Genomic DNA, 61,373 nt, shown 5'->3' on the forward strand with positions numbered 1-61,373 from the left:
TCCACCAAGGAGGTTATGTGATCAGGAGGGTTTTGTTAGTTAGTTTGTTAGTTTGTCAGTTTGTTTGATAGCAACATAACTCAAAAAGTTGTGGATGGATTTTGATGAAATTTTCAGGAAATGTCAGAAATAGCATAAGGGAGAACTGATTAGATTTTGGGAGTGATCCGAATGACGGTCTGGATCCAGGAATTTTTTAAAGGATTCTTCACTATTTGGAGATAGGGGTAATGGCGGAGGTCTGCGCTCTCTGAGTGCTTTTCTGGTTAAGACTACTAGCACTAATTGGCTGGACCTCTGTTGAATAAGGTCAGTCACTTTAAAGGGGGTTAATGTTTATGTAATCACTTATTTTACCTATATATTTCACTCTGGCATCATTTTTTGGTCAAAAAAGTCAGTTATATTGGCAATGACTGATTTATAAAATCAATAAAAGGGTAAGAAATCCAAAGGGTGAATACTTTTTATAGGTGCTGCTAATGTGTGTTATTCAATATTAAAAACCCCTAAAGAAATAATGAAGTGCAGAAATACAATCTTGGGGTTGTACGAGGTAAATCAGCAGTAAATGTAAATAATGTGGTGCAAATACCCTGTATAACTGTACTGCCTAGCTCTTGTGCCAGAACAGCTGCTGGTCTGTCCTCTGAAGGGCCATGCTGGCCTACACTGGACATACTCAGATACACCCTACTTCAAAAATAGCAAACTATCCCTTTAAGATGAGGGCAGTTTTATGACAATAATGCTGGTATTCACTTCTCAGTCCATGAAAACAGTTGCTAATATCTTCTGTGTCTCTGTAGTACTCATTTTTTGAAACTTCAGCAATTTCAGGGCATAAAAGGTCAGCATATCTCCTCCTCAGCTGCTTAGATTTTGACTACTTTTCTTCCCATGATCTGAATAGGCAACTGAGAACACTTTTGACACGCAAAAACAAAACGAAGAGATGTTTTGGACTTCAGCCTTCACCCCTCGTACACTGCCAAGAATATCACATTGAGAAGACGTCACACAAGAGCAAATTGAAGATGTTTTTTAAATAATTTAAAAGCCCAAATCGTTTGACACAAGCAGTTACAAGCTGAATTTCAAATAGTTTTCTTATTTCTCACACAGCTTCAGACCACACTGCTGACTTGTTGTCCTTTTCAATGCTTGTTGCACTTTTATTAAAAGAGCATTTTATTAGAGACAAGAATTCATGCTTTAATAACAAAAATAACGCAGAGTAATGAAAACAGCAGCCATAGCTCCCTTTAATGGGTAATTAGGAGGATGATAAAGTCTGTATGAAGTGACACTTCACTCAGCACTTCTACTGCATCATTTCCCTGCAGGCTGCTGAGAACAGGTAATCTCTGCTCAATCTGTTTAGCTTATTAGCCTCATGAAGATCTGCAAACCTAAAAAAAGAATGCAAAACCAGAGATTTTTAGTATCTTTGGAGGATGGTACCCATAACAACACTCAATAATTTATAAATAACATTACTGTATGAACCGTAATCATGGTGAGAGCTGCAGCGAGCCGGATTTCTCTCTGCTATGTTCGGCTCAGACGCTTTCTCATTCACAATTCATGCTCAGTGCTTGTACACCCACACATCCCTCCACTCCTCCCTTTTTTCTTCCCCTTGCTCCCCAAAAAAACTGTTACTCCATGTCCCAGAACACAAAATAAGACTCCATTATTGTACCATTTTTTGGCTGCCATTTCTTCAGCAGATGAGGTTTTTATTTGATCCATTGCAGGATTAAGAGGAAGCCATCAGGCTCTCCTAATGCTTGTGGACTCAGTATAGAGGGGTTAGTGTAAAAAATGCTACCAATGGGTGATACAGACTCCCTTGTAGCAAAGGCAATCTCTTCTAATGCTGGTGTTCATCTAATAAGAGCACTGTTCTCCGCTAGCTGTCTGATTGCCTTCAAATTGTCTCCAGCGGAGCGCTATGCAAAACGCAGTGTGTATAATTTGAACGCCATTATTTAGATGCCCAGGGTAGCGGAAGCCATATCCTTATCCCTTTACGATGTCAGCGTTTAAGTCTTCCCTCACAGATTGGCAGTCAACAAACTGTAAAGTGAAACAGAACCGCCACGCTGCAAGAAGCAAATTAAAACACAGTGTGAGTGGTGGGCAGCTATCCTAATTAGCCCGTTTTGTTTAGCACCCCCACAACAATAGTTGCGCTTTCCTTTTGTGGTGCAAATGCTACATTTCAGAAGGCGAATGTCGAGAAAAAAATGAAACACCTGGCGTGCCACGCTGGGTCAACGCTGTTGTTACCCCGGAGAGAAGTTTGTTGTCTCTCAGGAACTACAGGGAAAACACACACAAGAAAGAAAGCTCAGAGATTCACCTCGGGGAATAGGAGTCATCTTTTGATGTTAGTGTGAAGAGGTGCAGAGATAATAATCCACTCTGGGAGTTGGGAGCAGCTACGCAATTTCTCTGACATCATTATGATATTATAATCTCTGGGTGATGGGCAGAGCCGGAGCTGACAAAAACTTGTTTGTGTCCATCTGCTTTTGCTAAAATAGACCATAATGACAGTGATTTGTTTTAAAAGGATTGCAAAATCCTGTGTACAGAATGCTGTGTCTGTTGAGAAAAGACAAAACATTGCAGAGATGGAAATATTGACAGCTTTATATTGCAGCCAAATGCGGCAATCATTTAAATTCTCATTATTCTACATTCATTAGCCCAGCATGACAAGGTGAAAACAGAATTTTAGAAAACTCTGCAAATTTATTAAAAAGAAAAAAATTATTTGGACCCTTTATAACAACATATAAAATTTAGCTCAGGTGTCTCACATCTCTCTTGAGTCCACCTGTGGTAAAATAAATTGATTGGACATGGTTTGAAAAGGCACACACCTCTCTATAGAAGGCCTCAAAGCTGACAATACATATCAGAGCAAAAACCAAGACATGAACTGCCTGCAGAGCTCAGAGACAGGATCCTGCAAGGCACCGATCTGGGGAAAGCTACAAAAAAATTCTGCTGCACTTAAGCTTCCCAAGAGCACAAGGGCCTAGATTATTCTCAAATGGAAGAAGTTTGGACTCTTCTGAGAGCTGGTCACCCAGCCAGACTGAACAATCAGGGGAGAAGGGCCTGAGGTGACCAAGAGCCTGGTGGTCACTGACTGAAATTAATGTTTTCAGCATTAATTGGTCACAGTGTGCTTAACCTAATACCACACAAATGATTATAAAACTTAAATACTTAGCTGTTGAACATTCACAGTGCTGCAGGAGAAAGTAAGTAAACCCTCAAGGAAATGACCCCAAAAGGAGTGAATTGGAATCAGGAGTTAGCACACCTGAAGTCCAGTTTGCCAAGGAGGGCCTTGACACTCCACAACATTTCTGGGAAAATGTTTTGTGGACTGACAAAGCTAAGGTTAAATTGTTTGAAGAACATGCAGCACTATGTATGGTGAATAAAGGGTGCCGCATACCAACATGAGAACATCATCCCCACAGTGAAGTACGGTGGAGGGAGCATCAGGATAGGGCCTGGGCTGTTTGCCATCATGGAGGAGAAAATGAATTACCAAGTTTATCAAGGTATCCTACAGGATACTGTCAGGCTGGCTGTCTGCCGAAGAAGTTGGGTGATGCAGCATGATAATGATCCTAAACATGGAGGTAAATCTACTACAGCACAGCTACAAAAAAAGAAAATCCACCCACTGGAGTGGCCCACTCAGAGCCCAGATCTGAATCTAATAGAGATGCTGTGGAATGACGTCAAAAGAGCTGGTCACACCTGACAGCCAACGAATATGGGTGAGCTGAAGCAGTTCTGTCAGGAAGAATGGTCAAAAATTCCTCCTGAATGTTGTGTAATTCTGATCATCAGCTACAGAAAACATTTGGTTGAGGGGATTGCTGCTAAAGGACGTTCAACTAGTTATTAAATTTAGGGTTCACTTACTTTTCCAGCAGCATTGTGAATGTTTAATGATTGTGTTCAATAAAGACTTTAAATATTTTGACTGTTTTTGTGGTCTTAGGTTAAGCACATTGTGTTAACTTGTGATTTAGATGCAGATCAGACCACTTTAAATAAGCAATAAATGACGAAAACTAGAACATTTCAAAGGGTTCATGAACTTTTTCTTTCCACTTTAGGTTGGTGCCTGACAATTAAGAGCAATACAATCTCTTTCCAGGTTCCAGTCAGTACACATGCTGCAGCATTCTGGACTAGTTGAGGGGTCTTCATCGACTTACCAGGACAGCCTGATAAATGAGAATTACAATAGCACAACCTACAGGTAACAAAAGCATGGACAAGGTTTTCTGCATTGCTTTGAGAAAAGATGTGCCTGATTTTAGCAATGTTGAGAAGGTGAAAGAAGGCTGTCTTTGAAACATTCTCTCTGTGGGTGTTGGAGGAAATATCCTGATCAAATAGAACTCCTAGATTTCTCACAGTGGTGCTAGATGCCAGGCTTATGCTGTCTAAGATGGCTGCATTATTAGAAAAAGCCTCTCTGAGGTGTCTTGTCTGAGTTAAGAAGCAGGACATTTCTCGTCATCCAGGTCCTAATGTCTTCAAGGCTTCTAGTTTAAATAACTGAGATTATCAGACAGTTTAATATCATCACCATAGCAATGGAATAAAGCACTCAGAGCTTCCTTAGTAGGCTACATCTAAACTGATCAATAGTATTTTGTTGGTGAGTTAAGTACTTACAGATGCTCTAGTAGTGCTTCACTCATGCTTAAAGGGATATTTTGGGATTTTTTAAGTTGGGTCATGCTTGGCTATAGTAGTAGCATTGGCCTCCAGTGATTTATGTGAAAGATGATCCTGTAGTAATTATGAGCTCAGAGAGATCTGCGGCATAATGGCTTTAGTTGGGAATGTTTTATTTGCCTCGTTTAACGAGTTTTACATGAAAATGGGCCAAGAAAATATGTTGGCTCGCCTCTATGCTATGTCGAAAACATACAAAGCACTTCATTTCTCCCCAGAAAAAAGACTAGGTTAAAACCTACTGTATGGCTGACCACAACTATCTGGGATGTCTGTTAAAATGCCTGACTAAAATGACTCTAGCAGGCCTGCTAGTGCAGTCACAACAACTCATTCTGTAGCCTATACAACAACTAACCCTTTCCCTGTAACCAGCACATAATCATGACAAAGCGGTGTGGCAGAAGAGCAACATCATCAATATCTGTTGCAGAAAGTTTTCCGTGTTGCTCTCAGCGCTGTGATGAAGAAATGTGATGGTCTGGCTAAGGCCGAGCTAACCGCTTGGCTAGCAGCCGTAAACAAGCGTTCACACAAGTAATCCTTTCCCCTTAACTATCAAATAGTCATGCCAAAGCAGGTCAGCAGAAGAGTGAAAACATCTTTCCCAACAGGAAAAGCTTATAGGGTTGTTTTTATTCTTTGTCATACAGAAACGTGGTGCAATTCTTGTGAAACAGAGGCTAATGCTAAATCTGAGGTATTTAGAGCAGTGGAGGCAGCCATTAGAGGGCTTTCAGTCCAACTAAACCCCACCCATAGCACAACTCTGTATGTATGGCTCTAATTAACACAGTGGAGTCAGCATTATGACAGCATTCAGTCCAAGCAAACCCAACTCTGTCATGGTAGGGCCCTGAACGTAGCATCACTCACTCACTCACTCAGTCAGACATGAACAGAACCATCTGTAGGGCTGCCCTCAGCGGTCAGCCAAAAAACCCTCTGTGTCAGGCACTAATTTATGATACAGCTTTTGGCATTTTGTCTACTTCCACTGCGCACTGATCCTCTGATTAGCTGTGTGGGTCTGTGGGCTTCTAAAGGGATAATAACACCACATCTAGCTAAGACAAAGATAATATGAGTGATTTTGACTCGAGTGATGATGATGTGCCATTTACTGTGGATAAGACAGGATATTTGTATGAACTGGAGTACACCGAAGAAGAACAGCAGATGGAGAGTCAGGGGGCTGAAAGAGAGAACAGAGAAACTTCATTTGGAAGTTTTGAGCAGAAGAGATCCCAAGCATGGGTTCACATTTTCTACACCTACACCACCAGGTAACTCAGGATCTCATCTGCTCAGTGTACAGGCGAGCCAACATGTTTTCTTCACCCATTTTTATGTAAAAGTTGTTAAACTACACAGATAAAATGTTCCCATCTAAAGCCATCATGCCGCAGATCTCTCTGAGCTAGTAATAACCACAGAGTCAACTTTCACATAAATCACTGGAGCTGAATGCCACTACTATAGCCAAATACCTCATACGACCAAACTTCAAAAATCCCGAAATATAAGAGAAGCAAGTCTAATCATCATTTAGCCTGTGTTTTTATACATATGATCCACTTTTTTTCTTTGCAGCAGTAATAGGCTCTCTGTGTTTAAAACAGCGACACTTTATCTCCTCGATGGCTGCATAGCCTCAGCTGATGTAACACATGCACACCAGTCGAGTTTCTCACTTATTTTACATTTTAATTTAATTTGTCCATAGATGTCCCACGGCTGTTCCAGCCCTACTGACTGATCCCCAGGCTTTGACCTTTAAGCCAGACCTGCAGCAGTAATTAATCTTTGCAGCGCGATACGTTCAGAGGTTGAATCGTCACATAACACCTGCAGCAGCCTTCTGCACAGACACATACATATCTCACCAGGGAGAAAAACCCTATGTACATATTCTAGCAGTAAATGTGCATAAGCAATACTCCCTGAGCTGAGAGCTTTAAGGAGAGGTTGAACTGATAATAAAGATTTAAATAAATGTCGAGTACAACCTGCACTATATCTCGGGGATATAATATCTCCGGGAATAGTTGGCATAGAAATTCATGAGACAAATATTTGCACCCAAAGATAAAAGTAAAGAGCTGGGGATTTGAGTCGTACACCTCGCTGAGCACTGCTGGTTTGGTATTCATTTCCCAGCAGGATGAGAGCAGAGTTTAGTGGACACATAGATTATTCATCCGTGACTCCACTACAACCACTTAAAGCCTTATATCTCAACGACAGAGCAGCATGTAAAACTCACTACGACCGACTGGCCGATTGATGTGGAGTGTGAGATATTTATGAGACAAATGCACTGTTCTAAATCCAGCAAAGTCTGACTTGTTATTGGGATAAATAATTTTATTACAGCACAGCTTGAATTTTCTTTTTTTAAGCAGGATTGGCAGGAAATGTAGCATTCACTCAAGTCTATTTTTGATGTGATCTGGGGATTCTTAAGTGAGTGTGAGTGATGGACTTAAAACATAGATGAATAACTGATGGCTGGAAAACAGCTGAAAATGAAAGCAAAAGCTCAGAAAAACCATCTTGCTCTCCACTTCTCTCCTCCCGCTCTTGCTTGTTGCCCTCACTGCTTCAAATGCAGCACAGCATTTTCACTGAGTTACCATAGAGATGATTATTTCAGTTGCTGTTGTGAAAAATTTGGCTCAAAACCTCAGGGACAGTAACAGCATGGTAGATATGCAGAGCAAAAGAGGAGAGATAAATAAACAGACGTGCTTCAGAGAGAGAATGCGGAGGTTTTCTCGGGTCAAGCACATCAAGAACAGCCCGTCTACAAGAATTTTAAATCATATTAATATTAATTTTACTTTTCATTTTAGTGGGGTTGGGGGATGCTCGCTCTGCTTCCCTCCAGAAGTTATGTATATTTATGGTACAAGAAGCAGCATCAGATAAGAAAGAAACTGGGCAAGGTAGCGTCAAGCCTTGGAGGTGTTGTTTCCACTTTTGTCCTGGTGCCCTTGAGGACAACACTTAACTCAGCGGCTCCTCTTGAGAGGCTCAGTGGTCAACAGCTCAAGACTGCAGCTGTGCTGAGCTGCTCCCAAGCGTGAATGTGTGCAACTGTACCAGGAATGTTAAGCAGGACAGAACAGGAGGAAAATGTGCTCAGCTGACCTTCCACAGATAAATAAAAGTCAAAAACATACACAAAGCAACCCCTATTCCATGCAATAATGGAGCTGGTTAGTCTAGATTAGCTTAAGATGACCACTTCCTTAGGTATACCTGTTCAGCTGCTTATTAACACACACACACACACATATATATAATAAGCTAATAACCCTGCAACAAGCAATGCAATTAAGCAGCTGTAAGTTAAAGACAAGGAACAGAATATTAAAACATTTTAAATAGATTTATTCTTATACAGGGATACAAGGACAAAGAAAAGAAATAATAACTTAGGAGAGGCGTCACTGAAAAGATCACTAGTAAAAAAGCATTGCCAAGTTGATGTTGAGAGAGCTAATTTACTACTCAGGAAGCTGAAGGACTTCTCTGACATCTAATGCTTCAACACAAGCTGGTAAGAGGTGATCTTGATTGCCCACAGATTAGCTGCAGCTGTGACACCTGACGAGCTACAGCTGAGACTGCCAGTGCTCCTTACCTGCACAACCAGCATGCAGTAAGGCCGGCCACACACTAGATGATTTTTTTAATCTGAAACGATTTTAAAACCGTGAGAGACCACAAACTTCAGGACAATTTTCAAAGATTTTTAACCTTTAATCCTCTGAACACACACACTAGACACCTCAGCCAGACTGTCAGATCACTGGAGACCACACACCTGCTGACCTGCCTACGACCTCGTGATCACGTGACTTCAGAAAAAAGCAAAACAAAACACGGATGTCTGTCGATACCATCTTGCTATCTCTCCACAACAGGCTGTCCTGGCGTGTGTTACACGTCCAGCAACAATCATAAAACAGGGGAAAGACTGGACGAAATCCTGGCTGGAATTGAGGTACAGTTGTGTTTATGGTTGTGAGCAGTGAAAGTACGTATGATTCATCTGGTGACGCCACTGGTGTGCTTGATCTCATTGGTTGTTGTGGATGCTCCGATAGAATTCCCTCGTGGATACCCCTGTGGTGCAAAAACATGATGAGCTGCCCCTCCAGGGAGCCTTTCCAGTGACGAAATATGACAAAGTGCTGTCAAAGAGCACCCTTCCAGTGAAGAAAACACGGAAAAGTGCCCTCTTGGATGCTCTTCCAGTGGACCAAGCATGGTTAAGTACATTGTAACCCAGCAGAGAGCAGTTCCTCACTAATGGTGGCTAGCTCTTGTAGCTTTCTTGGGAACACCTTGCAGAATTAACATATTCATAATCCTTGCCCTCCAACATTGCAATCCAATCACAATCCATGCAGCCTCACAACACTCAGATATGTGGCTCACGGACCTTTAAAGAAGGGTATCAGAAGTTTCTGTTTTTCTGTTGTTTTATTAAAATTAGTCCAGTTATAACTTAGAAAAGTGGTGAAACAATGCTCATGGGGCAAAGACAACACTGATACGAGGTATCCTGGGAGGATGGAGAATGAAGTGTGTTTTCGTCCATTCCCTAAAGCTCAGATAAAGACAGTAAAGTCTTTTGTTTCAAGTAAGCTACAGTTAATACAGCGCGATGCAGCAGCAGTGAACAAACCTTCAGCTGTGGGGACTGAGGGGTAAGACAATTTTCATTTTCAATGCTCAGTTTTAATGTCATGTCTAACATTAACAGGCTGCTGGTTTTCTATTTGTTGTAATGATTCGTTGGAGTTTCAGTTTCTGTGTCATTTGGCTGCTGTAAGATACAGATTATGGTAGTGGCTGTGCCAACTGAGTAACTAAATCACTGAGCGCTAACTAAACTAAGTGCTGCTGTTCATGTGTTAAACACAGGGTATATAGTGAAACATGGTGCATTATTTTCAACAAAATACATGCAGATACATAAAATATTTTCTGTGTCATGTTCAAGGTCCGTATCATGTGCAATCTGTGTTAACAAGAGGGTTGTAACATGGAGGACACTGGGGTTGACACTGCTCGTTCTTGCTGACTTTATGGCCAACTTTAGCTTAATAACACTGGCTCATCATGTCATCTTTTCAACAAAGTACTTTAGTTCTTTGACTAACAGACATCAGTTTTCACAAGAAAAATGTTGGCCCACCAAACTGAAAACCATTACCATTAACCTCGGCAGCATGTCGGATGTGCAATCGAGTGAGCTCGATGGGTGGAGTGCAACGTTCTAAAACCACATTGCTACATCCTGTGCATCAAGCGCTGCTAAGTCCTGCCCAAGCAGCAACCTCCGGTCCTGAAAAATGAAGACAGTGCGGAAGTACAAAAAAATTGCAGTACAGCGAGTGTCCACTTGAAGCTGGCTGCAGGAACACCAGCAGTGTCTGACCTGGAGTAAGTGTAGAGCGATGAACAGTGAAGTAGCCTGTGCTGTCTTGGGTTGGTTGAAGACCATACGTGCTGCTTATCTATTTTAAATGTGCATGCAGGGAGGCCTGCCAGTAATGAGTCAATGCATGATATTACAAGAGCCTGTACCAGAAGCTGTGTTGCATGCTCTTTTAGGTAGGGTCTGATCCTCTTGATGTTATAGAGGGTAAATCGGCAAGACCAAGCAATCGAGGCCACATAAACCTTGAGGGTTAGCTGGTTCTCAATCGTGACACACAGATTTATTGGATCCAAGCTGGATTTTGAACTGTGGTTTTATGGTGAGACTGGCTGAAATGACAACAAGCTCTGTCTTGGACAGGTTGAGCTTATTCGTCCATTTAGAAATAGAAATAGCTAAAAAGTTAGTTATCTTTTCAGTTTGATCATCAGGCCTTTCAGCTCTTTTCCAGACAAAAATGAAGCTGGTCAGCCTAGCTTAGCATAATACTGGAATCAGAGGGAGAAGAATAACTGATACATGCAGAGTTTAAAATTTGGACCGTTTTGGTAATGAAAGCTCACATTTTTTTTGTACAGTACAGCACCCCTCCTCTGTGCTTCTAGTTTAACTTTATCTCCCTGCTAGAAAACAAATAAGTGTATTTCCCAATATGTCAGACTATTCCTTTAAACTGGGTTTTGTCACATAGCTCCAGGATACACCAGCTGTTATTGTGAGACTATTCCCTCACTCCCAAACAAAGTAACACTTAAACAAATTACCACAAACCAATTACCACCCAGTGAATCTTTGAGATCTCAGGGCCACAGGGGCTTTCAGGCCTTACAACAGTTGCCTCAAATTCCCAGTAGGTATTAGTAGCAACAAACTGCCATATACAGTATGGATTTTTTCCTCCATTTATACACAAGACAGAACCAGTCCAGACTGCTGTGTCAGTTAGTTTCCAGGTATACTTCACTGTGAGGCCGGGCTGTTATAAGACTCCCAGTAGGGTTTAAGGCCAATGAAATTATTCCATTTTTCTTCCTTTTGCTGGCATCCAACCTATGACCTTTAAATCACAGGAGATCCTCTCTCAGCTTTTTTCACAGTGTTGTTATACAGAAGCTGCTTCCTCTTTGGATTTTAGTCAACTATAGAGACTCCCTAACGCCCCTGCACTGGTATTAAATCTAATAAAAGCCCAACACAGAGAAAAGCATCAATTATGTTTATTCCAACATTAGTGAGTCTGTAGGGTTCTCTTGAGGTGTGATGAATAGGATGCAGCGAGGAGATTCTCCACAGCCGTCTGCTGGAGAAGATCACCACATATTGGATGATGAGACTCCAGGCTGTTTGGAAAACATTATACAGCAGAAATGTCTTCAATCTGCTTCTTATCAGACTCACAGGTAAGGTAGGCTCATGTCTGTAATGGGAGGATCTCTGGAGCTGAGATCAATACATTAATCACGAGGCTTTCCCAGCTTGATTCTGCTCTCACCATTCTCTTCAATAAAATCACATGAGAGCATTTCTACAGGAGCCCTTCTGGTAGTGTTGAGGGTTTGACTGTTCAGTTTATGGCTCAAAAGTTGAAAAATGGATTCACATTAGGATCTGCATCATTCTCTGCAGCTTCTCAAGTCAACCTAAGGCATCGCCCACAGCTTCTAATCATGATCGGTAAAGAGATACATCTGTCCTCTGGCTAGCCTGCTTGTAAGCTAAAAATTTAATAAACATTTAGGGATGAGGAGAACCCACATTCATTATATATTATCCTGAAACACCACTTAAATGCTAGAGAAAATCTGCAAGAGAAGACTAGTGCAACCAAGCCTGTTTTAGAGGAAAAAATACTGATAAGATTGGCATGAATGAAGATGATTGGACAGTTTTAAGCTGTATTTTTCATAACAAGATACAGAGGCATATGCATGATAAGAACTGTAATAATCCTGTCAGCTTTCATACTCCTGTCAGTCCTGTTTCCTTTTTTCTTTTTTTTTGCAAACACGTTTTACGGCTGAAAAGCGAACTAAAGGCCACCCATGTCATATCACAAAATAAACCCCTGCACATCAGAATCTATCTTTCCTCAGGATTAGCCCACACAGCCGTCTTTCTTCCCACTGGGAGGAATCCTGATGAAGAGCCATGACACCGACTGCTCGGACACGATAACACAGCGTGAGCTCGCCATTGCAGTCATTATAGGGCCACAAGCAGAGATGCTTGGAAACTCATTCTTTCTTCTTTTTTTCCCCAAGTTCACAGTGTTGCTCTCTAATAGGACACTTTACAAGGCGAAGATGTGACCTAATGCCTTTTTCTTATACACACTTATGAATTAAGTACATCCATATTAGAAGTCATTAAAAATACATTAACAAGTTTATTTGTACAGGACTTTCAGGCAAATACATGTACTTTGTATGTAAAGAACATTAAATAGCATGCATTATCATCCATCTGATGTTTGTGCTCATATCTGACAAGGCTCCACACCCTCTATAGGTCATTGGTGATGATGAGCGCTGCTAAGGTTTTACTTTCTCTTCAAGTGTTTCAGTCAGGCATGCTATACTAAATGTTAAGAAGATATTAATGAATGGATGTCATTCCAGCGATTAAGCTGCCCTTTTTGCAAACATAAAAACCTTTCATCAGATAGTAAGTATGCTTCATGGGGTCCTTAATGAACACACACTCTCATGTTACAGTCAAAACATTTCTTTTTAATTCACATTCATGATATCTATGTTCCTGCAGACCGCAGATCTCAGACGCCCCTCTTGCAGACTTCTACTGTGAGAGGCCGCCTCTGTCAGAACAGAAGGGACACAATTTGCTGGTACAATATTTAGACCAGTTTTTTTAATTCAACTTTATTCATAAACAAAGTACAGCAGTTGCATTCAAGAAATAACCACATTGCAAACATAACAGACTAAGTCAAATTTCAAAAATAAAACTGAGAAAAAGGTCAGAGGTCAAGTCCAGGATTAATTTATGTGGAGACCTGGTTTAGAAGTAGTTACGTAGTAGTTTGTTATCTGTGTCGCTATGCTGGCTACATAGTTAATTTTTTTATGTAAGCTGTAGGCAAAGTACCACCACCAGGTCAAAGCAGTGGACCTTGGGGGACCGAGCCTTCGCTGCAGCCGCCCCTACCCTATGGAACTCACTCCCACGTAACATCAGAAACTCGGACTCAATACAAAACTTCAAATCACTACTCAAAACTCACCTGTTCAAACTTGCATTTTCTTGAGCCCCTTTGTTCGTTTGTTTTGTTTTGTTTGTGAAGCGTCTTTGAGTGTCCAAAAAAGCGCTATGTAAGTATGATGTATTATTATTATTATTATTATTATTAAGGAGCTATTGAGCTAATGTAGCTTCATAAGCTTTAGCCATCAAGCTAATGTAGCTTTGCAAGCATTAACTAAATAGCTAAATTAGCTTCATTAGCTTAAGCTATGTAGCTTCTGTAGAAAAAGCTGCATAGCTAATATAACATTGCAAGCTTTAGCTATATAGCTAATGTAACTTTGTTAGCTTTGGCTATGTAGCTAATATAGCTTTTAAAGCTTAAGCTACTTAGGTAACAAATCTTCATAAGCTTTAGCTATGTAGCTATTCCAAATTTGTATGCTTTCTTTATGTAGCTGATATGGCTTCATTTACTTAAGCTAAGAAGCTAATGTAGCTTTATAATTGTTAGCTTTGTAGCTACTGTAGCTTTGTTAGCTTTAACTACATGGCTAATGCAGCTTTGTAAGCTTAAGCTACATAGCTACTGTAGCTTCCTAAGCATTAGCTGCACAGCCTATCTACCTTTGTTAGCTTTAGCTACATAGCTAATGTAGCTTTGTAAGCTTTAGCCATGCAGCTAATGTAGCTTTGTTAGCTTTAGACTGAGCTTTTTGACTGTAAAAAGACTGTTGAGTTGGCTGTTTTTAACGTTTCATGACCAGGTTTTGACTTTTATCTTTTGGTATCCTAACCTTTACCCTAACCGGAAGTTTAGTCCAGTGTTTTTAAAAGGTTTTTTGGTGAACTTCAAATCTGACAGAGGCGACATTTCACAGTTGCGTTCTGCAAGAGGGGGCATCCGTGGTCTGCAGCCAGACTGCTTTGGTTGTAATGGGAAACAATCAGCAATAGATACTTTTCAACCAAAAGTACCAGAAACTTTTAGTTTCAGGACCTTCTTTTTAAGGAACTAAATGGTTCCTATGGTCCATTGTTGTCTGTGTTTCCGCCAGGTCCTGAAGTCTTTATGCAAACTTGTTACAATACTAAGTTACTCACTGAAAAAAGTAACTTGTTACATTACTGTTACATAGTAGACAAGTAACAAATACTTTTACGGTATCAAATATTAATACCTTTTAGTTACTAGATCCACTTGTCAGTAATGAAAACAGTGAAAAGCCAACAGTAAATCTGCCTTTCAATGTGTCAACTTCTTTGTCATTGTACAGCCAACTTAAGGCTCATAATCTGTAACTTTGCAGACCCACATTCCTCAAAAGTTTCTTTATTTCTGGGAAATTCCTGCAGTCAAAGGACAGAAGACAGTCCTCTGTTCTTAAGTCCTAGGTTTATTTGGGGTTTTTGGCCTGTTCATCTGTTCTGACCATACACTGTATATAACATGGACGTAGTCTAAGTGATGTTACACACTAATGTTATGAAGCCCAACAATTGTGGTCTCCATATTGGAACATCTACCTTGACTTAGCCTTTGACCCATTTATAGGCAGGCAAAAAGGGTAAGGATGAGGTGGGCCTTTAGGCACCTGACAAACAGCCAATATGCACAAACCTGTCAGTAATGTTTAGAAATCTTTTAGGCATATTCAAATAATTACAGGCGAGTTAGACAAAAAATAAATCACTGTAAACTGTTACCCACTAAAGACTTGATACTGATACCAAAATGTATTCAGCCAAAAAACATGCTTTTGTCTGCTGTAAAAATACATGACGACTAATGTCGGTATCTTATTTTGCAGAAAGCCTCAAGTGGTCACTGAAGGAACTGCATTTCTTTTTTACTTCTGCATTGGCTTCACCTTACAGCTTCCTCCCTGTTCTGGCAAGTTTGACACTTTTACTGCATCAACACTCAGAATTATTTTTTTCTTAATTAAGTTATACATTCATGCACACCTGTGAAGAAGTTTAAAGATATTGAACACAAAAGTATGCAAATGTATTTACAAAATTAAGTATTTTCTTTGATTACGTAAAGTACATCTAACATATTGTTACGATCAGCAGTGAAGCCAGGGAGTCCTAAAACACAAAAATAAGTGTCATTAAAGAAAAGACATAAATATGCATCTATTTGATTATGACTTCCTGTTTGCTGTATTTATGCTCTTATTATAATGAAACCATTGCAACAAGTTACTGGAAGCCTCCTGGACTAAACTTGTTGCTATGGTTACCACATGCACTGGTGGGCTGCCCGTTGTCGGCTAACTTTGTGGCCTTTGGACCAATCAGTTGTTACCCCCATAGTGGCTTAAAAGGCTTGAGTTCTTGAAACTTTAAATCATGAGCTGAGGAAGAGGACACACAACAGCTCCCATTGATCTAGCTCGGTTCTATCAGCTCATTTACCCACAGCAAGGTTAGCTTGGCCGCTTGTGCCTTGCTGACACCAGCTCCCTCTCCTGCTGCTCCTGACACCTGCCAGCCTGGCACGCATAAAGGCTGCACACAGGTGTATATGCTATTGATGACCTACCTTTCCCAGAGAACTGAAGGTATATATCCCTGTCAAGAGATTGTTGTAAACAACATTAAAACCAGGTTGGGCCGCAGGACCTGCTTCAACATATAATAACAAAAAAAATTTATATTTTTACCATCACATTTAGGAAACTAAGACAAGATACTGTGCCATGTGACACTCAGCCATCTAGTTTCACATTCTGTAATTTGTATTTCTTTATTTTGTATGGATTTTACACAAATATTGGTTTAAATGTACTATACAGTCATGGACGAAAGTATTGGAACCACTGGATTTTCTTCCAGAAAATGGGAGAAATGATGTATTTTCTAGAAAAATTTGGGGTGCCAATACTTTCGTCCATGACTGTAAACACACTGAATATGAGGTTTGGCTCCTAAAAGCACCACAAGGGAGCAGCACTTGTTTAAGCTTGGTTAAGCTGGCTGGGTGTGGTCCATCCTGTAATTTCTGCATACACGGACTGTGCTGTGGTCTGCAGCGCCACAGTTTTGCCTCAACCAATGATGTAAAATTCTGTGGCTTTTGACCTCACAAGTTAACTTTTCCTCATCAATGGCTTCCCTGTAGTTGTGACCTTCTGATGACCTTTTGCTCATGCTACAGCAAGAGGTGTAATGTTGATATAGTGATGATTTAGGATCTGGAGTCTGTGCATTGTGTTGTATTTCAAAGTTGACTATACTTTGCACATCTTTCCAGATATTTGGATCAATCTGCTTTGGGTGGATCAACGCGGTTTGGCAGCGGCCAATGCTGAAAATAGACCTGAAGCGTATCACCAACAAACTAGAGAGGGAATGATTTGCTCATCAGTATGGTTCGCCGGCATATTGCAGCAAAGCTGTTGTGTGTGGAAACTGGAGGTGTTTTGTGCTCTCTGCTTCAGTCTGGCAGAAGCAAGAAGGTTAACAACCACTACAGCTGAATCAGTCTGCTTTCTTTTACTTCACAGGTGAGTAAGAAGAGTTACAAACTGAAAGTGCTTATTGTGCGTTTCACTTGTAACCTCAGCGTATAATTTCATGTGTGCAGAAGCATTTCTGTCCTTCACTGTTATAAAAGGAGAGTAAAAACACTAGGCATGCTAGCGTGCTAACTGCAGTGTCATGTGCATGGTTGCTAAATTTTTACGGTAGTGTTGTTCCTGTTCAGATTTTAATGGATAGAAAATTCTCCTGTTACAACATGAAAATAAGAGGAAATTTTGTACTCCTGTATGTGCTATTTATTAAGCTGCTAGTGCCAGCTAAATGCTGATTGCAAATCTCTGTTAACTGATATGAGTTTTTCTCACTAGAAATATTGTTTGTTAGCACCTGTTAATCTAGTTAATTCTACCGGCTTATGGTTTATGAGTTTATGTTGGCACTGATGTTTATAGGCGTATTAAAAGGAAGCATGTGTGTGTTTTTGTTAGCCATAATCAGAATCAGCTTTATTGGCCAAGTATGCTTACGCAACAAAAAAAAACAAAACAAAAAAAAAAAAACAAAAAGAAAAGACTTAACTGAGAGCAATCTCAGTGTACAGGAATTAAACATTCAAAACAAAAAATAAATATACAGAAAAAAAGTATTAAAAAGTTAGATATAAATATGTACAGATTCTCGTAGGTATTATTTCCGGTATAAAAAAGTACATGTGCACTGATAGTATGGTTAAAAGATGTGCAAAGGGTGCAAGGATGCTGACTAGACATGATCAGAGTATGAACCATGCAAGGATTTGGGCAGATTTACATGAGGTAGAAAAGACAATTTAAGATAGATTAGTGCAAAGGGTGCATATGAGTTTAGGCATTTTACCCCAGAGAGCCTTCTTATAGTGTACTGTATGTGTTACAGTCAGAAGATCAGTTACTTTCTGTATTTCAGTACCATAGACTGAATTAGTTAGTATGGTAAAAAGATTAATTAGTGCAAACATGTATATGAGGTGAGGCATTTACCATGGAGAGTCTTCTTACAGCTTTAATCACAGACAGCCTAAACCACGGGTGTCAAACTCAAGGCCCGGGGGCCAAATCCGGCCCATGGTGCAGTTATACCCAGCCCACCAGATCATATGATATTTTTATTATAACTGGCCCACCGGTATGAGGTCTGCAGATTTCTTCCAGTATAAAAATGTAAACTTAACCTTGATGATTTATAACATCCTTGTTGAGTCATAAAAATTAGAAAAAGTAAACAGTAAAAATAATTCAATAAGTCAGGAAAGTGGGGAAGAAATTTGTGTTTTCTCTATATTTTCAATTTTGCATCTCACAGTTATGACTAAAAGTTATGGTTTTGACTTATAATTTCATATTTTAACCTTTACATGTCATAACTTTGAATTTTATCTCATATTTTTACCTTATAGATTAATAATTTTAAATTTTAAATCCTATTTAAACCTTTTAAAGTCATGATTTTGACTTGTATCTCATGTTTTGACCTTTTTCAACTCCTAACTTTAACTTTTATCTAATTTTTTTACCTTAAAAACACATGATTTTTAATTTCATCTCAGTTTTTTTTACCTTTTAAAGTCATGATTTTGACTTTTATCTCACGTTTTGACCTTTTTCAACTCCTAACTTAAACTTTTGTCTCATTTTTTTAACCTTAAAATGCATGATTTTTAATTTTTTTTCATATTTGGACATTTCAAACTCATGATGTCAATGTTTACCTCATATTTTGACTGTTAAAAAGTAAGATTTTGAATTTTATCTCAGTTTTTGACTTTTAGAATTCATAGTTTTAATATTCTATGTCATATTTTGCCTTTTAAAAACATTATTTTGACTTTAAATGTCATGTTTTTACCTTTTAAACTTATGAGTTTGACTTTTTATCTCAGAACTTAACTTATCATGTTCACCTTTTAATCACAAAATCATTTATCATCAGTGCCAAGTTTTTTACCCCCATCATTCATTTCTGGTGAAAATAAGGTTGACATTTTATGGTAAAACATGGACCCTGTTAGGCCCTCAGGTTAGACCCAAGTTCAGAATCTGGCCCCTGCCATGATTGAGTTTGACACCCCTGGCCTAAACAGTTTCCTGGGGCCACATGCTCCATGGGGTCTCGAGATGGGTGTTCACTGAATATGAGTTATATTTCTAACGTGACTTTAACGGGTTAACATTTGTACTAAGAATGATAACAAGGAGTCAAGAATGAATAGGGCCTGGTAGCAAGGTTCAAACTTCTCAAAAAGAAAATAGTGGATTTCTGTGTGCATAAATGGCATGGTGCAATAAACATACACTTATGATTTGTGGCAAAACAGGCTTTGCACTTTGTTTTCATAAGTGACACCTTACCTGAGGCATCAAAATATTTTCATTTTGATTAACTGGGTCAATAATCAGTTGAGACAAGCCTCAAATCAAGTCAACCCTACCCTCCACCCCCACAAATCGGGGGCAAAATCGGACCTATAATAAGGCTTATGATCATTTGGTGCATAGCCAGCCTAAGCCAGACAAATCAAAGCAATCCTTCTGAAGAAGAATCCAATCCTCAGCTGACTTGAATAAAGAAAGGGTCTCTGTTCCTGGATCTCTATACATCCTCTTCTCTGTCCTCCTCTTTGCCCTCAAGTCCCAAAGCAATCTAAATCCAGGCGCTCTATTAAAACAATACTGCCTCATGCAAATTGCTACTGTCAGGCCCCTTGGTTTTATTTCTGTTCTGCCTGATGCTGCTCTACCATGCTTTAATGGAGATAGTGCGGCATCAGGCGGGATCAATGGTATCAATGAACCAATCTGACAATGATCGCTGGCACTTTCAGACTAAAAAGAGCGATGTGTGACATTGAATGGATGAGCACTTCATCGAGCTGATGCTGCTGCCAACAAACAAGGTAATTACAAAGAGGGGCAACATATTCAACTAACCTGCACCTGCACGACTTTTAGATCGCACAACTTTTTAAAACAGCAACCTAATTATCCTAATTGGCAGGTGGCAGCTTGTGTTATCATAGCATTTCAATGTTAATGAGAAGCACAGGCTCGTCCCTGAACACTGTGTGTAAAATTAGAAAAAAAGGTGTGCTTACCTCTTAACATAAGATTTATCTCATCTGTTTCATTAGCTTCATTTAATGACTGATCTACATGCCCGGCACTTTGGCTGTCTCTCCTCACATACATTAGTCATAAGGTGTTGCTGTGTGTGTGAGGGCACCTGCAGAGCAGTGTTTAGTTCATTAGGACTGCTGTCTGTCTGCTCCCAGAAATACTCCTGTTTCTGCAGCACGGTGGATTGACTTGCCTGAGGACGGCACACTTTTAGTAATGAGGCCTCGGCTGTAGGCGGATCTCGTTCTAACCTTCATGGGTTTAGGTATAAAATTTACTGTTTTGGTTGGAGAGGATTCACTGTAAGCTCAAGGTTTCCAAGTTTTTGGTCAAAATATTAACATCACATCTGAACATGAGTCTTGTTATCAGGGCTTCATTTTTTAGGTGGGAGTCTAAGGTCTTAAGTCTTTGAATGTTCCTAGAATCACAAATCTTGTCAAAGCAGTAAGCTTGGTTTTGTTTGCTTTATATCTTTGATCCATTTCTATGGATCTTCAGCTTCAATACGATATTTTCGGATATCACAAAATCTTCCATGATAGGATTTGGATTTGATTCGATAAAGGAGCCTATTATCATTATCAGACAATTTTATGAACAAAGTTCACACAGTTACAGAAAAAAATGGAAGTTTTGGATGTTTAATTCCTGACAGGTTTCTGTACTTAGTAATAAAAAAAAAAAAACTCCAAAGAAACAAACAAAGACCTGCATTTCATTGTTCAGCCCTATTTTTTAATGCTGAAATGTTTTTGATATTTTAAAATTGAGGGGGCCTGATTAACTTTAAAAACAATGGACATTTGTGTTAAAACATGTTCATTTCAGAAGAGCCAACATTTTCAGAACATTTTTGTTTCCTTTCCTGTACTCTGATCACTCTTTTAGCACCAACATGTACTTTTTCTGCAAGTTTCATAATCAGGATCAAGTCTTTTTGCTTGTTTTCTTATTTTACATTTTTTCTTGAACTAATTTACACAAAGCTGGATTTCTGCTCTATTATAGTCCTTTATACTCTACACAGAAGCCTATTTATGTGGCATATTGTAATATTGCAATATGTTGTGAGATTTTAATTAAATTAAATCTGTGGCATGTGGTTTTGTAGTGATACGTTTAAATTGTTTTTGATTTACTGCGATCTTGATTTTTATATATGGAGGGCTAAGGACAAAGTTTTAGTTCAATGGATGATCCCCACTGTTATGAGCGGCTTCATAACAACTTTCCTTCTTGACCCACATCAAGCTCAGACAGCTTGTATTTTTATAAGAAATCTAACGTGAGATGGCGGACTACAATCAGTGTATGGCCGGTCACACGCTACAGGATTCAAAGCCCGATATAGGGCAAGATTTGCCTCCCCCAATGATCGTGGGGTCGTATCCCGAGTGGATTTGTCTAAATAATCCTCATGTGTGTGGTGTCAACATGATTGTTTTACTGCTTCAAAATGTGTTGTATCCTCCTAGATCCTGAATCGTAAATACCAAGCAAGTTAGATATTTACGACTCTAGGTTGTAGTGCCACTGATGGAGCACCCACGACAACCACTGAGAGCGAGCAGACAGGCTAGCGTCACCAGCTGGGTCATATGTACTTTCACCACTCACAACCATAAACACAACTGTAGCTTCATTCCTGCCAGGATTTCACCCTGAGTCTTTCCCTTGTTTTACGATTTTTTGCTGCACCTGTGACGGATGCCAAGGCAGTTTTTTTTTCTGAGGTCACGTGTTTACCCGAGGTCATTGGCAGGTGTGTGGTCTCCTGTGATCTGACAGTCTGGCTGAGTGTCTAGTGTATGCGTTCAGAGGATTAAAGATGAAAATTGTTTGAAATTGTCCTCTTGTCTGTGGTCTTCCCCATTTTTAGAATTGTTTCAGGTTTAAAAATCGTCTAGTGGGTGGCCGGCCTTACAAAGGAAGATAGAAGGAGCAGACTTTTCCTTCTCTGTTTATCTGTAGAGCCTGTATCAGACAAAACTCAGGGGAGATGGTTTTTTATTGTAAATGATCTCATAAGGCAGTGTTTTATGGTTTAAAAATGCAGACATAATCAGCAAAATAAGGCAAGAGGCTCGCCCTAAAGTAGTCTCTGTCTGAAATATGTTCACACAGCAGAGAAAGGAATTGATATCCTCTTTAACTCAGCTGCTTACTGTTAGTGGCTGCCGCTACTGGTAGCTTGTTGAGGGCATGGAGAGGGGGAATTATCAGTAATAAAAGCTGAAAAGTGACATGTAGATCAGTGTTTGTTTGTTTTTTCTGTCAATCTGATCGGATAATTAATCAAACAATCGATGTGCTGACATACATCAATGGATTGTTACACCCCTAACGAACAGTGAAAGCACAGCGGTGAATTTAGAAGAATTGTATTTTTTAACCATGTCCTTGTAACTTCCAAAATGTATTCAGTTCCTTCTTGAGTCATTGTGGACATTTGTACAAAGCTTGAGGGTAATCCATCATAATGTTCTTGAGCTAGCATGTTCAGAGCAAGGGATTAGCATGAGGCCCAATGACCTTGACCCTCCAAAAAGTTTCAAGTTGATCCTATTTCAGCAGGGACATTTGTGCAAAGTTTAAAAGAAATCCCTTAAAGCATTCTTGATACACCATGTTCCCAAGCAATGGATGACCGATGACCTCCAAAATCTTATCACTTCATCATTAAGTCAGAGCAGACAGTTGTCCAGATTTTGAAGAAAATCTCACAAAGCTTTTTATAAGATATCACACAAGCAAGGGATGAACATGAGACCCAGTGACACCCAACAAATCAAACCTCATCTGTGGTCAGTGTGGTTATTTGTGAAAAATTTAGAGAAACTCCATCCAACAACATTTATGCATTCTTCACGTTCATGCTAGGGATGAACACGAGGTCCGATGACCTTAACCTTTGACAATGTAATTGGTTCATTATCGAGTCAGTGGACATATGCAAAAATTCCAAGACAAATCTCAGAAGGATGTTGAGATTTGCACTGATAACAAGGGATAAACATGAGAACTGACCTTGATCTTGATCTGTCCATATTTTGGCAACCTAGCTTCAGTGCCTTCAGCTCTGACTGTTGCTGACAAAGGAATTTGAATCTAGCTGAAGTATGATCCTGTATAAACAGACTTCTTCTCACCTCTGTATTAACAATATCCTAATCATTAAGTTTTTGTTTCCTTAAAGAATAATTGTACTGGGAATAGTGCAGTTGTTTGGTTTAATATGGGAGCTGCTGAATGTATGAAAACTTTCTGGCTCATCCTGGGCAATGGAAACAGTCTTAGATTTGAAATTCTTCAGGTTGAGTTTGTTGACTTTGCCAACTTTAGCTGTAAAAAAGTGCTATGAGGTCTACAAACTCCAGCCAAACAGAACCAGAAGGTAAACTTTAGCCTCCTTTACATCTCATATAGGAGTCAAATTCAAGCAGAATACAGCTCGGCATCTCCAGTGTGAGAAGTTTGTCTGAGCCTCTAAACAAATAAGCTTTCTGTTCCACCGTCACTCATTATGTTAATTCACTAATGCAGATTAAAAAGTAATTGTGAAAAATGTGTACACTGAATAATCTGCTTCGGCTGACTGCTGGGCTGCAGATAAGACAATGCTGTAAAGATGTCCAGTGTAGGGCATTATATGCTTCATTACACACTTTTGTTCCTAGCCTGTTTATTATAAAAAGATTCAGTGGGAGCAGGAGCGACTGTAACCTTATCTTCCTCTTTTATTTTCCTCCACTCATTGCATGCCATGTGCAGTAATGAGGTGTTAATTTAACTTATAGCTCCTACGTGAAACTCAGAGGTTTGTCTTAATTAGAGGCTAATCTGGAACTTTGCTCGAAACAGTCGTACAGGCAGTGTGGTTACAACCTTAGCTGTCAAAGCTAATTTTACTCCTGGAGTTTTAAATCAGTCTGTTATTTCTCTAGATATGTGAAACTTAGATTCTCACTTTTGAATTAAATACATACAAAAATGATGAGATGGGGTGGGGATCCTAAATTAACTTTGCAAAGCTTAAGGATTTTCCCAATTCTACATGTCATCAGGTGATTCTATCTATTCTATTCTATCTAACAGTTTCAAGCTGATAGGCTTTTCCACAGTCAGAAGTACCGGACCGGTTGGCGTCATTTGAAGTGAAAGAGGTGGTGGTCACAGGCGTTGTTCAGTTGGAGTGACAGAAAGCCTGTGAACATGGATGCAGCTACAGGTTTATCAGAACTGGACAGCATTTTGTATTAAAAGAGCAAAGAACAAATCAGCATTTGTGATTTATTGATGACTTCTATGCATGCTGGTTCAGTAGCATTGGCGCTAGTGTCCTGGCTAACAGTTACCACATTTTGAACCTGGATGTTGGTACTATTTATTTGTGCAATGACTGAAACCCTTTTGAACTTAATTTCTGCTCATTTTTGCTACTTCTTTTTGCCCTTTTAACCAATTTTTGCTGTTTTCTAATCTTTCATGCCACTTTTTGCTCATTTTTGCCATCTTTGAAAAACTTTATCTATTTTTTTGTCCACTTTTAACCTATTGACAATCCCCCCTTCTCCCAAAATTGCCACTTCCTTTCGCTCATTTTACTCAATTTTTGCCACTCTCTTGCCACTTGTAATCCATTTTTGGTGGGTTTTTCTATTTTTCCCAATTTTAATACACTTTTACAACTTTTTGTCCATTTTTAACCCATTGATGCTACTTTCCCCCCAATTTTGCCACCTTTTTGCCAGTTTTAACCCTTTTGCCACTTTTCCAACTGTTCTGCTTTATTTTCAATTATAAAATAATCCTCCATATAAGTTGTCTGTTTTTCTGTGTGTTTTCTTGCATTCTGATAATTGTGCACATCATGGCTCAGCTTTGAAGTCTGACATTACCATCCTAATGGTTTAGTACAATGTGCTCATTCACATTGTTAATTCTGTTTCAAGAAAAGAGGTCTGCATTTTTAAAAAGGCTTTATATGCACTACAGCATAAAAAAATAAAATGTATTTTTGTTGCTTTTTTCAGGTTAAAAATAAAATATGCTTATCACAGCTTAACTTTACAGTGGACCATGATTTTGCAGTCCCCCATGGGCCCTAGAAAGCCCTCCCCTTAATCCACCCTTATGGGTGGCCCTGGTAAAAAAAAAACAAAAAAAAACCAAAAAAACTCTGAAAGCATTCCATGGTGGAAAAGCTCCAGCAAGAGTTTAACAACTCGCTCAACTGACAGTGACAAGCTTGCATCCTACACTTACATCATGTTTTGTTGCTCTCACTGACCTGTACTCAATGTGACAGGTAGAACGTTTATCCAATCAACCTTAAATATATTTTTAGAAGGTTCTGCCATTCTCAAACACCTTATATGGGCTGTTACCCAGGTGAATGTGAAGTATGTCCTTCGTAAAGGATATGTACATCTATATCCTGCATGCAAACTTAACCCTACACTTCAAAGTGAATTAATTTTAACAATTTTGTGAGTTTGCCATTGTTGCTACAGTCCACCGACTTGGGCAAGGCTATTGACTGGAACCATCACACATACGAGCCTTTGATTTACAAATGCAAAACAAAATTCACTTTCATCTGAAACAGGACATTGGAGCACTGAGCAACAGTCCAGGTATTTTTCTCCTTAGCCCAGATGAGAAGCGTATGACATCTGTGGTTCAGAAGTGGCTCGACACCAGAACATGACAGGTGTAGCCCATTTTGTGGACTCATCTGTGTGCCATGGCCCTTGATTCTTGACTCTAGCCTCAGTCCATGCTTTGTGAAGCTCCTCTAAGTTCTTGACTCTGGTTTGTTTGACAATCCTCTGAAGGCTGAACCTTTGAGAACAGCCTGCCCTTTCTGCAATGACCCGCTGTGGCTTACCTTCCACATGGAGGGTGTCAATGATTATCTTCTAGAGAAATGTCAAGTCTGCAGTCTTCCCCATGATTGTGGTTGTGAATCAGAGTGAGAGAAATAACTGAAAAGAAACTTTTCCACAATATTCCAGTATTCTGATATAGTGGATTGTTGTGAGCGGTAAGCTGTAATCATCAAGATTAAAACAACATAATCTTAAAATATTCCATGTTGTATGAGATTAATTAAATGAAATTAAAGCAAAAGATGAACTTTATTGTGAAATTCTAATTTTTTGAGATGCTGCAAGGATCCAAAAGTGGACAGTTTCTTCTGTTATTAACGGTAATGTTTTTTCTGTGAAGCTCCTTGTTCTAACTTTGGCACCTCTTGTGGAAAACGTTGCACATTTGATCTCTTTGTCAATCTTGTTTTGTACATCTATTATTGAGGAAAACAAAGTCTTCTTCTGCATCATTCTGACTGACACATACCTAGCAGCAGTGGTTACAAGTATTAAAAATCACTGTATAGAAAAATAATCACACTTATTCCTAACTCATTTACTCTTACAGCAATAAAGAGGCATCGGTATTGATTTCAGTTTCATTAGAAGCTGAAAACTCACAGGAGCTTTAAGTAATCTCTTAAATGTTCAGTATATTCCCTTTGATGCCTGTTGGAATCACTCACCTGTAGCTTACAGCTCAGATGTTTTCTGTGAAACTTACTCTGCAGGCAAGACTCTTTTTTAGCCTAAAGATATTGATTCTCACTTGCTCTTTTGTTCAATTTGAACTTTAAATGTCTGTTTTTAAGCTTCAGCATCAACGGGTCAAAAGGACATTTTGGTAACACTGACTCCTGCTTCACTTCCTCTCAAGTTTAAACTCAAAAATGGGTTATATAGAAATGACTGGTGCATCAAATACAGCAAGCAAGCACATGATAGTTTTGATATTCTGTTGATCTGTTTTGATGTCTTATAGGTGACTAAAGCCATGACTACAACCAATGTTTGCAATTTCCATATCAAGCATGCAACTGAGAGGAACGCTGTTATTTTTATAAACCCTTCACATCAAGCTCTGTGATATGACAGCACCTTCATCTCACCTCCTCTACTGGTAATTTATTCTTTACATTAAATATGCAACTGTGCTGAAAAGCCAGTGCAGCCAAGCCCACCTACAACATGACACCTTTTCTTTTTCAAAGTTTTCTGTGTGTGTTGCTTCAAAAAGGGAGGAAACCCAAAGATGGACAGGTTCACTGCGTAATGAGACTACATCTGATAAAAGCATAAAAACAAACACAGCAGGAAAGTGATATGAGAAATATTTCTTATTTAGGTGGACAGCCAGTGAAATAAGTGATGGATTACAGCAGGAGGAGAATAACAGAAGCAAACAGATCACCAAGGTTACCATGGCATCCTTCCCTCAGCTGCAGACATTGTGCAGAGGAAGAAAAAAACATCTATAAAGCTTTTACACTGTGTACAATGAGCTGTTTAGAATTCCATTAAGACACTATGTTTTATTCTTTCATCGTGTGCAAGGTACGAGTTCATGGCAGAAATTACAATATAAACACTGAGTGTGCGCATCATGGTTGAAGTAATCTGGGTTTTACTGCTACTGTGGGGGCACCATCCACCTCCAAGATCCGGCTGTTCCTCTCAATTTTCGGGGCAAAAGGGGGGGTAAAAGGTCGAGTTGCCTTCTTGCACAATTTACAACATCTTCCTCTTCTCGAACTCCTGCGGAGATGGACAACAGAGAAGAAGAAAGAAGAGTCACCGCGTGAAACGAAGTGAGATAGACAGAAGTGAATGATTTATTCATGCACAATTCACACGGCTCCTTTTTTGATCCCATGCATCAGATCAGCAGTCGAGGCAGGGGGGAAAACACAGGCTGTGAAGAGAGCCTGTTGTTTTTTTTTCCTCGAGAGAGCAAATCATGCAGCGCTGTACATGTTAGTAAGTTCGAGTTGTCAACATAAAAACAGCTCACTTCCTGTGATTGATAGAGCATGCACATCTGCAAAAAAATGATTTATGTGATGTTACAGTTGCTGTGTTTATCAGCACAGTCCAACCATGTGACTACAAATGAGGAAGCATTATGATCACCATTAAAAAGGCTGTAGCTATTTACATAATCAATTTGGAAAATATCACACAAACCGGAGGATGATAGAATATGTCGTTTCTGGGAATTTTCCATTCCACACAGGGGGAAAGTAACTTAATGCAAATGTCATTTATCAGGTCTACAGAACACACAAAGTAGTTATGACCCACTCCTCTGTGATCTGTGGATACCTGAAGGTCTACTGCCACCTTGAGGAGGAGACACGTAAAGTCTGAGAGGCAGCCTCGGCCTCTCTAACCTCAGCTGTCTGTGGAGGACGCACTGAATGAGGAGATGTTTGATCGAAGAGCTGAAACCTTGGTAATTTTTTTTTTTTTGTTTTTTTGCTTCAAAGATGAGGCAGCATAAACACAAAAGTTTCAGTATTTAGGGACAGGAGGAAATGACAATAAAATGTAATAGGACAGGAAGAGTGGTGAGGCAAAGGGATGAGGAGGTTATGTGTGACATAAGCAGACAGATGCTTTGTTGGACAAAAGCGGCAGAGTAACTCAAGGCTACAAGACAGGAATCACGACACAGAAAAGTACGAGTTTTTGGTGACAGAGAGAGGTAAAAAAACTCCGACTTTTTTAAGACAGACGCAGACTCTTGACAAGACAAGGGAGGGGCGGGTAGAGGACGAAAGTAGAGGTTGCCAGTCACAAAAGGAGATGGGTGAAACTGAGAAGAGCAGGAGAAAAACAACAAGATGTGAAAGAAAAGCAACATATTTACAAGCCAGATATGACTACAGCTTTGACACACATGGAGCTTTGGGGTGGGGTGTTGTAAATACGGTGTGTGCTGAATCTTTGACTTTTGAGTTTGGAAATCATTACACAAACAAAAACTCAAAACTCTGTTTGTCTCTATGTGTGTGCATGCCTGCTGTGCTGTGAATATTGAGCAGGATGGGATAATACTATCTGCTGCTGTGATTATGAGCCTCAGATATTTTGTAAACAAGTGAAAGGTTGCAATTATTCAAACTTTCACATGAATGAGGCCTTTTTCAGATAAACATAAGGCCTGTGACATCCTGTCCTTGCAACCAGCAGCACTGAAAGTCCTTTGGATCCCACTGTAGACTCTTTAAAGTGGACTGTTCAAAGCTCAGGTGTTGTAGCTACTGAACAGGAGTCTTACAGTGAATGATGTGTTCGTGACTTCTCGGCTCACACAACAGCCAGCTCTTTATGTGTCAGGCTTGGTATTTTCATCCTTGGCTTAAAAGCTTAGAAGTTGTACAAATTTGTAAATATAGATTCTTTATGATGCCACATGTTATGACAGAATCTCTCAATAGTGTAGAAAAATACTGGAGCTTTAAAAAAAACTTTTCATATGACAGGTGTGTAGAAGAGGAAAGATCCCATCAAAACTCCTAAATAAACTTCTGCATGCTGTCTGACTAACACAGACACTTAAGATTATTTTTGCAGTTTAGACTGTGAAGGAGTTTGCTGGCATTGCCATGGGATAAAAGAAAGAAATTAAGCAGCCTAGGACTTCTATTTTTAATGCAGTGGTGTTGATATTATCTGCCTTTTACAAGAATCATATCAAAGTTTAAAAACTTGGTCTTGGTTGCCCTCATTTATCAAACTTGCGTAGTAGCCAGTGCAGGTTTAGGTGCAGAAGTCATCTCACATCTAGGTCTCGGTTATTTATGAAATGTGGGTATCTGGCCAGTCACAGCATATGAATGAGCGGTTGTTGATAAATGCAGCAGCTGAAAACAATCGTCACTTAAACAACACACCCTTGTATATTCACGGTTCAGCCAGCCTCACCCCACCAGAGTTAACAACGTGCAGATACACAATACGGAAAAGTGCCCTGTTCCCCTTATAAGGGTGAAGGTATCCGGGGCAGAGAAATATCAGATATTAAGTACTGACAGACTCAAAAGTGGCATTAAAATGTATCAGAAACACTGTTTGTGGAAGATAATCAGCGCTGTGGTTAAGTGGTGTTGTTGACAACTGAACTCCAGCTCATATGAGAATATTTAACTCTTATATATGACTCATCAATGATAGTATCATAATCCTTTACGTTCAGATTACAATATAATCAAAATGCTTCACATTTGGTTTTTAAAAATGCAGTCAACCCTTACAATGATGATATAAAAGCGTGTTTTAGCTATTAACAGAAACAGCACGGAAACAGAAGGAGGCCAGCTGAAAACTGCCCCAGACTGAGAGAAGAGTGGCTGTAATACTTCAGTTTCAGGTTTTATTATAGTAAGCTATGTGCAAGACATTGATATGCTGATTTAGAGAGAAACTGCTCTCTTCTGTTTATGAGACTTCAAAGAGATCTAAGAAAGTCTGAAATGTCCAGCAGTGTATAATACAAATGAGGTGTTTATCATTTCTATTTCAAATCTGAACAGATTTCTTGCCAAGCATATCAGTTGTAATTCCTAACACTTAACCCAATCACAGCTTTCTAAGAATGTTTCTTATTTCAAAAGCTAATCATTCAATTCATTTCCTCTCGAGTTTCCTCTTTTATTCTCCCTGAAGGCAGCCCGTCTACTTAATTTTTAAAATAAATTGATAAAGAAATCAAATACAAACAACAAAGAAATCAGCTGAGAGCTGCTAAACATCCTTAAAAGAGCAATACTGCTCACTAGGGGTTGGAATCAGTAGTGGCCCCATGACGATATTATCACAATACTTGGGTTACGATTCAATATTATTGCGATTTTAGACATTTTGCAATACAGTGAGTATTACGATACCATCTATTGCGATCTATGCCATTTTTCAACTGTTTAACTGATTTAGCATTAGTCTTGCCCTCATGTTTGTCGTATTGCTGCAGTATTTTATTTTCATGTAGCACTTCTTGCAAACCTCGTGTGTCACGTCCATCTTATTTGTGCCAAGCTAGCATTCCTAATGTCCTTTCCATATTGCTGCCATGTTTGTTGTACTTTCTCCTGCTCTTAACTGTCACCTCTGCCAACCTCACTGGACAAAAAATTTTCCAAAAAATGTGTTTTATTTTCCATGATCATAGACTTCAGTTCATATTAATTAATTTGAAAAAAAGTGCTCACATTGTTTTTTCAGAGTTTGGTTTAAAGTTTAGTGTTTTAAAATTCACGTCTTATCTAACCCTGCCAGGTTAATGCTGCACTTCAAGTACACACTGAGTTGAAAATGTGCGTATATGGGATGAGACCTGGTGTGGGATATCGTAGGCTCACATCCAGATTGACAAATGCCGATGTGTGCATGAAAATGAGCATACATCCAAATTTGTGCCATATTCATGTTTGATAAATGAGGGCCGCAAAGAGAAATCCAGTGGCCAGTTTTACATTTTTCTGGTATTTGAGGGGATTGTGGACAGGCCAGGGGCACGTATTTTTGTTAGAAAAGCCTGAAAAAGTGATTTTTGCATAATATGCCACCTTTAAGGGATCTTTTTTATTCTAATAAATATTCAAATGTACAGTGTCACTCTTTCCCATTATGCTTTGTACTGACATGTTTTTATTCTTAATGTCTTGTTTGTTAATGGATGTGGACTGTTATTTTTAAGGGCTTTTAAGGCATTTCTAATGGGAATCTTTTCTTATATGTAAGGTTATGCATGCTGCAGCGTGTTGAATTGTTTTTTTAAATCCTAATACTTTCCCCAACACAAGAAAGAAAAATCAATAGAAGTGGAAAATAATTTTTAAGGGTATTGTCTCAAACTGTTGATAAAAACCTACAAGCAATCAAAAATAACCTCGTAGTTAGACTAAAATAGAAGAAAAGTGTGCATAGAAAAAATATGTAAGAGTAAACCTGAACATTTTTAGTGATGGAGCTTCAAAAACATCCAGTTCACAAAAATGAAACAGTAATGTCTACCTTATACTTCACACAGGGCTTTCCAAACACATATAGATCAGACAGCCTGTGGAGCGAGCAGCCAGCTAGAGGGGATCTGAAAATGAGGCAAGTGATAAGAGGGAATATGGGGGTCCTCCCTCAGGAAATCCTGAACATCCAGCTCTTAATCCCTGCAATCTTGTGAATATTTCAGTTTTTATTTGTAATTAACAATGTAGCAGAAGTTGATCTCTTTTTACATTTAAAAATGGTGGGGTTTAATGTTAAAGACATTCTCATGAGAGAATTCTATTTACTGCTTTAAAAACTTAAAAGACCTTCGGAGTTTGAACCCTATTTCAGAAATGTTCAATAACAGCCAAACACAAACTGAATAATGAGAGACTTCAGCAAAATGAGAAGAGTACTTTAACTTTAAATCAAAGCCCCCCTTTTTAATCCAAAATGATTATAAGTTGATACACTTTTGAAGCTAAAATACACAGGAAAAATCCTTGTTATTGCAACTATTTCATAAAGTATATGATAGGAAAAGTTAGCTGGCAGTAAATAAGTGACTAGTCGGCTGTTTGGCTGACAGCAGGTGTCTGTCGAAAGCCCTGCTTCAAACCTTTTGAACCTAGTGATAAATCCTGTGGATAAATGACGACTCCTCCCCTAGCTGAAATGTTTTTGTGGTTCTTTTCTGATGAATACACTTTTTGTGTTCTCCTGCACCTGCTCTTTATGACTGTAACCTTGTATTTCTGATAAACAGTGCTTTGACAGAGTGAACTCAACTACTTCCTTTAAATGCCATCACTTTGTATGCCTGTCTACCAGACGAGCGTGGGACAACACTTGGTTTTTGATTAAAAAACAAAAACAACACCTGAGGTGCTTCATCATTTTGTCTGCTCTTTTTTACTTGCATCAAATTTTCATATAGCTACAGGTAAAAATCGTATTATTCCAACAGAGACGCCTCACAGCCCCACGCTAGCTTGTTACATCCTATTTCTGCTCCAGCTGAACTGGCACTGTGGATCTGTAATCATCGTTAGGATGAATTTCGTGTGAGCATGTGCTTATGTAACTTTAAGGACAAAAGCGTGTTCAGCTGTGTTTACAAAACTCGATGAACCACTGAGAGGTAAGGGCTTTCTGACTTTCAAACATTTAACTGACTGAAAACAACTCAAAATGCAACGTGCATCTTTTTGTTCCAAATATAAATCTGAGGATGCACAAAGAAAAACAGTAAACATCTGACTGGAGAGTAAATAAACAAATGTAAAGTGTAAAATACAAAGTTATTCAGAAGATTATTGGTACTGTCTCAAAATAAACACCCACTGTAGTGTACTGTTCTTAGAGTGAATAACCACATAAAAATGATGGAGCAGGTAGCATCTTCTGCTGATTTTCTCCACTTATGTGAAGGTTCATGCAAGTCACTGACACCAGAGATGCTCCACCACCCAGAGCAGCTAAAAAACCAGGGTCATCATCACTTTCTGCCCACACACAGGGCGTTTATGTCAACTCACTTCTCTTACTTGTTATTACATAGATTACTTCGGTCAGTGGAATTAACAGAGATGTATGAACACAGCGTGCTGCAAAATGAACAACCACGTCGCACGTTTTTCATCATTACACACAATGATTATGAATTAAACTTTGGGGGAGAAAAGTGTGTGTAGATCCATATTGGCGTGCAGTAGTGCCAGCAGTGGTAATGAAAATATTAGATGATGAATGGGTGTAATACATGCTTTCACTTTTTATACGTCTTGTTAACAGTGTTTTCCTAGAGATACAGTAGAATAAAGGGGAGGCAGTTCAGACTCAGCCCCTGTAAACCCATGTTTACTACTCTATGCCTTTGTCTTCTGACTTGTAAGGCATCTCTAAAGTTCAATTTTAACCTGGCTACAGCTAAAGAAATATGCAGCCTGCTAGGTAGCAAGCACCCCATGTACAAGGGAGACGGGGGAAGAGAAGGGGGGAATAAAAGAAAGATAGTGGTGCTTACACCTAAAGATGTGATTTCTGATTTAAGATCATACATATAATCAGGCCTCCCCACAGATGTGGCTGAGCCCCTGAGAAAAAAAGTGTATGGGCCCTCCCCCAGCTTTGATTTATTGATGATATCAGTGCATGTCTACTGGATCAGTAGCACTGGTGCCAAGGTTCTGGCTAACCGTTACCTCAACTTGAGCTGAAAGATGTGTCAAGCTGTTACTGGGTTCTGATGTTAAAATGACTTATTTATGCCATTTCTTCCTACCCCTTATCATCACTGTTATGGCCCATTGTCACCTTATTTGCCCCTTTCAATCCATTTTTGCTACGTTTTAACCTCTTTTCACTACTTTAGCCATCCATATTTGAAACTTTTTGCAATTTTTAACCAATTTTTGCCACTTTTGCTTATTTTTGCCTCTGAAACCAATTGTTGCCATTTTTTTGCACTTTTTTCCACTGTTAACCCATTTTTGACACTTTTTAGCCCCTTTTCACCAGTGTTGCTACCCACTTTTGCCTACTTTAACCCCATTTAAGCCATTTTTGCCCAAGTTTGACCACTTAAACCTTTAAATTTTTTGCTATTTGCTAACCCCTCTTCAATACATTAGCTGCCCATTTTTGCCTTTCTTTTCCACCAATTTTTCCACTTTGGTGCACATCATGCCTTAGTAATCAAGTCCCAATCCCTCTGTAAACATTACCAAAAAAAGTATATATCTATCTTAAGAAAAGATGTTACTTTTGTCTTTAGAGTACTATAACTTTTTAAAAATTCAAGTGACATTACTGTAGTAGACATATTCTTGAAGCTCAGGTTGTCCTAAAAAAAAAAAAAAAAAAAAAAAAGATGTATAGAGCTTGACTGTGCACCACAGCGTTGATGTTTTATAAGCTAACATAAAGTCCAGACAAGACATGATGGTCAAAAAAATAGCTGTGAGCTCTAAGGGTTAACCACACTCTCTCCTTTTGCAACATCCCTGAGATTGTCAGTCTCACAGCTGCACCCAAGACTCAAGAGAACTGCCACTCTAGTAGTCACTCAAATTATGACAGGCCTTACAAATCTTAAAGATGTTTGTTAAGTTTGTATTTTTAGTGAACTTCATCTTTAGAGAGTCAGAATTTTAAAACTTAGATTTTTTAGGTTTATACCTAAAATTCTTAGGTACATTCTAAAAAAAAAAAAACATGAAACTAAATGTACCAAATGTAACATGTATCTAAATGTAACATAACGGTCATTCCAATATCCTGATCAGAGGTGGAGGATTAATAAAAATCAAATAGATGTGCAGTCCTCTTCATCCTCCTCAAGTTGAAGTATGACGTATCCGCTAAACATTAAGTATCACAATAAGAGTGGTCATTTAGCTCTGTTACCTTTAAAGTGTTGTATTATTATGTTCTATCATGTCTTGCAGGAACAAGGACCTCACCTTGAAAATAGTGCTCCCCAGCTGTGCAGGGGACATGCTGACTACGACTCCAGCTGACTGAAGGGCTGCAATCTTCTCTTTGGCTCCTCCCTTTCCACCGGCAATGATGGCGCCAGCGTGGCCCATCCTACGTCCTGGAGGAGCAGTCAGCCCTGCGATGAAGGACACCACAGGCTTTGCATTGGCACCCTGGATAAAGGAGGGAGGAGAGAGAGAAAGAACAAAACATGAGGTGAAAATGCACAAAAAGGGAAAGAGTGAAGCGTGTTAGGAAAAGCAGGTAAGACGTAGGGAGGAAGGGAGAAAAACAAGGTGGGGGGATTAAAAATAAAGAGAATTAGTTGTCTGCACCCACATTTTATTCATTCATTAGATATTAAACAGCCAATCTCTTCCAATTACACAGCCCCCATGGTAACAGGCTTGTCTAAGCAGCCATCACTGTCTCAGTCTGCATTATTAAAACAAAGGGTCAATCAAGCCATTTAATTGCATGGGTTGGTGTATGACCAGATAGGGGCTCAGACTCCTGCCATTTCATATCATCTCATTTCTGAGATGGTAATTAGTCATGCAGGCACTGATTAGCTCAGCGCCTGTCTGTGCTGCTTGCTCACTGATGGATGTTACGTTCAACAGTTAAGATCATTTCCAAGGTGAAGAGAGCTAATATTTCATCTTCAGCAATAACATCAGAACTAGCACGAGGGACGGCGCATCCGTGTGTGTGTATGTGTGGAGCTAATATTTCATACTTAGGAGTAACAACCTAATTGTAAACGACGGCCTTGTGTGTGCACATACACAAATTAGGTCCAACAAAGGCTGTGGCTCATCTGGCAGACAGTCTGCAGAGAATGAATGTGGCATGTTCAACAGCGAGGTCCTTCAAAGACACCCACATCTCCTGCTACTTCAGCTCCGAACTCAGCTCTGACACTGGCAGCTTATATAAACCGGGGATGACTTTAAATGATGAAGACTATCAGGACATAAATCAGCCTGAGAAAAATGTTGAGGACCTTCGCTAGCAATGCACCTCTAATGAGACATTAACACTTAGCGTAGTTAAAAAAGAGGGAGGGAGAACGAAAGAGGGGGTATGGCTTTAAAGTGCTCCAAATATACCACAAGTATCTCTGCTGTGGTATCAAAAATGTAAGCACAGAACAAATTAGCAGCAAACTGTGCTGAGTATTCAGAAGTCAGATCACGTCCCGAATAAACAAACCACCCTCATGTGAATCAAGTCTTAAATCTACCTCAAACGAAAGGGGTTTAATTACTCTATTAATCCCTGCCTCCCTAGATACTGAGCGCTAACAATGCATACAGGGAGGGGAGTCGTGCTATCACTCACTTCGCCTGCTTTTTGTCTTTCCTCTGTTAGCAGTTCAGATATATTACCTTAATTATGAGACCAATAGGGTAGTTCCCACAGCTCTGAGTGCCAACATGACTGGAGGAATTCTTTTCTTATATAAACAGAACAGCCAGCTACAAGGTGAGAAACTGCTTCCAGAAGCTTCAAATACAGTCACATTTCCATATAAACATGACAGTCATGAACTGAGCTGGTATGCATGTGGAGCTTAAAAACAAATTTTTTACATTACACTTCAATCTGTGTTGTTTCTGCAGGAAATAAAGCTGTCACCCCCTACAGTAGCTTACGTGCCAGGTACTCCGACCTACTTGATATGCATGAAGCAAATTGTAATATGGTTATTCTGTGTAAACCTGATTCTGACTTCAGAAAGCCTGCAAGGCAATGATAGGCAGACCTTTGATACAGGTGACTTTTAAACCACATTATGTTGGCAAGCACTGCAGACAGTAATGAAGACAGAACCTTGAAATATGCCCTGCATCATAAAATCCGACAGCATAACCGAGAGAGGAACGTTTAAGGATTTTCTGTTGAATTTTACAGAATTAAGGCAACGGTAGATAAACTGTCAGCGCTAACTTCACTGGAACACTGATGCATGCAAAAATCAATACTTCTTCACCTTCTGCTAGGATGTGTGTTTCTCAAGTAGAAGTTCGATATATTTAATGTTGCATGACGCAAATCAATCAAAACTGTGGACCTTATTTTCATCGAGCAGTTTGTACTTAATGTGTCCACTGTGGCAGAATTTGTCAAGTTAATGTAAAACGCAGCATCCTAAAAAGAACAATTTTCTAAAATGACTTCTTTCTATGAGTGATGGTGTCATCTAAGAACACACATTTCTGACAAACTCAAGTTTATCTCACGAGTTATTCCTGTTCTCTGTTTGAATTATTCACACTATTTTCTAGAGGCCAGAGTCTGTATGCAAAACTGATTTAATAACCTTCAGAGAGAATGATGGGGATTTATTTTGTCTTATTTGCTCCACATATTAGATAAACTGTTTAATATGCTGCTGTTGAACCAAGATAGCTTTTTCTGATGCTGAATCTCCTAAATCCACTGTTGTGTCAGTATTAAACAAATTAGACAATATTTCCACCTACCTACAAATGGAAATGGCTGACTGCGGAATAATGAAAATATTGTGTGATGTTGAACTAGAGGAAAATTAATTGGTTATTTGAGCTGGTTACCCAGCCTTGGAGCCTATCTCTACCTCACACATGTTGTTCAGCAGATTTGTTTTAGCCTTCCCGGATATTTAGCGCCACTTTGTTCTGAGCCACATTGTTAAGCTATTTTAAATTTGAAAATGACAGAACCTGGCAATGAAAGGTGAGGATTTAGTACACCATAATCTGATGAAAGCTGGCAGTCTGATTATCAATTTTATATTCCTCTCAGCTGAACATACTTTATTCTCTCTACTTGAAAGAAGAACTGAATTTAGTTTTTTCATTTAAAATCCCTGTAATGTAAAATCCAAAATTTGTCTCTTAACACATAAGATATGTTGGAATAAGGTTGCTATTAGTAAGTGAAAACACTGAGATCTATGTGTGACTGAATTTTGAATTTGGACAATTACAAAGTTGTTCACCTTTTTATTGGCCTTGGGTAATCTGGACAAGGTAAGTATACAAGCCCACGACGTCACCCTGCTCCCCTACACTCCTGATGCAGCAGGAACATACATCTTACCTGCTAAAGGTGAGTTTTAACCCATATTTCACATGATTAAAAGAAGCCGACAGTGGCTTTGTCTCTCTCAAAGCAGCAACAGTTTAATCCCCCTCTGTTAGCACTGTAATGCGTGAGATTAGAAAGTATCCAAAGATACATGATCTATTCCTGCCAAGTCTGTCACCATATCAGTCTCCAATGCTAATCATTGTTAAAGACTTTTATTTTGAAAAACAACATGAGGAAATGGAGTGTTTTCAGCAGCAACTTTACAACAAAGACATCTCATAAACAAGATGAAAACATAACTTGACAGAACTCAGAAAATTAGATATTAGGAATACCTGAAGAGTTAAATATAGGATGACAAAATGAAACAGACTTTTAAGCTCTAAATGTTCTGCCTGTCATGACATGAACGTGAGTGTTTCTCTGGTGGATTACAAAAGAAAGTTTTAACATAGCAGGAACAAGGCTGTCTGCCTTGCTCCTGCTATGTTAAAACTTTCTTTTGTAATCCACCAGAGAACATGATTCCTCCATTCAGGTTGTAGTATTTCTCGTCAGTGGGTGTGGCTTCAGCTCATTCAAATTTTGCCTGGTGGTTCATAACACAGTGGCCTGTCATACAAAAAACCTAAAATAAAGTTTTTTCTTTATTTTTATTTTTTTATCATTTATAGGGACTTTAAAAGGGACAACATTATATTATTCTACCTTTACCTTTCAGATATGACGTTTGCTCATTTTGCAAGATCTAAAAGTTTTAAAGACACATGACTGACCAACTGCAACATGATTTTCTAAAATGCAAAAAACAGATGGGATAACAACGGTTTTGGTTTTAGCCTCTTGGTCTCCACATGGAAAAGTTTTTAAAGCTGTGCAGCAAAACAGGAGATGGCTGACAACCCAAATGAGAGCAACAACATAGAGGATGGTTACAGCAGTAATTTTAGCAATAATTAGAGAACAAAAATACATTTGAAAACAATCCACATTATGATGCAACTGTGGACCCACTACTAGAGTCAGAGGTTGAGGGACATGTTTGTAAAGGAGGATGTAGACGATTTTGATTTGACTGATTTAAGGGATTAAAAATGTTAAACTTAAGAGCAAAGTGTAAGCTTTCAAATGTTTTTCTTCATGGCTCCCTCTGCTGCAAAGGATGAGAAATACAGATTTTAGTAGACGTGAAAATCTGTCCAGTTTTTCAGGATTTTGGAGGTTGATTTCAGTTTTTAATTAGGCTGAGAGGGTATTTTTTAAGGTGGCCTTAGTTCATAATGGTTTAGTTGATATTGTCTTCATGTGGAGTATTTGTGTGGCTTGGGTTCTGGTCATACTACTCATTTTGTTTGTTTTGTAGATAGTAAACAGTTTGGATTACTTGCAGGCTGACACCGCTAGCAGTAAGATATTAGTGCTATTAATTTATATTTCATGTTTTTTCTTTAAATAATAATTAGCTTTATTGACCAGTTATGCTTAAATACACAGTACTAACAGTTAATACCACCAATCACTATGCCCCACAGCATCATACCAACACACAGCCCTTCATCACTAGTAGATGATGGACCCCAAGCAGGTCTGACATCTGAGCAGATGTATTACCTACATTGGCTGATAAGGTCCTCTGCTTTGAAGTGTATGTATGAAAGGCAAGTGACGAAGATTTCAGGGGGAGCTTTCCAGAAATTTTCTGCATTGTGTGAAAAAGGCTTTTGAAATTGAGTTTGCTGCATTTCTCCTAAACCATTCAGTAGGGAGGGATGCATCTTAATCACCAAAGTAACAGTTGTTAGTCAAACCCAGAATTGGAAAAGCACTTCAGAAAATGTGAAATTTGCCAGGTGGTGTTGTGTTTATGTTGTTATTCTTCAATCTGTCTAATCTAACCAAACCTACACAGTCTTACAAAGCTGGCTATCTTACTGTGAAAGTATTAACTTTCAGTAAACACAAAGCTCATAACCTGAAACAACCCAAATTTTAGTTTTGCTGTGTATGTTTTTAAATGAAAAATTGAGCTGAATGGAGCTAAAATTCATGTTTAGAGGCTGAAATGATCCAATTAAAAAAAAGAAGACCAAGTTTTTATAGATATCAAAAACCCTTTCAAAGTCCTTATGTTGACCAACAAGAGCTTTAAATCCCCCATTTGTCAGCTAAAACAGTGAAAGACATTTAAACAGATTAATATGGAGTAAGTTCACTAGAGTTTGTATTTTAAAGAAAATATAAAAAGGTTTCTGTTGGAAAAAAGAGCTGCGCTATCTTTAGATTTCATAAAGCAGCTCAAATATTTGCATACTCTTCCTGATCAGCAGAGAAAGAATTATCATTAAGTGTAGGTCTTCACTATTTTGCAGAATTCATTTTTGTTGGCAGAGCTCACCTGCTGCTCCTCTGTGGGAAGGCTGTGCTTTGCATTAATACAATATTCACATGAGGGAGCTGCCCTAGGTTAGTATACTGGTGACGTGAATTCAAATATATTCAAATTAAGTAAAGTTTGCCTCAAAAGTTGAAACAATGTCTGCTGAATTCTAAGAAATAACAGCCAATCGCATCATCTTATAGTACAATATTCATCTCAATCCACTTTCCACAGGAGATCTGCAGCTTCCTCCTACGCTGGGCTTTTTGGTGCATGAGTTTCATTTGAACTGTCCCTCGCTGTCAACACTCTGAGTGATTGGGTGGGTTGGGGAGAAGTGCGTGTGGGTGGTGGTGGTGTTGGAACTTTATTTGTTGAGTGAGAGAAGTTATTCTCCTGAGACGCCAGTGGGAGATTTGCATGCATTAGAGGAGCTGAGGGCAAATCAAGTCCAATCCTCAGCTCAAGAGCACCACAAGTACGCACAAATACACACACGGAAAAACACAACACATTCACACAGAAAAATTAAAAATCATTTTCTTTGAGGAGCAAAAAAAAAAGAAAAGCCCAGGACAGACCTGGTGGAGTTGTCAGCGAGGTGCCTACACAAGCCAATCATCACCTCGCTGCTATTTATCACACGTGGGCATCGCCAAAGGTTCAGCGCTCATCAACACTGCATCTTTCTAGAACATGCCCTGTGAATCACTTCTTCATGCCATCTGCCACGTTTTGTCTTCATCATACCAAGAGAGAACACTACGAGAGAAAGCCTGAGGCTGCGATCAAAAGGAAAACACTTTCATGATTCCACCTTGTTCTAGATGTACGACTGTTCCCAGTGTTCACAGTACACCTAAAATGTCTGTGGGCTAATTCAGAAATGAATAAATATTTTAGATGAACAGATACCCTTTGCTGTGGCACTTCACCTCAGCAGATAGATTACAACGAGCGAGAGGTAAAATAATGGGTGTACTGTGTGTTATCTCCTTACAGAGTTGTGTTGCTTGAGGTACTCTGCTGCGTTCTCCTCCGCGTTGCCTCCGATTTCCCCGATAAGGATGATGCCCTCTGTCTTGGGATCCTGCAGGAACACCTCCAGACAGTCTATGAAGTTTGTACCATTGAATGGATCCCCGCCAATACCTAACAGGAGATAAAGCAAACACTTGTATACTCAAGACTCCAAAACAATCATTCCTGGGAATATCAGAGGATCACATGCATGTTGTGTGGAATAAGAAGTTTGAGGGTTGTTAGTCTTATCTTCACAACAGCACTAACCGTTTTATCAAAGCTGTTCACTGGGGGAGCCTGTACTGCCTTAGAGCCGGAAATTTTATTGGCTTGTAATGGAGCCAGTATGACTTAACAGTAAAAAATATACTTTCATTGTTCCATTAAACCACTCATGTCCAAAGCCTGGGTTGAGATCCACAGGTGGGTTGCGGCAGATTTTTTAGGGGGTCACAATTTGGGTTTTCAAAATTTCTTTTTTATAAGTGTTTCATGGGACATTTATGCAGCACGTATTATACATTCTAATAGGGAACTCCACCCAAGCACACTCACCCTCTCCACCATTACAGTACACAAAACAAGGCTCTACCAGTCACTGGATGGCAAAAGAGCCAAAGTCACAGTCATGGACATCTTGTTCCAGACCAGAAAACCACTAAAAGCCCAAGGGTCCAAGCATATAGAGAAAGCCAATGTAAAATGGTAAAATGGTTGCCTTTTAGGCTCATAAAATGGAAAGTGCCAGGTCAGGACCAGAATGCATCCGTAATAAACATAATCCAAGCTAGCACTGGCCATCTTCTCAACCAACCAGCCGAGGATGGCACAGAAGGCAGAATTATACTGCAATCCATTTGTCATCGTAACTTGTATTCAGACTTGTTTTTCCGACTTCCGACTGGAAGTGGCAAATGGAACGTCTCTCCAAGTCGTCTTACAACTCATGAACTTGTTCTTTCACAGAGCACCCCGACCTCGACGTCCCAACATGGTGGCACAAAGCATTAAGTGTAGTAAAAACTTTGATTTTTGCCTGTTTTCAGAACCTTTTGCTGTTTCTCAATGCATTTATAGAAATTGTAGACACAGCACTGCCCTGTGGTTGCATGCAGTGTGTAGCAACAGTCTTTTAATACATGAAGTAATGTGCAGTGCATTGTTTTGAATGTTTATCGGCTACCAACTGTTCAATGTTACAAAAAAAAAAATTACTGGCTATCCCAAGAATGGCATCCATGGTTTTTGAAACTTGTTGTGGTAGTTACAAATGTGGTGTCCATTTTCAACTGATGTAAAGCAACATTTCTTGTTTTTATCAACCAACACAGATGGAGTATTTACAAAAAATATGACATTGGATTTAATACTTTTTAAGACCTTTCATAAGACCCTCTTCATACATTTCAATACCTATCGCATCTTCAATTTCAAACCAGTTACATTAATGACACAGTTGCGTGCACAGTTTGACTCCATGTCCGTAAACAGGCAAATCCATCTTTAAAAGTTCCAATCCACAATGTTTGTGCTGCACCGAACACTGTCCGGTCATATCAGTGCCATTTAAGGAATAGGAGGCTGTAGCTCCATTTATTTAAAACAATACAAACATACAGGATCATTATGTTTTAACATTCAAGAAATCAAAAACTAATAAATCTGACAGTTACAACCATTACCACAGAACCTCACATTGTCCAAACATAAACAAGAGAACGTTCACAAAACCTCATAAAGTTCTCACTTTCATCAGCAGCTAAAATTACCCCAATTTACAGCATTGCAAAGTTTTATATATCAAAAAATATTAAACATTGATATATCATAAAAATCAGTCTGCTGTCTTGGCAATACAGGTACTGGTCAAACTGTGTATTTTCATGTATATTTTAGTAACAAGTGGCACTGTTAAAAAGGCTTTGTGTAGAAATAATGATGATGGCTGCTTTGAAATAAATCTTTGACACAATTAATTGCACAAAAAAAGGGTTTGGACATTTTTCAAGTTGAAGTTTTCTGAGGGACATATTTCTTAGATAACTTACACCAAATTAAGATTACAAAAACAGTATTTTTCAATTTTGATCTAAAGCTACTTCAAAGTTTGTTTAATGGCATAACCACTTTAATTTACTATGATCCCTGTGTGGTACTTTAATCATGCTTTTCCTTTCATTTCTCAGGAACAAGGCTTACCACAGGACACATTATCATTAAAAAAAAAATTACCACAGAATTGACACCAGAATCTAGAAAAGCAAGACTGCACACACAGGACATAGAATTCAAAGGCAAAACTTTACCAAAATTAATATCAGCTGAATAAAAAAACTCAGACACGCAGAGAAAAAAAATGACATGAATAATAATCCCCGAACCACATTATGAGCAACAAGGATGACAGTGATTTTAAATATTGTATCAACAGTAATTTGCCATAGCCTTGAGGTCATACTCAGACTTAAGAAGTCTGAAGCAGAACCACCAATAAACCCTCTTAATGAACTCTACAATATTTAATACTGTTGCTGCACTGGTTTTATGAAGTCTGGCTAGAGGACACTCTATAATTAAAATGTCTAAATAATAATGAAGCCAAGTTGTTTTTCAGCTAATTCTGGTCCAACCAGGCCTTTAATATCGATTTTCTAGTGGTGACTAAGTCAGCCAAGGAAATTAGTTTTGTTATAGCTAATCCTACATTTAGAGTATGTTTAGAAGGTGTGTGGAAATTGGAAAACAGATCATATATGCATATAAAGCTGCATCAAGATATCAGAGAACAGGCATGGTGGGAACTCAAAAATTATCATTTTAATTAGAATGATAATAAGAACTAATGCATAATGGATTTGCTTTAGTAAGTGGGCTAATAAATAGAGGACAGCCTCATTCAAAGTAATTATCAGTGAATTAGAGAGAAAGAGGCTCTAAAATGTGATGAAAACAAGAAAGATGATAGCAAAATGGTGGATATAACACCTTTTACCTCTGCCTTTGAAAACTGCAGCAAATACTCAACTGCCATTCAATGAAAAAATACTTTTCAAAAAATATTTCAAGTTCAAATTCAGCTCTTCCCTATCAAATCGAATATCATGAAATAGTTCAATTTTTCCTGTGATCTAATTCAAGAAGTTAAACTTCCATAGATTCTACATTAATCCCATACAAAGTAAAATATTTCGAGACGTTTTTTTGTTTTAATGTTGATCATAACAAGCTTACAGATGACAAAATGCAAAGTTCACTATCTCAAAATATTAAAATATCACAAGACAAAACATCAGTCCAAAAAAGATTTATGATACAGAAATGTTGGCCTTCTGGAAAACCGTGCTCATTTATAGACTCAGTAATTGGTTGGAGCTCATTTGCACAAATTACTGCATCTATTTGATGTGGCATGGAGCCAGTCAGTGCGGGGCACTGCTGGGGGGTTATGAAGCCAAGCTTGCTCTGATAGCAGCCTTCAGCTCGTCGGTGTTGTTGAGTCTTGTGTCTCTGATCTTCCTTTTGGCATTTCCCCCAGAGATTCTCTATATGGTTCAGGCCAGACCAGCTGGCTGGCCAATCAAACACAGTAATACCAGAGAACCAGTTTCTGGGAGTTTTGGCCTAACTGTGGGCAGGTGCCAAGCCTCGCTGGAAAAGGAAATCAGTATTTCCCTAATGCTTCTCAGAGGATGGAAGCATGAAGTGCTCTCCTGGTAGATGGCTGACAGCGTTGACTCTGGTCTTGATAAAGCACAGTGGACCAGCAGCAGGAGATGACATGGCATTTTCATCTGAAAACAGGACTTTGGACCACTGAGCAACAGTCTTGTTTTCTCCATAGCCCAGGTGAGACACTTATATTGTCTGTGGTTCAGGATTGGTTCGACACTAAGAACACCTCACTTGTAGTCCATTTCCTGGACCTGTCTGTGTGGTGGCTCTTGATCCACTGACTCCAGTCATAGTACACTCCTTGTGAAGTTCCCTCTTAGTTCTTGACTCTGCTTTGTTTGACAATCCTCTGAAGGCTGATCTTGCTCCTGTTGCCTGTCTATCTTTTCTTACCATTTTTCCCTTCCAGTCAACTTTTCATGAATATGCTTTGATTAGCCTCTGAGAGCCCTTCTGTGGCTTACCCTCCTTGTGAAGGGTGTCAATGATCGTTCACGGCACTACAGTCAAGTCAGCAGTCTTCCCCAAGTCTTCTTCTTGGTTGTGTGTACTGAACCAGAATGAGGGAATAAAGGCTAGGTAAACCTTTTCAAATTGGGATTTTTCCACAATATTCTTATATTTTGAGATAGTGGGTTATTGTTTTTTGCTAGCTATAAGCCCTAATCATAAGGATTAAAAGTCTCGTAATGTTTAACTTTTGAGATGAATCCAGTATATATGGAAATTTAACATTCTATGGAAAATCACAGGAAAAAATGAACTTTTAAATGTCGTCTTTATTCTTTTAGATGCACATGTATATATAAGCCTATGTTAGATGTAGTATGGGGAATATGTATGAATAAGTTTGTGGAGTTTTAGGCTTGACCCAAACTCTGCAAACTTTAAAATGTCAAACTGGTGCCTGCTTTTTGTCAATTCTGAAGATAAAAGTAAAGAAACAAAGTAATGACAATTAATTCAATGTACAATTTAAGACTGATGTTTTATCATGGCTGTTTGGTATAAAGTGACCACCATGTCTGTCAGCCAAAATCAATATATTTTTTGATCAAAACTTTAATTCAGCTTTGCTTACTTTTACCAGCAGTTTTTGTGTGTGCAAAATCTAAAATCGATATGCCAAAGATTTCGATAACTCACCAACACAGAGTGACTGGCCCAGGCCAACTTGTGTAGTTTGGTGCACAGCTTCATATGTCAGTGTACCCGACCTGGAAACAATGCCTGAAAGAAACAATCCTTTATCATCAGCTTATCCTTGTAAAATTATGACCAAAACACAGCTGCAAACAAGAGCAATAAAATGGTATAAAATGCAATTGTGGTTTATATTTTAACACTGTCTGAGTTGTTTTTCTTTCCCTGACAACAGCAACAAATGAGATCAGATCTCAGTACAGAGCTGTAACAGCTGTTTTGTTTATGCTTTGGAAACGATGACAGTCGATTTTCTTTAAAACAGACTTTCTGTAAAGGTTCGTTGGTCATCAGCAGCACTCGCCGCTTATCCAGCTGTCAAGAGAGGAAAGTAAGAGTAGGATTGAAGAAATAAGTAGTTATAAAGTTTCCTTTGTGAAGAGAGGCTGCATCACGGTTCGGTTATAGAAATATTTTTTTCTGGTAAAGATGACATGGTCATTTCCTTTTTTTGTGGCACCGTGACTTATAATGCAACATCTAAAAAGGCAATTTATAATCTCATGTATGAACTGAGTTATGGTAAAAATGAAAGGATTGACTTTATTGTTCTAAAAGACAAAGCAGTAAAACTCACCGATTCTTCCTTTCTTGTGAATGTGCCCTGGCATGATCCCAATCTTACATTCACCAGGCTGCAAAAAATAATTTTATATGTCAATTCAAATAAAATCATTTACAATGGCATGCACACAAATCTACTTTGCATTTCTAGAAATCTTCTGACACTTGTTCCCCGGCTGAACCTGAACTTGGTTTAAGATTCTTTTTGCTGCAGAAAAGCTTCTTTTTCCAGAGTGAAGTAATCTATTATTTATCTTCTCCCCAACACCATGAGCTCACTTTAAATAACCCAGAACAAACTCAATGAATATTCACTACACAAATTTCCATGAGTAAAGACAACTTCTTCAAGTTTTCTTTGTCAAGATAATTCTACTAGACCCCCAAACACTCAATTTTCAACCCATAAAGCAATCATAATCTGTTCCCTCAAACATGGACACAAAGTGAAGAAAACAGCAGCATAAGTAAAGAATTAACACTTTTATCAGCCTTATTTAAAGGTTACTTTGTTTAATCAATTGCGTGAGCTTACATTGATGACTCCTGGGCAGTTGGGCCCTATGAGGCGGGTGTTGTTCTGGCGCAGCAGCTTATGTTTGACTCTGACCATGTCCTGCTGGGGGATGCCCTCAGTGATGCACACCACCAGAGGGATCTCTGCGTCAATGGCCTCAATGATGGCTGCTGCCGCGAACGGAGGAGGCACATAAATCACAGTGGCATCTGCCCCTGTGCCCTCCTTTGCCTGAGACATGGATGGAAAAAAAAAAGTTGCTGCATAAAACTGGAAATTCAAAAGTTATGAAATAGCACCACCTAATGTTTTCTTTAGATATCATCTGTTGAGCTCCACAGGTATTTTCCACCGTAGGAAACATTTCAGTTTTAAACGTATTTAGGGTGGATAGAAAAAGAGTCATACATACCTCTTTTACTGAGTTAAAGACCGGCAGACCAAGGTGCGTCTTACCACCTTTACCAGGGGAAACTCCTCCGACTAACTGGGAGCCATAGTCAAGAGCCTGCTGACTGTGAAACGTCCCCTACGAAGAAAGAAGAGGCAGTGTGTGTGTATGAGTGCGTAATGAAGTGGGGTACAGCCACTTCTGCAGCGTCAACCTTGAGATATCATTACAGACAGAGAGGAAGGAGGAAATATGCTGCCATCCAGGATTAATCACCTGTGCTGCGGAGGAAGGGAATGGAATCAGAAGTGAGGCAGGGTTAGTCTAGTGACACAGCTGCTTCCAAATACAGATATATCTGATAAGAAGAGATTGAGATGCCCCTGACCGATGAATAATGATGGGTTTTGTTTTGTTTAATCATCTTGCAAAACATTAAAAAAAAAAGCTGCTTTGGATGTGATCCAAAACAGGTGGCAAAATGTCTACCATGACAGAAATATTTCTCACACTTTCACTTCTTTGTAGAATACGAGACACCTGTCATCACTGTGCTGCTACAGCTTAAAAATTTCAGTCCCAACAGCCATGAAGGCATTCGATTTTCTGAGGCTAAATACAAAGAAATGAAATTTTAAAGAGTGTGTGTGGATGGGGGGTGGGTGATCATATCTTGAGCCCAAAAAGCTCCTAAAAGAGAGGAAAACTATAAACTACTACAATAGTGTAATTGCAAACACAAGGATAAGCATCAGTCTTTGCTTCCATTGTTGTAAAAATTCATCTGGTGGGTGTATGTTTCCTTCTGCAGAGACTACATGAGTATGTCTTTACACATAGCTGGTCAGATATGACGAGCTTCTCTGAAATCCTAACGTCTCTTTTCTTCACAATGCCATACAAAACACATTCCAGTCTTGAGCCACAACACAAAGTCAAAAAAACTTTTCTGATGAGGGTCCCTATCAATTTTTAAGGCTTGGATATAGACATGTGTACATAAATAAGTCCTGCAATTCTTTACATAAGCAACAACATAAAAAAACTGGCCTAGCTGATATTGTATACATCTCCCCACAGTGGCTCTTTAAGGGTTTTTTTTACTGTGTATTTCCCCAACAGCAGTGTAACGAAATGTTGTCATTATGCCTAGAAACATGCATATTAGCACTGTGATGCTGTGATATTGGGTGCCCCTGTCTGTTAGTTCACAAGGGATGGGTACCAAAAATCACCAGTACTGGTACTAAAGCATATCTGATGCCTACCCAGCTGAATCATAACTCAGATTTAGGTACTTTATTTCGGTACCTAGAGCCAAAGATGCTAAATGGCCAATGCTCTCTGTTCATTATTGCCCTTTAGCATTCAGATCTGTACATTTTATAAAGAATCTATGCTCTATGTTTGGTACCAATAAAATGAATGCAATACCTTTCAACTTGTGCAGATATCTTAAGGCAGATGACAATGCCACGCTACACTTTGGCAGTTTGACACTTGGCGTTTCTACTGGATCAAGCACCACACAGAGTCTGTGGAGTCATTTTTTCCACTTAAACGTATCAATACAATGTATTGATTTAGCACCATTATTAGACAAAAACAAATGATATTCAACTGTAGTTCACATTGTGTTAGGAGTGCAAAATAGTATGGCACAGTGGGAAGACCACACATAACAACGTTCCCCTGCTGTCTACATGTCCGCCTCCGTAACACCTCTGTTACAGTATCCAAAGCTGACACAGGCATACATGTAACACCTTGGTCAAGTTCACAGTGCTGTTTAAAACGAGGATATTTTTACCCCTGTGACAGTTTGCCTTCACTATGAACATAGCAGAGCTATAACAGGGGGATGAGGTGATCTCCCTTCTGTGGGAGGTATTTACAAAGGCGTTACAGAGGCGAAAAAGGGGCTAAGCATTACACTGCCTGTAAAACGCACTAAGCCCGTTGCATATTTTACCCTTTAATTGATTTTATAAATCAATCATAGTCAATATAATTTGGCTTTTTTGATGAAAACTCATTACTGTCAATGTGAAATCAGATTTCTACAAAGTAATGAAAATCAAATAAAAATATGTAAGATGATATTAGTGATTGCATAAATTTCCTCCCCCTTGACCTAATTCTGCAGAGGTCCAGCCAGTTGGTGCTACTAGTTTCACAGTTAGTGAAATGGGGAATATGCTGTGCCCAGAAGGTCCAGTCACTGGTTAATCAGTATTCCTGGCTACCGTTGCACCATGAAGATAAAAGAACACTCCAAGCAACTCAGAGAAAATGTTGTTGAAAAGTATAAGTCAGTGGGTGGATACAAACATATTCCAAGGCACTTGGACTTCCAAAGCCCCTGGAGTTAAATTAAACCTATCATCGAGAAACTGAAGGAATATGACGCACAAATCTATATAAACTGGGTGACGTTGCAAGAGGAAGAATAGTGAGAGGCTACCAAGACACCTATGACAACTCTGAAGGAGCTACAAGCTTGAAAAGCTGAGATGGGAGAGACTCTACATATAACAAATGTTGCACGGGTTCTTCACCAGTCAAAGCTTTATGGGAGAGTGGCAAAGAGAAAGCCATGAAAGTGCTGTGGTCTGATGAGACCAGATGTGCATGCCTGACTGAGACCTATCCACACAGATTTAGTGCTGTGATTGCAGCAAAAGGTGCATCTACTAAATACCGACTTGAAGGGGATGAATATTTATGCAGTCACTTATTTTACACACATAATTTTATTTGACATTGCTTTGTACATTTTTTAACTTGATCGTGGTAGGCTAATCCTATCAGTTTAGGGTAAGCTAGGCATTCCTGCTAACTCTGCTTTTACGCAAATATCACCATCAAGCCCAATTTGAAACAACAAATCCAGATAAAACTGTAATAAAATGCAAGGAAAACTAAAGCATCAGGAGATGAATCTTCAGAGGGAATCTCACATGTACAGTACTTTCCCAGAAAAAAGAAAAAGTTCATTACTGCAGAGTAAATTGATTTTCTGCTGAACAAATCCTATCAGTCTGTAGTCAGTTAATTATTACTGAAGATGCTGAAACAATGTAGATAAAGCAGCCAGGGGTCATAACTACAAGTCCAAATAAATGACCCCCATGTAAAAATTATAACCAGCCTATTAAGAGGAATTAGAAGCCATGAATCAGCATTTTTCTCCAAATTGAAATATACTCCTTAACCCTGCTAACTTTGCTGTTTTTGCCAGTCATTATTATCGCAAATGTTAGGACAATAAATTTGAAAAATTGCTTGCTTATCAGGCCAGAAAGACACCCAAATGTGCACTCAATAGCTCTCGCTTCATTTCTCATCCTTTTCTAATTATCCGGAGTGTTCACTGGAACTATATTTAACAACCTTTTATAATGTTGAAGAGAAACTGGAGGATGAAAAATGGAAAGTGCATCGAGGACAGAAGGGGGGATATAAATCTGTAAAGTCCACGTTTCTGGCTTGTTGAACACACTAGGCAAGATTTTTATTCTCCTTCACTGGACACGGTTCAAAGGGAATCACCTGAGCTTTTTCATGCTCTGGAAAAATAACTTGAAGGATCAACAACCGTGCACTCAAAGTTTGGGGTAAAGTCACAGAAGTCAAAGTGAAACTATATCTCTTCATGTCAAGCTGAAGTGAAACAAATCTGATTTTACACTGACAGGTTTGAGCCTAAACAAAGATTGTGGTCTTGAGATTTTTAACATATTCCAACAATAGCATACGGTGTAACTAAGATGTTTCCCTAAACATATACTTGTGTAAAATCAGGTCCAGTACTGGCATTCGTATTTAAAGTAACATTTGACCTTTTTGCCAATATTTTTCTTGGCAATTCATAGTGTCCATTTTTAAATAAGCTACAGTACTGGATTTATTTGAATTGTTTTAGCAGTTCAACTTCTTGAAATGTCACTGGAACATTTTTACAAACTGTTTGTCACTGATCTATCATTATGTATGCAATCAGAGCTTGTTCAAGATGGGGGGTGTACTAAAATGCAAGCTCAACATCACCAGGTTTTCTTTGGGAAAACTGGCTCATCTTAGCTTTCAGCTCCAGTTACAGATAGCAGCTATCATTGAGCTGGTTATAAACTTTCTGTTAACACAGGCTTTCTGCGTGAGGGACCAAGCAAGCTCAGATTAAAAGGGGTGTTTAGCTGGCTGTCTGGTTCTGTCAGATTAGGATGAATACAAAAAGACTGCTGATGCACTACAGGAGAGAGACACTGCAGAAAATGAATGTGTTAACTGTATAGCAGGCAGATTAATACTTGATTTTGCCATCCAACAAACTCTTGGTGCTTCTTTTTTTCTGATGTGAAAATGTCACACAGCAAAGCCCTTCAATTTCAACACAGATACATGATTTCAGCAGGATATTCCCCATGATTTCAGCACGATATTCCCAAATGGTAATCAAGTTGGAAATGCCATGGAAAGTACATGAAAATAACTTTTTATTCTTTGCTAAATCAAAGTAGAATTAATGCACTTTATTTATTCAGCAAATTATAATATCATACAATAGCATGCAGGCTAAAGTCTAACGGTGATACCTAAAGAATCCAACTTTAACCTGTGTTTTCATATATAACCATTTGTGTTTAATTTATTTCTAGAACATTAGGTCCAAACATTAAAATGTAGAGTTCTTGCCAAACATCAGTCACTGGCAAATAACATGGGCATGAACAGATGTCAGTAGTAGATGTTAATCTGTTGTGCTGTATCAATTTAAGGCTGGCATCTAACACACCTATCGGCTGATTAAGAGAAGAGATTTATTACTGGGCTGAGGATATGGCCTATTGGACAAACTCTGATCAGTTTCATGGTCAAAAATGAGAAAAAATATCAACATTGTGGGAGTTTTGCAACAAAAGATGTAATGACAAAACAACAGCCACTGTCTAAGTTGTAACTTTATACATTTGTATTGGCATCAGTTACATTCAGTGCATCTCTAATTAAAATGCTAGTTTCTTGAGATGCTGTGTCGTCATTGTCCTTTCTCTGTTTGGATGGTCTGCAAAAATCAAAAATGGGAATACAAACAAGTACGGGGGGGGGGTACAGTGCCATTCTGTGATATAACAAATATACAGTGCCTATAAAACGTATACAATAAAATATTTTACCTTTTTATTGATTTTACAAATCAATCATGGTCAATATAATTTTGCTTTTTTTAATCTAAAAAAAACACTTTTTAATGTCAAAGTGAAAACAGATTTCTAAAAAGTGTAGACGCTATGTTCAGCAGACACCACTGTACATCACCACAAACACACCATCAACATAGGAAGCATGGTGGTGGCAACATCATGCTGTGGGGATGCTTCTCAGCAACCAGCCCTGGAAAGCTTGTAAAGGTAAAGGGTAAATGAATGCTGAAAAATACAGGACAATCTTATTCAGTCTGCAGGAGACCTAAGCGTACAGCGAAAGTCTCACAGAAAGGGTTTAAAGACAACAAGGTGAATGTTCTGGAGTGGAGGAGTCACCTGTTTTACTTTATATTGACCACGATTGATTTATAAAATCAACAAAAGGGTAAAACATCCAAACAGTTGAATACTTTTCATAGGCACTGTTATGTCTGGATCTTCAAGTTTCAATTGATATACTCCTTAAACTGAAAATCTATAATGCATGCAGGAAACATTCTGATACATATGACAACACTTTACAGCCAATTTTAAGCCATAACTCTGAACATAACCTTGTACCCACCAGGTTATGTGTTTAGAGAAAACAGTGATCTAGCCTTGTTAAAAAACAGCCAGCTTGATGGCATGAGAAACTCTGACTTTTAGTTTAACAGACTATAGACTGACCCTCTAATCTCACTTGGTAGTACAATCCTCAGGTGAGTTATTCTGCCAGGAAAAAACATTTGATATCAGCTACATACATCATTGTACATGCCACTTTATTTGCTGGTGGGTTGAGATCTGCCAACAGTGCAAATATGGGCAAATGTTCACCCAGTGCATCTGGACATTGCTATTTTTTTCTGTGTTCAACGCCAAGTCTCCAACTTTGCCGTATCAATTCTCTATGTACGACATCCATTAAATGTTTGTCTGCTTAGAGAGACAGCAAAGGCCCTAAGGAATTTTTTTAGTTGTGGAGGAGTGCTGCAGCAATCACAAAGATATTGTGAGAAAATATAATTTATTTTTTCATAGCACTTCCTGAGGCAACAGAAGAATATTCAACTAGACTGAAACTCTACTGGCAGAGGATATATGCTGCATTATCCAAAAACAGATCCTGAGACAAAACTTCAGAAGAAAATATCACTAATATTGATTGCATGTTATGAAGGCTTCCTTCAACAAGATGCATAAGAACTGGAAATAATAAACATCTACAGTCTCTTCCCTCTCTCATACTGAAAGGTCAAGACACAAATCAGTTGTAACAGAGAGTTTGGGTGTTTTGAGTGAGAAAGTTCTGGGATTTCACAACAGGAGTGGGGTAATCTGAAGCAGCAACAAAATAAACATGCTGTCATGGGTAACCATCGGTTAGTACAAACCTGCTTCCCTGTGAAACCTTGGCAAATGACCTTCGTGTTCTTGTTGATGTACAGGTTTTGTCTCGTTCCTGTATAGCAGTGCCTGACTCCAGTCTGCTGCACTGAGTGGAGAAAGAAACACGCTTATTTTAGGTGAAATATTAATACATCATCAATATTTTCCAACAAAACCTGCAGAGTAAAATCCTCCCATGCATTTGTTGACAAACACAAAGGAGAACAACAAATTGGCACAGGTGAATTGGCAACAGCCTATTCACTTTTCTTGCAGTGAATTATTCTAGCAGTGTTATGGCAACATTCAGTTTATTTCTGTTGAATCTTGTATTACTGCCAAGTTTCAGCTTTACTTCAGACTTAATGGCTGACCGTTATTTGCACTGGGTATCACAAAAAATGTTGTGTCCTTATGATATTTCACTTAAAAGCTAAGGTGTTTAAGCCATGGAGGTGGTGAAGTGTCGGCATATCAGCAAATGTTTTGGTCTATGCCCTCTTTAATTCCCAGATTATTCCCCATTTCCCAATTTCTTTCTGCAAATGAAAGCCAACTAACTTGTAATTTAGTGTATTGGGCAGGGAACTGTGCACATATATTGCCAATAAAAGAAAAAATATAGGCCTATATGTTTTACCAGTCAAGGGCCGTCTAAAAACTGGGTTGGCCACCAGAATTGGAAATGAAGCCTTTGTCTAATTACACTCTAACTGACAGAATTATGATGCTAAGATTTGTGATCACACTTCCAATTTCAAGTAAATGCACATTTTATAAGCTTAACTGTGAGCTCATTATGCCTGTTTGGACTATTTAATTCATTAACATTCAATTAAATGGAGAGGAAAAAACAGAGTTGTGGCTAAGCTGTGTGATTTTTTTTTTGTTCTTTCAGCTCACTGTTTTGCTTTGCTAGCTGACGTGTTTACTGTGTGGCTTAGTTCAATCTCCCAACTCTTATCAAATCTGTTTCCATCAGCTTCAGACAGCTGTCTTCAAATCCCCTGCCTAGACACGATATAGCAAGCAGCAACACACAGGCATTTATGTCAAAGGGCAAGTGAGGAGACTTTAGTTTAAACGTGAGACAACTGGCAAGACAAGGACTGCTGCTGTTTTTAACAACGCTTCCTTGAAGTTTCACTGCACAACAGAACAAAACACAAACGAGACAAGTGATTTGAAATATTATCAGAGTAGTATTTGTACCAGCAGATAAAGGATTACAAAGTAGTATCAGTATGGGCAGATACACACATTTCTGCCAATATTTACAGCTGATAAATCAGCTGCACAAATAAGCAGGATGTGTAAATGTACCGTAACGTTTCACCTTAGGCAGTTAAGCATTAAGCTTACAGAGATTTAATCAGAGCCAACAAACCTCACTCAGCTGAAGTTCATCTCCTTTCTCGTCCTCATTCCTTGACCTTATGACTAAAGTTTGTTCTAAGGAAAGACGTTTTAGGTCTGAAATACAACTAGTTATTTTTTGCACTTGAGATAGGATGCAAGATATTGGATTTTAGCCAATATCCAATATGCAGATACTTACAAAATTATTTTAGCCATAAATGTCAATATTGACATTTAAAAGTAGTTGTGCCCTACAACTTTAGTCCTTAAAACATACAATTTAAAATCTGAGGATGAAACAATTTAAGTGTAAGTTTAAGTGTAAGTGATGATGATGATGAAGAACAAAGAGAAAGATTTCAGCTGACATATATCTTTTGTTTGCGCCTAAAAAATTCAGTTATTTCTTTGTACGACGAATATTTACATCTGATATACGCAGATTTTTAAAGCCAAAATACCAGCTATAAATATGGGCAGAAATTTTCACATCTGCTGATAACAGTCACTCACTTTTTTAAAGATTATTTTCTAGGTGCTTTGCCTTAATTTGATAGGACAGCTGAAGAAATACAGGAAAGATGGCGAGAGAAAATGGGGGAAGACATGCATCAAACATGTACATTGAGGACTATAGCAGCCTGCTCTACCCACAAGCTACACAAACGCCCTGATTATACGCTTCTTAAGCCAGTATCTCCTGATACCGATGTCATGTTGATATCATGCATCCCTATGCTTTTTGTGTTAACTGAAGTACTTTGTAAGGACTGTTTCAAGTAACCACTAAGCAAACCTGTACCCTTATCAAGAGAATTACTTTCAATGATACTTTTTAATAATAATCTTAAAGCATATTTGATCAATCCAATATTGTGCATTAGATATGGGTAATATTGGCAATAATGTATCCCAGAGGATTAAAAATAGCCATGGTAGTGCTTTAATTACCACCATGAAGATGGTGTTGACTGAGTAATGACTGAATAATAAATGCCTTAAGACTAAGTGTCTCTTTCCACCAGCAGCACCAGTGCCTCTGTGCGAAGATGATCAAACTCCTGCTTATGATGTCAGGCCAGTTTGCCAAAATTCCTGATGTAACTCAGTTTGCGTGAAAATAATGCATCCACAATAAATCACTTCCAGTACCCCTGGAATTGTCGTCTTTTTTTTCTTGTTGTTTTGACTGGAAGCATTTTTTTTAAAAGTATCCCAACATGATCAGACAAGCTCAGCTAACTGGATAGATCTCTCATATGTATATTGAACAAAAAAACCTCACTAGATATCTGCATTTTTAGTAATTTGAGCTTATAAACTCACCAGTAAGCTGCCATGTTTTGGTCTGCACTGGTAGTGTGACGTCACTGGGCCGGAGCGCTCCTTTACCTTTAGACTGGCAGCATGGTTAGCTGCTTGAATCTGCTGCTACAACACCCCCCTTAACAGCTTTCATACCAGGCACGAGTTTGCTACTTGATACCTGTATCTCCCTGCTGTCTAAACCCTGTCATTTTTCCTAAGTTTTACCTCAATAAACCTCCCTACACTTAATTGATTCAGTGTATAGTCGAACCATTTCAGGAGCTTTTCAAAATAAAAGCATTATGTAAAAATGAAAGGGGTTTCCCCAACAAAATGCTAAAAAAGGCTTTTACTTTGAAAAGCACAAAACAGCAGTGTTTTGTACTGTGTTTATCTTTACCTGCAACATTTTGTACCTTGTGGAAACAAAAAGTTTCATAAACAGTAGATGTTTGGGGAGCAGCTGTATCAAACAGACACATTTGAGCTCATGGCCTTCATCAGGTTCATCAAAAAACAGATTGCAAACACATTCTCCCAATGTGGATGTACATATTTGCTACAACAAGGTAAATATGGTAGGCTGTATTTATCATTTTACTTTTTATTTTGACCGATAACTGCTTGTGGTGCACATAAAAAATAGGCAAGACCTCAAATCTCAAAATTCGCTGTGTGTGAAGTGTGTAGCATGTGAAATGCAGCCCTGGGAGTCTGTTCAGCTGGTTAAATCATAGGAATCATGAGGGGTTACCAGTGCGGACCAAAACATGGCAGCCTCCTGGTGTGTTCATAAGCTCAAATTTACTCAAAATGTAGATATTTAGGATATCTAGTTAGTTTTTTAATTCAGTATAGATATGAGAGACACAATTATCTATCCAATAAGGTAAATTTGTCTGATCATGCAGGGTTCCTTTTCAAAACACCTGCAGAGGAGCACACTGCACTATGCTCACTGCTGGTGCATGCATGCCAGCAGGTGCTTGTAAAATGTGATTTTGAAACACCTGGCAGTAATACCATAAAACCTGGTGTTGGGAAGGTTTAACAGTAGTAAAAGATGAAAAACCAACCAATCCCATCATGCATCCCTAATTCAGTGCATCCCTAATTACGCCTGAGAAAAGCACTGATTGTACACATTAAAGCAAAGCTATATTTTTACTTAATCAGAATATGCACCTTTCATTGTTTATGTCCAACCGGGGACAAAGAGGCTTTTTTTCCTTGAGGTGGCTACAGAGTTCAAAGTAAACACAGTAAAAGTTTAGTGATTTTAAAGACTTGAACATGAAAAAAACAGATGAAATAACTGATTTGACACTGAAAAATGTGTTTAACAATTAATTAACAATTTGACAATCAACTTACGGTTAAAAAAAAGGTCACCAAACAAGACTGCTATGGCCCCAGATTTTATTTACTTAAACTTCTTTTGAAACTTTGTTTTGTTTATTGTTCATTTAACATATCCATTTTAGAAGGGGAAAAAATAGCTGAGGTCATAAATATGTTTAAAAAAAAGAGTAAAATTTTGCTCAGATGACATGAGACGGTGAGCTCCACAAATCCAGAGAGCACACTAAAGCCCAAATCTAAACAATTACAAGCACTCTGGTTTAACACACACTGTCTGAAAATTTGACCTCCTTTAATTTGACCTGATCTTCTATCAACTTTAATGAAAAAGCGTCAAACAGCCTCCTGACTCTGCCACAATAAAAGGTCAGATAAAGCCAACTTTAAGATAAAAACAATCAGTTGGCTCTCACTTATCCTCTGTGAAGGGTAATATGTTGACTTGACTTACTTGACTATATATTTGGGGTTTTGATACAGCATAAAAGGACTTTCTAACAAGGTTAAAGCAGCGTTTTCAGCCTCACAGACTGAACTTTGGTCTCGTTTCAGAGCCTCACACATGGACGAGTTATCAACGACACTGTACAAAGTTCAGATTGTCTCTTGAGTTAAATGTCCCAACTTCTTGACAACTAATACTAACTTACTGTTTTTAATTTTTAAAAAGTCAAGCGATGTCAGCTGTGTGTCACATTGCATTGGTACTGTAAACATGCAGGTTGCAGTCAGGCTGACGAACAGCTAAGGTAGCTCCTTGCAACTGCTGTTATATACTAAACATGAGCTACTCAAGCAGAGCAAAAGGACAGGCTACATTCAGTTAACAGGACATGTGAGGTCAAAGACCAGGACTTGCTCTCCCCCAGTAGCAGGCTAACGGGAGGGTTAAAGTTAGATAGCAGCAGAGCGGTCCTGGACAGCTAGCTTGATGGCTAGCTGCCTGGCTAACTGTCATTGAGATATAACAGCATATTCCGTTGGCATGCTAACGTGGCTACCTAGCCTGAATGCCAAGTGACAGCAAAACCAAGGGGAGCTTTGCTAGCTGCAGTTAGACATTGGGGTCTTCCGACACTCTTCTCATATTTGAGACACATTACATGAGAACACTTCTGCAAGAGAAACTTTACTGCCAAACACTTTAAGTGACAAAATATAAAATAAACTGAAATACTTACAAAGCAGCCTGGCAAACAACCTGCTGTGAGACATCTTCGGTCATTCACCAATGACACCAGAGGCTGAGGACCCGACACACGGAATTTAGCTGCCTACAAATCTCTCTCATAAAATAAATATCATTGGATGAATTCGGGATCTATTGTTTTTGATTTCTGATCTGCAGGCGTAGAATTGTGAAAAAACTGAATTTTGTCCCAAACAAGTCGATAAAGTACATTAAGACATATACCGACGCCTATATTATATCAGGCAGTAATGAAGGAAGCCTCAATTTACAAAGAACTATGGGTAGTGTAGTTCTCTTCATGATGAGCTAGTGAAACCCTACCAGCACTAGAGGGCGTCTTAACCTTAAGAAGAAGAATTTATGATCCCTCTGCTATAATTAATACGTATCAAACAGTGTTTTGTTGGTCTGTTGGGTTGCGGTTGATGTTTATTTCTATTTCCTTTAAAAATGGCTCTTTGAGGAGAAATGTAAATGTAGGTGGTATTTCTCATAGAAGTTAACGTGTGATGTTCACAAAAAGCAGTTATATTAGCAAAGTCTGTCACGATTTTTTTTATATTTGTCCAAGTAATACCTAGAGAGATCATATTATCATTGGAAACCATGAGCCTTTTAAACGTGTTTGTTTTTCATTTCTTTCAGTACAGTTATGTTTTGTTCCATCTGATGCTCAAACTGAAGCCACAGAGATAAGTCCTATGATATCTCAATAGTGCACACAGGTACAGAGTCTTTCTTTTACATGATTCCTCCTCTGATGAGCAAGTTACGACATGTAGGGAAGACTATGAGTTTCACTAGGACTCTGTAGTGTCTTGAGTCTTGACAGATATAGTACACATAGTATAGGATAGTATGTTAGTTGGTGCATATTGGTCTTCTTTTGCCAAACTGTAAGCTTTCACTGTTGTACAATTTAGAAGATTTTGTTTTTAATGCAAAATTTCATCCAAAGGTATCTTTCTTTCAAACAATTATAAAACTAAATAAAGGCCCATTAGATGCCATAAGCCTCTTTACTTAGTTGATTTAATAGATGAATGATGGAATACAATATAATATAATATAATAATTTGTTCTGCCAGTCAGTTTAAAAAATAATCAAATTCATTATGGGCACTGTAGTTGATCAATCACATATGTGGATAATTTGAGAAGGATTGCATTACTAGCGCCTCTGAATGGCATCAAATCTTTTTTACAAGCTTTTAAACAGAAGTATTGAACACTGAGGGCAAATTGTCAATTTACTAGTCAATCATCAATCTGGTATGGTGTTAATCTGTAGAATATGAAATTTATCCTTAAAAT

General features: G+C 38.7%; 1 protein-coding gene across 1 annotated transcript; it reads right to left on the reverse strand.

Moving 5' to 3' along the window:
• Positions 1–27,286: 27,286 nt before the first annotated feature.
• suclg1 (succinate-CoA ligase GDP/ADP-forming subunit alph) lies at positions 27,287–60,121 on the reverse strand. Its single transcript, XM_041785429.1, has 9 exons — positions 60,049–60,121; positions 54,844–54,944; positions 48,282–48,398; positions 47,888–48,100; positions 47,366–47,423; positions 46,732–46,815; positions 41,891–42,042; positions 35,420–35,608; positions 27,287–27,722 (listed from the first exon to the last, which is right to left on the reverse strand). The coding sequence occupies exons 1-9, from the start codon at positions 60,080–60,082 to the stop codon at positions 27,696–27,698; spliced, it is 975 nt and encodes a 324-aa protein (XP_041641363.1). The 5' UTR covers positions 60,083–60,121; the 3' UTR covers positions 27,287–27,695.
• Between the last annotated feature and the right edge of the window lie 1,252 nt (positions 60,122–61,373).

Source organism: Cheilinus undulatus, linkage group 4 (assembly GCF_018320785.1).
Source record: "Cheilinus undulatus linkage group 4, ASM1832078v1, whole genome shotgun sequence".
Lineage (NCBI taxonomy): Eukaryota > Metazoa > Chordata > Actinopteri > Labriformes > Labridae > Cheilinus > Cheilinus undulatus.

Coding starts and splice junctions, on each gene's coding strand:
- suclg1 (XM_041785429.1), bottom strand. CDS start 60,082: ATGTCTCACAGCAGGTTGTTTGCCAGGCTGCTTT. Junction 54,945..60,048: donor GTTGTTTGCCAGGCTGCTTT/GTAAGTATTTCA, acceptor TTCTCCACTCAG/TGCAGCAGACTGGAGTCAGG. Junction 35,609..41,890: donor ACCTCAAGCAACACAACTCT/GTAAGGAGATAA, acceptor TCCTTTATCCAG/GGTGCCAATGCAAAGCCTGT.